Genomic DNA, 72089 nt, shown 5'->3' on the forward strand with positions numbered 1-72089 from the left:
TGTCTAGTATATTATTGCATAATATACTATTGTCTAGTATAGTATTGTGTAGTATAGTGTTGTATAATATAGTCTAGTCTAGTATGGTCTAGTATAGTATTGTATAATATAGTCTAGTATAGTATTGTCTAGTTGTCTAGTATAGGCTAGTCTAGTGTAGTATAGTATAGTAATCTAGTACATGATTTTATAATATACTCTAGTATAATCCAGTCTAGTATAGTATAGTATAGTGGTCTAGTCTAGTGCAGTCAAGTATACACAGTATAGTGGTCTAGTATAGTCTAGTCTAGTAGTCTAGTATAGTATTGTATAATATAGCCTAGTATAGTTTAGTCTAGTCTAGTATAGCATTGTATAATATAGTATAGTAGTAATGATAGTTGTAATTAAACAGTTATTGTATCAGTTAGTTGTATTAATAAGCCCTCGGGTCAGTAAGTTCCACATCACAGCAGCCACGCACACCTCAGCAGTCTATCACATCTATTAACCACGCAGTCTATCACATCTACTAACCACGCAGTCTAGCACATCTACTAACCACGCAGTCTAGCACATCTACTAACCACAGTCTATCACATCTATTAACCACGCAGTCTATCACATCTGCTAACCACGCAGTCTATCACATCTATTAACCACGCAGTCTATCACATCTACTAACCACGCAGTCTATCACATCTACTAACCACGCAGTCTATCACATCTACTAACCACGCAGTCTAGCACATCTACTAACCGCAGTCTATCACATCTATTAACCACGCAGTCTATCACATCTACTAACCACGCAGTCTAGCACATCTACTAACCACGCAGTCTAGCACATCTACTAACCGCAGTCTATCACATCTATTAACCACGCAGTCTATCACATCTATTAACCACGCAGTCTATCACATCTATTAACCACGCAGTCTAGCACATCTACTAACCACGCAGTCTAGTACATCTACTAACCACGCAGTCTATCACATCTATTAACCACGCAGTCTATCACATCTACTAACCACGCCGTCTATCACATCTATTAACCACGCAGTCTATCACATCTACTAACCACGCAGTCTAGCACATCTACTAACCACGCAGTCTAGCACATCTACTAACCACAGTCTATCACATCTACTAACCACGCAGTCTAGCACATCTATTAACCACGCAGTCTATCACATCTACTAACCACGCAGTCTAGCACATCTACTAACCGCAGTCTATCACATCTATTAACCACGCAGTCTATCACATCTACTAACCACGCAGTCTATCACATCTACTAACCACAGTCTATCACATCTACTAACCACGCAGTCTATCATATCTACTAACCACGCAGTCTATCACATCTACTAACCACGCAGTCTAGCACATCTACTAACCACGCAGTCTATCACATCTACTAACCACGCAGTCTAGCACATCTACTAACCACGCAGTCTAGCACATCTACTAACCACAGTCTATCACATCTACTAACCACGCAGTCTATCACATCTATTAACCACGCAGTCTATCACATCTACTAACCACGCAGTCTAGCACATCTACTAACCACGCAGTCTATCACATCTACTAACCACACAGTCTAGCACATCTACTAACCACGCAGTCTATCACATCTATTAACCACGCAGTCTATCACATCTACTAACCACAGTCTATAACATCTACTAACCACGCAGTCTAGCACATCTACTAACCGCAGTCTATCACACCTATTAACCACGCGGTCTATCACATCTACTAACCACGCAGTCTAGCACATCTACTAACCACGCAGTCTAGCACATCTACTAACCACGCAGTCTAGCACATCTACTAACCGCAGTCTATCACATCTATTAACCACGCAGTCTATCACATCTATTAACCACGCAGTCTATCACATCTATTAACCACGCAGTCTAGCACATCTACTAACCACGCAGTCTATCACATCTATTAACCACGCAGTCTATCACATCTACTAACCACGCAGTCTAGCACATCTACTAACCACGCAGTCTAGCACATCTAACCACGCAGTCTAGCACATCTACTAACCACGCAGTCTAGCACATCTACTAACCACAGTCTATCACATCTACTAACCACGCAGTCTATCACATCTACTAACCACGCAGTCTAGCACATCTAACCACGCAGTCTATCACATCTATTAACCACGCAGTCTATCACATCTACTAACCACGCAGTCTAGCACATCTACTAACCACAGTCTATCACATCTACTAACCACGCAGTGTATCACATCTACTAACCACGCAGTCTATCATATCTACTAACCACGCAGTCTATCACATCTACTAACCACGCAGTCTAGCACATCTACTAACCACGCAGTCTAGCACATCTACTAACCACGCAGTCTATCACATCTACTAACCACAGTCTATCACATCTATTAACCACGCAGTCTATCACATCTACTGACCACGCAGTCTAGCACATCTACTGACCACGCAGTCTATCACATCTACTAACCACGCAGTCTATCATATCTACTAACCACGCAGTCTAGCACATCTACTAACCACGCAGTCTAGCACATCTACTAACCACGCAGTCTAGCACACCTACTAACCACAGTCTATCCCATCTATTAACCACGCTGTCTAGCACATCTACTAACCACGCAGTCTAGCACACCTACTAACCACGCAGTCTAGCACATCTACTAACCACGCAGTCTAGCACATCTACTAACCACGCAGTCTAGCACATCTACTACCACGCAGTCTAGCACATCTACTAACCACGCAGTCTAGCACACCTACTAACCACGCAGTCTATCACATCTACTAACCACGCAGTCTATCACATCTACTAACCACGCAGTCTAGCACATCTACTAACCACGCAGTCTAGCACATCTACTAACCACGCAGTCTAGCACATCTATTAACCACGCAGTCTATCACATCTACTAACCACGCAGTCTAGCACATCTACTAACCGCAGTCTATCACATCTATTAACCACGCAGTCTAGCACATCTACTAACCACGCAGTCTAGCACATCTACTAACCACGCAGTCTAGCACATCTACTAACCGCAGTCTATCACATCTATTAACCACGCAGTCTATCACATCTATTAACCACGCAGTCTATCACATCTATTAACCACGCAGTCTAGCAAATCTACTAACCACGCAGTCTAGCACATCTACTAACCACGCAGTCTATCACATCTATTAACCACGCAGTCTATCACATCTACTAACCACGCAGTCTATCACATCTATTAACCACGCAGTCTATCACATCTACTAACCACGCAGTCTAGCACATCTACTAACCACGCAGTCTATCACATCTATTAACCACGCAGTCTATCACATCTACTAACCACGCAGTCTAGCACATCTACTAACCGCAGTCTATCACATCTATTAACCACGCAGTCTATCACATCTACTAACCACGCAGTCTATCACATCTACTAACCACGCAGTCTAGCACATCTACTAACCACAGTCTATCACATCTACTAACCACGCAGTCTATCATATCTACTAACCACGCAGTCTATCACATCTACTAACCACGCAGTCTAGCACATCTACTAACCACGCAGTCTATCACATCTACTAACCACGCAGTCTAGCACATCTACTAACCACGCAGTCTAGCACATCTACTAACCACAGTCTATCACATCTACTAACCACGCAGTCTATCACATCTATTAACCACGCAGTCTATCACATCTACTAACCACGCAGTCTAGCACATCTACTAACCACGCAGTCTATCACATCTACTAACCACACAGTCTAGCACATCTATTAACCACAGTCTATCACATCTATTAACCACGCAGTCTAGCACATCTACTAACCACACAGTCTAGCACATCTACTAACCACGCAGTCTATCACATCTATTAACCACGCAGTCTATCACATCTACTAACCACGCAGTCTAGCACATCTACTAACCACAGTCTATCACATCTACTAACCACGCAGTCTAGCACATCTACTAACCGCAGTCTATCACACCTATTAACCACGCAGTCTATCACATCTACTAACCACGCAGTCTAGCACATCTACTAACCGCAGTCTAGCACATCTAACCACGCAGTCTAGCACATCTACTAACCGCAGTCTATCACATCTATTAACCACGCAGTCTATCACATCTATTAACCACGCAGTCTATCACATCTATTAACCACGCAGTCTAGCACATCTACTAACCACGCAGTCTATCACATCTATTAACCACGCAGTCTATCACATCTACTAACCACGCAGTCTAGCACATCTACTAACCACGCAGTCTATCACATCTATTAACCACGCAGTCTATCACATCTACTAACCACGCAGTCTAGTACATCTACTAACCAGTCTATCACATCTACTAACCACGCAGTCTATCACATCTACTAACCACGCAGTCTATCTCATCTACTAACCACGCAGTCTAGCACATCTACTAACCAGTCTATCACATCTACTAACCACGCAGTCTATCATATCTACTAACCACGCAGTCTATCACATCTACTAACCACGCAGTCTAGCACATCTAACCACGCAGTCTAGCACATCTACTAACCACGCAGTCTAGCACATCTACTAACCACGCAGTCTATCACATCTACTAACCACGCAGTCTAGCACATCTAACCACGCAGTCTATCACATCTATTAACCACGCAGTCTATCACATCTACTAACCACGCAGTCTAGCACATCTACTAACCACAGTCTATCACATCTACTAACCACGCAGTCTAGCACATCTACTAACCACGCAGTCTAGCACATCTACTAACCACGCAGTCTATCACATCTACTAACCACGCAGTCTAGCACATCTACTAACCACAGTCTATCACATCTACTAACCACGCAGTCTATCATATCTACTAACCACGCAGTCTATCACATCTACTAACCACGCAGTCTACCACATCTACTAACCACGCAGTCTATCACATCTACTAACCACGCAGTCTAGCACATCTACTAACCACGCAGTCTAGCACATCTACTAACCACGCAGTCTATCACATCTACTAACCACAGTCTATCACATCTATTAACCACGCAGTCTATCACATCTACTGACCACGCAGTCTAGCACATCTACTGACCACGCAGTCTATCACATCTACTAACCACGCAGTCTAGCACATCTAACCACGCAGTCTAGCACATCTACTAACCACAGTCTATCACATCTACTAACCACGCAGTCTATCACATCTACTAACCACGCAGTCTAGCACATCTACTAACCACGCAGTCTAGCACATCTACTAACCACGCAGTCTATCACATCTACTAACCACAGTCTATCACATCTATTAACCACGCAGTCTATCACATCTACTGACCACGCAGTCTAGCACATCTACTGACCACGCAGTCTATCACATCTACTAACCACGCAGTCTATCATATCTACTAACCACGCAGTCTAGCACATCTACTAACCACGCAGTCTAGCACATCTACTAACCACGCAGTCTAGCACATCTACTAACCACGCAGTCTAGCACATCTACTAACCACGCAGTCTAGCACATCTACTACCACGCAGTCTAGCACATCTACTAACCACGCAGTCTAGCACACCTACTAACCACAGTCTATCCCATCTATTAACCACGCTGTCTAGCACATCTACTAACCACGCAGTCTAGCACACCTACTAACCACGCAGTCTAGCACATCTACTAACCACGCAGTCTAGCACATCTACTAACCACGCAGTCTAGCACATCTACTACCACGCAGTCTAGCACATCTACTAACCACGCAGTCTAGCACACCTACTAACCACGCAGTCTATCACATCTCCTAACCACGCAGTCTATCACACCTACTAACCACGCAGTCTATCACATCTACTAACCACGCAGTCTAGCACATCTGCTAACCACGCAGTCTAGCACATCTACTAACCACGCAGTCTAGCACATCTACTACCACGCAGTCTAGCACATCTACTAACCACGCAGTCTAGCACACCTACTAACCACAGTCTATCACATCTATTAACCACGCAGTCTATCACATCTACTAACCACGCAGTCTAGCACATCTACTAACCACGCAGTCTAGCACATCTACTAACCACGCAGTCTATCCCATCTATTAACCACGCTGTCTAGCACATCTACTAACCACGCAGTCTAGCACATCTACTAACCACGCAGTCTAGCACATCTACTAACCACGCAGTCTAGCACATCTACTAACCACAGTCTATCACATCTACTAACCACGCAGTCTATCACATCTACTAACCACGCAGTCTATCACATCTACTAACCACAGTCTATCACATCTACTAACCACAGTCTATCACATCTACTAACCACAGTCTATCACATCTATTAACCACGCAGTCTAGCACATCTACTAACCACAGTCTATCACATCTATTAACCACGCAGTCTATCACATCTATTAACCACGCAGTCTATCACATCTATTAACCACGCAGGCTATCACATCTACTAACCACAGTCTATCACATCTACTAACCACGCAGAACCGTTTTGAATCAGGAAGCAGACACATTTATTTGTCGTTTGTTTCGTTGAAAGTCTTCTGCAGCCTCAGGCCTCCGTCTGTGAGCTACAACCCTGCTGTGGACGGAAGCCGCAGCTTGACAGCCGACCCGGGTCAAATGGACCCCATCACTGACCTGATCCGCTCCCGTTAGCACCACGCCTAAAGATGTGAAAAATAATCTGCTTTTCAACCTGGGTTAACCCAGACCTCAAACCCTTACCCTCATCTATACCCCCCCACGATGCATGCTCAATAATCCAGGTAAAGAAATCACATAAAGTCGAATCAGTCAATCTGGACACGACGTTTATTTATTCATTTGTTTATTTATTTAGGTCATTGAAAATTTCATTGAAATTTTCAAAAAGAACAGTAAGAGGAAGGCTAGTGGTGCACTGTTTCCACAAACTTCAGCCCTTCAGGGTGCTGACGTCATTAGACATGGCGTAAGAAAGAAGTAAAATATAAAACTAGGAAACAGGAGTACGCGTTATGGAAGCAAGAAGCCCCGCCTGTACCGAGAAGCGAAGGGAGCGTGCCAGTCACGGAGGGTTCGGGGTATTCTGGAGCTCGAAGCAAGACCTCCATCAGGCTCCACATGAGTCCAAAAAAAAAAAGATCCCAGGGGGTGGTCCCATCTTCCATGTTGCCTTTTAACCTGCTCAGCATAGACTCGCAGGACGCAGTCTCCATCATTACGCATGCCCAGTCGTTCACATCTGGACGTCGAGCTATTCATTTCCCAGCGCCTCCAGCTGGTTCCGGAAGCTGTGACCCCAACAGAAAACCCCTCTGACATGTCTGGTGTTTGAGATCGTGCCCCTAACAGACATAAACACATGGACACAACGTTTGACAGAAACGCATTTTTTGTGGTTTTTTTAGAGCAAGTGTTTCATCACACGCTAATTTGCACGATGACGTAGCGCCATTGTCCGCGCGTCATAAAACCGCGCCGGAAACTGAGGAAAACAGTTTATTGTTTGTGGGAGGAGCGCCGGGCGGCGCGGCGGCGCAGTGGATAGCACGGTCGCCTCACGGCAAGAAGGTCCTGGGTTCGAGCCCCGGGGTAGTCCAACCTTGGGGGTCGTCCCGGGTCGTCCTCTGTGTGGAGTTTGTATGTTCTCCCCGTGTCTGCGTTGGTTTCCTCCAGGGGCTCCGGTTTCCTCCCACAGTCCAAACACATGTAGGTCAGGTGACTCAAACACATGTAGGTCAGGTGACTCAAACACATGTAGGTCAGGTAACTCAAACACATGTAGGTCAGGTGGATCAAACACATGTAGGTCAGGTGGATCAAACACATGTAGGCCAGGTGACTCAAACACATGTAGGCCAGGTGGATCAAACACATGTAGGCCAGGTGACTCAAACACATGTAGGCCAGGTGACTCAAACACATGTAGGTCAGGTGGATCAAACACATGTAGGCCAGGTGACTCAAACACATGTAGGTCAGGTAACTCAAACACATGTAGGTCAGGTGGATCAAACACATGTAGGTCAGGTGGATCAAACACATGTAGGCCAGGTGACTCAAACACATGTAGGCCAGGTGGATCAAACACATGTAGGCCAGGTGACTCAAACACATGTAGGCCAGGTGACTCAAACACATGTAGGTCAGGTGGATCAAACACATGTAGGCCAGGTGACTCAAACACATGTAGGTCAGGTGACTCAAACACATGTAGGTCAGGTGGATCAAACACATGTAGGTCAGGTGACTCAAACACATGTAGGTCAGGTGGATCAAACATATGTAGGTCAGGTGGATCAAACACATGTAGGTCAGGTGGATCAAACACATGTAGGTCAGGTGGATCAAACATATGTAGGTCAGGTGACTCAAACACATGTAGGTCAGGTGACTCAAAGACATGTAGGCCAGGTGGCTCAAACACATGTAGGCCAGGTGGATCAAACACATGTAGGCCAGGTGACTCAAACACATGTAGGTCAGGTAACTCAAACACATGTAGGTCAGGTGGATCAAACACATGTAGGCCAGGTGACTCAAACACATGTAGGCCAGGTGACTCAAACACATGTAGGTCAGGTAACTCAAACACATGTAGGTCAGGTGGATCAAACACATGTAGGCCAGGTGGATCAAACATATGTAGGTCAGGTGACTCAAACACATGTAGGTCAGGTGGATCAAACACATGTAGGCCAGGTGGCTCAAACACATGTAGGTCAGGTGGATCAAACACATGTAGGTCAGGTGGATCAAACATATGTAGGTCAGGTGACTCAAACACATGTAGGTCAGGTGACTCAAAGACATGTAGGTCAGGTGACTCAAACACATGTAGGCCAGGTGACTCAAACACATGTAGGTCAGGTGGATCAAACACATGTAGGTCAGGTGGATCAAACACATGTAGGTCAGGTGACTCAAAGACATGTAGGTCAGGTGACTCAAACACATGTAGGCCAGGTGACTCAAACACATGTAGGTCAGGTGGATCAAACACATGTAGGCCAGGTGACTCAAACACATGTAGGTCAGGTGACTCACCGTACTAAATTGTCCCTAGGGGTGTGTGTGTGTGGGCCCTGTGATGGCCTGGCGGCCTCCCCAGGGTGCCTCCCCGCCTGCCGCCCAGTGGCTGCTGGGATAGGCTCCAGCGGCCCCGCGGCCCCGGGAGCAGGGCGAGCGGTTCAGATAATGGATGGATGTTTGTGGGTTCAGCGTCTTCGTTCAAGCAGCGCTCGAACATGGTTCAGTCTGTGTTGAGCTTGTGTGGTTGGAAAGAGAGACTGATTTCTACAAGATGTAGAAAAGTGACGCTAACCACCGCCTCTCTGGCGTCCATGCTGCTTCCTGCTGTTTGCTCCCATTTCCGGCGCGTTCGTGACATCAAGACCATCATGACGTCAAACATGACGCCACAGAAGGGAAATATCAAGGCAAACTCGTCTGCTGGCAGCCACACCCGGCCTACTGCCTATTGTTAGCAGGTTCACCCGCGTTAAAAAAAACCCGCTTATACACACTAATTTCTATTTTTTATTTTAATTTTGGTGTAAAAAGGTAAGTGACATCTTCAGTCTCAACTGACTGCAGGTACCCCCACCCTTATAAACAATACAGTGACTGCAGGTGTCCCCACCCTTATAAACAATACAGTGACTGCAGGTACCCCCACCCTTATAAACAATACACTGACTGCAGGTGTCCCCACCCTTATAAACAATACAGTGACTGCAAGTACCCCACCCTTATAAACAATACAGTGGTATAACCACCCAAACCAACCACCAGTTTCATATGCAAATACGGTGTGACCATTAAAACTAGAGTTACAGTGGTCATGTGTACTGTTCACAGAGGGTTGGGGAATAGTTGCAGTCACAGCATTATTGTAAGATGGTGACAGATGTACTCTTAGCCCCCCCCCCCTCGGTTCAGGGATGGTCGTCTCCTCTTCACACAGATGGCCTCTTTGACTCCCCGTTCAAACCAGCGTCCCTCCCTATGAAGGATGTGCACATCCTCATCCCTAAAAGAGTGGCTACTGGCCTGTGCATGGGTGTCCCAATGAACTGATTCAACTTTCTGGGATTTCCTCACCTGGGTTAAGACAGTAGCACCACACTTGCATCCACATTCTATAAATTCTCAAAACCAAGCCGAGTTGCATTGTATACAGCGCTTTTCTAGCTGCAACAGCCATTCAGAGCGCTTTACAAGAGCCAGAATATTGCAGATACAGAAACCTGCAATAACACAAACACAACACCCGCGTTGCCTCCTGATCTCCTCTGCGCATCCACTGCTAAACATGCACAACGCCACTCACAAACGGGTGCTGAAGGAGAAAGTAGCGCGACGTCTTATAACGGCAAGGCGCATGTGTGTGTGGGTGGGGGGTGGTGTATTGGGTGGGGGGGGCGGTGTATAATGTCCTAAGAGGCCCGACAGGAGACAGGACCGGGGCTCGCTGGTCAGATCCTCTCCAGAAGAGAAACATGATCACAGCGCCTCTCTCTCTGCAGGACAACGGGCGCCATGTTAGCGCACATCGCACAGAGCGCTGCAGCACAAGTGCGACGCCGCGTGGCAGCGGATCGCCATGGCGACCGGTGACAGTGTGAGGTCACTGTTTCCATGGCGACGGGAGCGGCTGAGCGCTAATCCGTCGGCGTGCGTGTGTGTGGCGGGGCGTGTGCGAGCCCCCCCCCCCCCACGTCTCCTCCTAATGGCGGATTTTCAATCATCCACTGCAGCCCAGCGGGGGAGATTAACAGGCGCGCGCTGGTGCAGCGGAGTGAAAACGGGGTCACACTAAAAGAGGGGGTACATCGCTGCGTTGCTGCTTAAGCGTCTATTAAGAGCCGCGGCGGACCTGCCAGGAGGACGGGAGACGGGAGAGAGCCCGGCGGCTGCGCAGCTCCGCTGTCGGACATCGTGCTGGTTGACGGATGTTTGTTTGCGGCTGTCGGACTGCGGACACCTCACACACACACACACACACACACACACACACACACACACACACACACACACACACACACACACACACACACACACACAAGACCTCCTCCTCCTCCTCCAAACTCTCCAGGGCTCCGCTCGGTGGCGTCATTCAAATGGCGCAGTGACGCCCTATTGGCTGAGAGTTAGAGTGGGCGGATACGTGCGACCAATCAACGAAGCCATCTCCACCCAGCCCCCTTCCCTGTGACGACTCCCCGCTCCCCCACCCCCCCCTCCTCCTCCTCCAGAAGAGAATAGAAGATGATAAAAGACCCCCGGACCCCTCTGTGGTTTCAACCTGCCCTGCCGGAGAGGAGCAGAGGACTCCTCCTCCCGCTCCCGTCGAAACGGGCAGGAAAACGAAACGACGACTCCCCCCGCTCTCAAGATGGCGGAACGCGAGGCGAGGCTGCTCGTCGCTAGTTCACCAACCTAGCTCGGACTTAAGCCCCGCCCCTTCTTCGTCGCGCGGCAGCTACCGCCATGTTCGCGGCTGTTCAGAACGCCCGACGACACGACAGGCCGCGCGTGTCAGGAGTCACCGACGCCCTCGGCCGCGCGTTACGGTGGAACGGGGTCGGGTGTACGGTGGGGGTGCGGTTAAAGTGACGTTTCCGGTCGGACATGTTCTCCGCAGCCATCCGTCACGGAAACAGCACACGTGTCATTGGACGAAGGAGCGCGGTGAAGGCGGGCCTTACGTACGACCCAGCTTGGTGAATTAGTTCCGACCCTCGGCGGCGGGGCTCGCACAAAAGGCGCCGTAGGCCCCGCCCCTTCCCTGGCCGCCCGCCCCGCCCGCCCAGCGGGTCCCGGACCTGCGCAGGCCCATAAATAACCCGCCCGGCTCATCTTTAGCAACCCAGTCAACACGGCAACTAACTGCTGTGGTAACGAGACGCCTCCGATACAAATGTCGGGTTTTATTTTGCAGCCCACGGTGAAGAGCCAGCACGCCATTACCGCGCCATTACCGCGCCTAGCGGCTGGTGAAGGGGAACCTGCAGCGCGCTCGTGGCGTGCTGAGACACCGCGGGCCCCCCTCACCACAGACACGCGCTGCTCCGTCGCGCGCCTCCCCATTGTCCCGCACCACGTGTTCCAGTACTGTGAAATCACGTCCACGTCCCCTGCAAGGGGCGCTGGGACCGTAAAACCCACCGTGAATAAACACCAATACCAAAACAGCCCCCCCCCCAACTCCCTGTGACGTCACTTCGGGGCCCGTGTGTGTGTGTGTGTGTGTGTGTGTGTGTGTGTGTGTGTGTGTGTGTGTGTGTGTGTGCAGGTTGACAACCCAGCAGAAGGTTCTGCTGGTCAGCACCCGAGCCCACCAGTCCCAGTAATGCAGAACAGCGGCTGGCTGATAAACACGGCCAAATTTATATTTTGTGGAGAAGCTCAAACTTAGCAAACTGGTGTCGCGTGTGAAGGAATCATGAACTGCTCCAAAAGAGTTGGACTTCAAACTGACCTAGGAACGTCTTTCAGATGTTCCCTTTTTCAGGACACGTCGGAACTTCTCCTGGCATAGGATGAGTGGCAGGATGAGTGGCAGGATGGGACTGTTGTCCGAGGTCTGTCGTTTCTGCAGCTGCTCGTCACCGTTACGGCTTTTTAATAGAGGACGCTGCTAATTCTTATTAATATCTTCATTCTTATTAATATCACAGTGTGAACTGGCAGTGGTTTTACAATCATACCATATCAGCCATTTTTCTACTCTTCTAGTCCTGTGTAACACGCCTTTTTCCATCCATCCATCCATCCATCCATCCATTATCCAAACCACTTATCCTGCTGTCAGGGATGCTGGAGTCTGTCCCAGCAGTCAGTGGGCGGCAGGTGAGGAGACACCCTGGACAGGCCGCCAGGCCACCACACACACACACACACACACACACACACCTAGGGACAATGTTATTCACCGGACCTGCACGTCTTTGGACTGTGGGAGGAAACAGGAGCCCCCGGAGGAAACCCACCTGGAAACGATCAGATCACCTGCTGACACTTGTAGACTTTTAAGACCGGTGTAGGGAACCTGGACCAAGTACACGGACTTGGTTTCAGCAAACAAATGATCATGATGGTAGTTCTCAATCAGGTCCTCTGGTACCAAGGGCGCTGTTGGTTTTCTATTCTGCCCAGTAGCTCATTACCATACATGTGCTGTTGCAGTCGAACACCTCCGGTCACATGAAGACACCTGCTCACACACAATGAGACACGTCACGCCACAGCGCCGAGCGAGCACACGCGAGCCAGCGTTACACTTTTACATGACACTTCTCAGACCTTTATTGGCACCTGCGAGTAAGGAAGTTGCTGGGGAAATAGTTTGAAGCTGGGGTAAACCATGAAAACAGGCGTTGCACTGACTCATGATTGGGTTTATGATGCATTATGACACGTTAACGTTTCAGTAAAGATCAGGGAAGGAGTGACAAGCGTAACATGTCTGAAACCACAAAGCATCAGGTAAAGATCACCCTGCATGTATTCACCAGACCCCCCGCAGACGTCGCTGGTGATTTACGCCAAAACCCAGAAACCCACCCATCAGTCCACTGGAAATACTCTCCATTACAAAATGACAACATTGAGAAGACGCCCATGTGACAGACCTAGAGAAGAAAACCCATAGATGCGTTGAAGTTCTCAAAAACAAAAAAAAAACAATTTTATTGAAATCAAATTCTATTCCGAGTGCTTGATTTTATCGGCTTTAGATGTCAAATTTCAGCCAGGGCTCATTCAGAGACAGGCAGGGACACAGACATGTGACTTAAACAACACAATTACAAAAAACAAAACACTGTAAAGTTCCAGGGAATAATGACCATCTCGTACATGGTGTACACTGTTATGCAGTCGGAGGCATCCACAACTTCGCCGTTTAAACACTCGATATGAATTCTCCTTGGTGTTAACTAGCCCCAGAGGGTGACGGTCCAGTCTACAACGCAGGCACGGCTGAAGGAAACTCACTGATGGACTGGTAGAAGCACAACAAGCGCTGCAGCGCTGCTATAAGAGAACAGACGGCCGCTTGGAAAACGCTGGTCCCGCTGCATCCAAGTACCATGTTGTGCCCATACTGGCTACTTCTAGAAGGCTGCTGGTCAAGCCAAGCTAATCTGGTATGTGGTAAGGATGTCGCTGAAGTCAAACCAGAAGGTACTGGTACTGTACCAGTGTAGGTCCAGTGTGGGCACAACACAGTACTTGTGCGATGCTGAACTGTGGAGATGAGAAGGTCTCTTCCTTCAGGTCTTGGTTGGATGCTGAGGGGATGGACCGAATAGGAAGTCATTGGGTCTCTCTAGCTATTCTACACCCGTGGCTTTGTGTTGACAGACCGTTTAGACGGACTGTGTGCATGAACTAAAGTTCTCTGGTTGGGACGGACCTCCGCATACACAGGTTTTCTGCCAAGATACTTTATTCAACTGACTCTTACCGAGTGTAAACGACACGAGACGTAAGCAGAGAGGGAAGCTAACCAGCTAGTCTCCTTCAGCTTCCCGGTCGCAGGCTGGCGAGTCTGTTGGCTTTGGCGGCACGCAGCACCGCCGGAACCTTTTTAACCCTGAAAGTCATCACGGCTGGTAAAACAGTGCGACTGGGGATGTTAAAAGCTAGTTTCCTGCCCTTTGCGGTGTTGTACATAGAGAAGTGGTTGAGATGTGAAACCTGATGTGTCGGGAGGTCCAGAGAGGCCGGCGAGAGGTTGAGTGGTCAGAACTGTGGGCGGTTTGAGAAGCCATGTTTAATCTGCAGATGAGGAACCGACTGGACAAACGGAATGATCCTTCTTCTCATCAACTTCCCCTTACTTCATCAACCTCAAACTGAGAGAGGGAGAAAGAGAGAAAGAGAGACGCTCATCTCAAAACATCCCACGATTGGTTTTTTCCCCTCCCCTTTCCTCCCCAACTGTACTTGTCCTTCGCCCCACTCTTCCGAGCTGTCCCGGTCTCTGCTCCACCCCCTCTGCTGATCCGGGGAGGGCTGCAGACTACCACATGTCTCCTCCAATACATGTGGAGTCACCAGCCGCTTCTTTTCCCCTGACAGTGAGGAGTTTCACCAGGGGGATGTAGTGCATGGGAGGATCACGCTATTCCCCCAAGTTCCCCTCCCCCCTGAACAGGCACCCCGACTGACCAGAGGCGGCGCTAGTGCAGCGACCAGGACAGATACCCACATCCAGCTTCCCACCCGCAGACACGGCCAGTTGTGTCTGTAGGGACGCCCGACCAAGCTGGAGGTAACACGGGGATTCAAACCAGCGATTCCCGTGTTGGTGGGCAATGGAATAGACTGCCACGCCACCCAGACGCTCCTACATCCCACAAATTTTGATTGCCGTCTAGATTTTATGCACCCTGAGATATGACTGTATGAAACTATGATCCAAATGTCTAACAGATGCAAATGATTGACTTGGAGAATAAAGTGGATTTAATCTTGACAACGGTTCTCTTAATTATCCAAGTAAAACACAACACAAAACAATGAAAACAACACAATAAGCTGAACAGTCACAAATAAGCCTCTGGCTGACATCTCATAATGAGGCTGAATGAACTTACTTGTTGAAGCTGTTGTTGTCCTGGAGATTAAGCACAAGGTTTTCTGCACTCAGATACACCTTATTCTGCGACTGCGCCACCTACAGGTATAATACAGAGAACACACTCAGCAGAACCGTCAGCGTGCCCCTGGCCGTCCACACAGGGGGTTCATGATGGAGACCTGCTGTCCTGGACGCAGCAGGTGAACAAGTGGTAGAGGTCAGACTACCTGGTGTTGCTCTGGATGGGAAACATACAGTGCTGCTGCAACACGGGTAGGGGATCGGTTTGCATTGGAGGAGGGTCCTCTTTTCCCGCCCCTTGTTTAACACTAGAACGACCAAGGCGGTCATTATGACCGTTTTGGATTTTCAAAGTTTAATAACTTTGTCAAAAAAAACAAAGATACAGACCTGCCGCTCCCTGAATGCTCCTAAAACTCCATATATTTGCATTAAAATGAGTTTCAGATCAATTGCACAAAAAGTTATGATCAGATCTGCCTAAAACCACCATGAGTGGTCAACATGACCGTCTTGTAATGTGTGCGTGATGGTGTGCGTCATGTCAGTGTTTATGACTTGTGTTGGCGGCGTCATTTCCTTTGTGAAGTTCGTTGCTCTGTCCTAGAAACACACTAGCGCCCTCCAGTGCAGACAAATAGTCTAAACTTGATGTGTGATGATATCCAACATGTCTGGTTACAGACGCACCACGATTACCACCGAGGCCTTGCAGCGTTTACAGGCGTTGGACAGCGGCCATTTTAAATTGTTTGAAAAATAGTATTAAAGTTGTTAAAATGTTAATTTTGGTGTCGGTTAGTTTGTTAACAGACACACTAACATATGCAATGCATTAATATCTCAGTTGGGTATTTATCTTGACACAATATAGTTTAAAATACGCGGGCAGTCATTTTGACGGCCCACAGTGATTCTAGTAGTTTTTAAGTTCCAGTCATTGTTTGGGACTGTTTCAATATTTATTTTCAGTTCTTTTTTTACATTTCATGTTTTATAGGCGGTTTTCCAGCTTCCACCTTCGTGAGATCGATAACTTTTGTTTATTTTCTTACTGTTTCTTCTCTCTATTCCGCCCTAACCTCCTCATTTTGTTCTGGTTTAGCTATTTTCTGTGTTTAGTTCACTTATCGCTAGATTCTCTAGTTTTCTTTCTTATATGACTCTTGTGTTTAGTAGGCAGCCTCTAATTCCTAGTTTGTTACTAGCTTTGAGCTTAGCCTAGCTTAGCAGTTAGCTCTATTGCATTTGCAGTCAAAGCAGCCTGGTTAAAACAATGGTTTGTGGCGACTGCTCCGTAGTTAAGGACAGGTTGTCTCTACTAGAGAGACGTGTCCGTGAGTTAAAGCAGCTGCTTTCGGCTAGGATTACGTTAGATGTGACGGGCTCTCCAGATAGCCTTAGCCCCGAGCCTGACAGCAGGCCTGCTATTGTTAGCACTAGCTCCGCCTCATCGGCAGATGAGACAGCATTTGTCTCTGTTAACCGGCGTGGGAAGGCTTGCAAAAGTCTGCAGTCCCCTTTCCCGACTGCAAACCGGTTTTCACCCCTCACCAGCCCTGTTGGTAGTCCTACCAGCCAGCGTGCTTCTCCCGCTCCTGTCGACAGAGTAAAGCAACGCACGCTAGTGATAGGAGACTCCATTACCCGCAATGTTAGATTAGCTTCGCCAGCCTTGGTTCACTATTTACCCGGGGCCAGAGTCTCCGACATAGAGGATAATCTTTTGGTGCTGGCATCACGGAGGGAGAGTCAGGGAACCCAGGCACACAGCACCTCTACTTTCAACAACATTGTTATTCATGTGGCCCTGTGATGGCCTGGCGGCCTGTCCAGGGTGTCTCCCCGCCTGCCGCTCAATGACTGCTGGGATAGGCTCCAGCATCCCCGCGACCCTGAGTAACAATAAGCGGTTTTGATAACGCATAAATGAGTTAACGTTTTATAGGCCTTGTTATGTTTGTTAGATTAGCAATATGTGTTTTCCGTTTTGTTTTTCAGGTAATATTTTCACTTTTTCAATTTTGCTATTCAAGTTTGACCATGTCTCTGTGAAGTTTCAATTGTTTAAAAGCAGTATTATAGCTGTTAAAATGTTAATTTTGGTGTCAGTTAGTTTCATAACAGACATAATAACATATGCAATACATTAATATCTCAACTTGGTATTTATCTTGACAGAATATAGTCTAAAAACCCGCCATCATGTTGACAGCCCATGGTGGTTTAAGGTAGGAGTGAAATCCTGGTTGTTCTAGTGTTAAAAGTACAGCTCAGTAAAGCACTAGTTTTATCTCTTCCTGTTTATTTTTAACCTATTTGGTCAGACGCATACAAAAAGTACCTGTCAAGGCTACAAACGGTGCAAAACAAAGCTGCATGACTCGCACTATAGTGCCCATTCAGAGCAAGAGGCAGGGCCGACAGTCTGCACACCAGACAGGGAAAATCTGCATTAGCAAAAACTGTTTGCATTCACAAATAAATTATATCACAGATCACTACAGTTATGGTACAATGCACATTATTAGAGGTTGTTTTGTTCTCCCATGGCGCAGAACAAATGAAACACACAGGACAGCCATGTACAGCGCAACAGAATTAAGGAACAATCTTCTGATGACCATTACTCAGGCACCATTATGAGAATAAAACACTACTTAAAAATCACGTTAAAAGTCATCATAAGTCTTTAAATCTAACTGACTATTTATTCCCGAGCCACTTTCACCCATTTCCTTCCACAGGGTTTCAAACTGTGGGTCTGATTATGACCTCCGAGTTGTTTTTTTTGTTTTTTTGCTATACCGATATCTTTTATTCTGTTTGGGAGGTGGTGGTGTATTTGTTGGCTGTTGTGTCTTGTCTGTGGACCCCAGGAAGACTAGCAGATAACATCACAGCTGCTAACTGAGAATCCAATAAATAAAGAATTTGAACCTGTAACCCAGGCAGTGTTGGCGCCTTGCTCATTGAGATCCTGACGTCTATGCCATGAACATTCTTCAGAGCAATTATTGGGTAAATACGAAGAATGCAGAATCTGGACTGTTGGGACCATTGGACAAATTGACAATGCAAAATCCAAGTTTAAAAAACACACCCTCCATCTTTCCAGCCCCAGATTACCTGCTCACGTGTCGCCATCTAGTGGTGACTACCTGCCCAACACGATACCAGACAGTAGTCAACATGACCAGCTGATCTTTTATGAACCGTCAGGGCCAATGAGATCAGATGAAAGCCCTCAGCTCTACATTCCCTTTAGTGATTAAAGGGGGAAAAAAACCTTTCGCACAGCCAAGAGCAAGTTTAAATATAGTCTGTTTACAAAAAAAATACCCTATCATTTTCCTAATTAGATCAAACTAGGTCCCAACACAAATGCAGACAGCAGGTTTGGGCATCTGAGCATCTTGTGGTCATGTGATCCCATTCAAAAGTCAGACTCTTCATCATTCACTGTGGTTCATTTAGAATGGCTACTTATTGCAGTTATCTGTGGGGCTTCCTATTGGTTCTTGTCAACCAAGATGCATCATCTGTTGAGGTTGGAGGGTCCATTTACAGGGGCTTTCATGTCTGTGGTGAAGAGCAGACGGCGCTGTCCGTCTAGAGAGGACCGAGAGCCAACGTGGCCTCTGAGGCTGTCTGGAACTGGCCTTCGCCCTTCCTAGGGTAATATCAAATACTGGTGAAGCTGCATTTAGCTATTAAGCATCCAGATGCTAGGACTGCTTGCCAGAGTAACCCAGATGTGCCCCAACTCAAACCCCTTCCTGCTCCTTTTTTTCCTCTCAGCCATTGACTTTTTGTTCTCCTTCAGTGCGTTACATGTACACGCATGGCTGCATGTGAGGTGGGAGCATTAGCAATTAGCATCCTGTATGTACTAAAGGGAAGCACATTAAATTAGTATGAAATGTCTGTATGAATAAAGTTTGACATAAGAATTGGATAATAAAAATAGTTTACAACTTAGTATAACAATGGTGGACCTTATCTTTTGTAAGGAATCAACTGCTGCAGCTTACACTGGATGTTCTGTGAAGCTTTCAGACCAAGTGTCCATTACCCACATGTTGATGTTTTTTAGCTTAGCATGGCTCAATACATGCTTACTTACAGATGGTCTTGGGTGTTTTGCTTTTTTAACAGTAATAATACGTTAGCTGTATTATCTATCAATAATAGCTAGTAGCAAGCTTAGCTTGGAGCAGGCAGGTATTTTTGTTGATTTTGGATGGATTAAGCTGGCCATGGGGTCTGCTACACTGCCAAATCTATTGCCGACATTGCGCTTCTTGCGTTCTGGGTTTCGGGAAGGGAAAGAAAATTACACCCCCCCCCTAACTTTTCAGATATCTAGTATCCGATTTGCAGATCCCATGGGCACACCGTTTCAGCATTTTGTTGTGTGTTTGAAAGCTTGACGGACCGTTGCTAAGGTAGGATTGGACAAGCACCGTTCTGGGGCGGTACTTTGCGAAAGGTCAATTGTATCCGACCAATTACCCCACTCTTCTGAGTCGTCCTGGTCGCTGCTCCACCCCCTCTGCCCATCCCGTGAGGGATGGGCAGAGGGGGTGGAGGATAACATGGGGGGGGGGGGGTGGAGGATAACATGGGGGGGGGGGGGAGGATAACACGGGGATTCGAACTGGCGATCCCCATGTTGGTGGGCAACGGAATAAACCGCTACGCTAACCGGGGTGTTTCACTTTTAAGATAATGAAACCAGCATAAAGAATAGTCTGGAAATATTTGACCTTTTCCTACTGTCAAAATAAGCTGCGTGTACTGAACACATGCACAGTCCAGTGAAACTGGCAGAAAAAGCAGCTGGATCTGTACAGACTCGTCCTCTGTGCTGTGTGGCTCTTGTATCAGTGTTACGCACCGTTTTGGCGATGTTTTGGGCCGCCCGGATCTTCCGGAGTTTCAGGTAGCCTGGGTTCTTTGTAACGGCCTCGCCCAGCTGTAGAGATGTGAGGATGAACAGGTGAATGGTTAATGTAGTCAAGAATATACAATGACGCATCGAGAACAGAGAAGAATTGTTATTGTGACATTTGTGGCTTGTCAAGAACTGCCTTTAGGGCTCAACTAGAACCAGTTTTTCCAGTCATTATCCTCCATTATCACCCACACTTCACCCCAAAAAAAAAAAAACCTCAGGTGTCTTAGCGGTGATTGAAATTATCTAAGCAATTAAATCTTCATATCCCCAAAACAGAAGCGACACATCACTATTTCCATGGAGGAGCTACTTATCGCTCTGCTTGTTCACCATACTGACAAAGGTAACATGTGAGCTGAATGCCGAGATGTGTCCATTATACATCATTTTCTAAATTAAAATCAGTGTTTCATTGTTTCCTCACTTCCATTTTCACAGAGCCTGTTTGATTGAGAGGAGAAAGCCAGTCTGATTAAATATTCATACCAAAAAAATCCCCAGTGTTGTGATTGGCTACACACTTTAAAAAGGTAGAAGTTGATTGGCTGAACAGACGAGCAGCATAAACTTTAACCAACCAATGGCCTGTGACTGAAGAGTCGACGAATCAGGCGGGCAGGTGATCTGAGCAGCAGGCGGGTGGTGCAGGTATATTTAGAGTTTTTATTAATTTTTTATTTATTTTAAATCAGTCAGAGAAAAAACCACCATCTGCCAGTGGTTAAATAAAGGACAAGCTACTCTCCCTTTTCCCTCTGCTTCCTCAGGCTCAGCACATGAGACAGACAGACAGACAGACAGCGACAACGAGAGACAGATAGACAGAGACAACGAGAGACAGACCGACAGAGACAGACAGGGAGATACAACGAGAGACAGATAGACCGACAGAGACACCTGCCAGTGGTTACATAAAGGACAAGCTCCCCTCTCTTTTCCCTCTGCTTCCTCAGGCTCAGCACATGAGACAGACAGACAGACAGCGACAACGAGAGACAGAGAGACAGAGACAACGAGAGACAGACAGAGACAACGAGAGACAGACCGACAGAGACGAGAGACAGAGACAGACAGAGACAACGAGAGACAGACCGACAGAGACAGACAGGGAGATACAACGAGAGACAGATAGACCGACAGAGACACCTGCCAGTGGTTACATAAAGGACAAGCTCCCCTCTCTTTTCCCTCTGCTTCCTCAGGCTCAGCAAATGAGAGACAGAGATACGACCAACCAACCTCAGGCTAGCACTGCATTCCAAACCAACATGAGGATAAATCAGCTATAAAACAAACCAACATGAGGATAAATCAGCTATAAAACAAACCAACATGAGGATAAATCAGCTATAAAACAAACCAACATGAGGATAAATCAGCTATAAAACAAACCAACATGAGGATAAATCAGACTATAAAACAAACCAACATGAGGATAAATCAGCTATAAAACAAACCAACATGAGGATAAATCAGCTATAAAACAAACCAACATGAGGATAAATCAGACTATAAAACAAACCAACATGAGGATAAATCAGACTATAAAACAAACCAACATGAGGATAAATCAGACTATAAAACAAACCAACATGAGGATAAATCAGACTATAAAACAAACCAACATGAGGATTAATCAGCTATAAAACAAACCAACATGAGGATAAATCAGACTATAAAACAAACCAACATGAGGATAAATCAGCTATAAAACAAACCAACATGAGGATAAATCAGCTATAAAACAAACCAACATGAGGATAAATCAGCTATAAAACAAACCAACATGAGGATAAATCAGCTATAAAACAAACCAACATGAGGATAAATCAGCTATAAAACAAACCAACATGAGGATAAATCAGCTATAAAACAAACCAACATGAGGATAAATCAGCTATAAAACAAACCAACATGAGGATAAATCAGCTATAAAATAAACCAACATGAGGATAAATCAGCTATAAAACAAACCAACATGAGGATAAATCAGCTATAAAACAAACCAACATGAGGATAAATCAGCTATAAAACAAACCAACATGAGGATAAATCAGCTATAAAACAAACCAACATGAGGATAAATCAGCTATAAAACAAACCAACATGAGGATAAATCAGCTATAAAACAAACCAACATGAGGATAAATCAGACTATAAAACAAACCAACATGAGGATAAATCAGCTATAAAACAAACCAACATGAGGATAAATCAGCTATAAAACAAACCAACATGAGGATAAAGCAGATATAAAACAAAGCAAGAACAGTTATGTGAAACATTGGAAAGCTGAAATCAAAACCCAAAACAAACTAGAAGTCTATCGGCCCTAAAAACAAACTATGATCCTGAAGAACACCTCTTAACTGTCAGAGACAGGAAGCAGTGACAGACCCTCACCAAACACAGGCTCAGTGACCACAGTCTAGCCATTGAAAAGGGGAGACACAAAAAGACGTGGGGGCCAAAAGAGCATCTAACATGTGGTCAGAGCATGACAGATGAGGTGGAGACAGAGGGACACCTCCTCCTTAAATGTGAAACATGTGAAAAACAGCGCCGGGCTTTTGTCCAGGAGCTGGAACATGTGACTCCAGAGTAGCAGGACATGGAGGACACAGGTAAGCTGCGGGGGGTCCTGGGAGGGGGGCAGCGGCGAGCATTGCAGCAAGATTTATATTGTCCTGCCACAACCTGAGAGACAGTGGGGGACGGCACCTATTGTACTGTTGTTGTTTAATATCATAATCATTGTTGTTGTTGCTGTTATTATTATAACCATTGTTGTGTTGTGTTGTTGTTGCTTTACATGCTTTGGCAATATGTACACAAACGTATGTCATGCCAATGAAGCACATACTGAATTGACAGAGACAGACAGACAGACAGACAGACAGAGAGAGAGACAGAGAGCGAGAGAGACAGACAAACAGAGATAGACAGACACAGTGAGAGAGACAGACAAACAGAGAGACAGAAAGAGGGCAAGCAAGACAGACAAAGAGACAGAGAGAGCGAGAAGAGACACACAAAGAGAGAGTATAGTCTGATTTATCCTCATGTTGGTTTGTTTTATAGTCTGATTTATCCTCATGTTGGTTTGTTTTATAGCTGATTTATCCTCATGTTGGTTTGTTTTATAGTCTGATTTATCCTCATGTTGGTTTGTTTTATAGTCTGATTTATCCTCATGTTGGTTTGTTTTATAGTCTGATTTATCCTCATGTTGGTTTGTTTTATAGCTGATTTATCCTCATGTTGGTTTGTTTTATAGCTGATTTATCCTCATGTTGGTTTGTTTTATAGCTGATTTATCCTCATGTTGGTTTGTTTTATAGCTGATTTATCCTCATGTTGGTTTGTTTTATAGTCTGATTTATCCTCATGTTGGTTTGTTTTATAGCTGATTTATCCTCATGTTGGTTTGTTTTATAGCTGATTTATCCTCATGTTGGTTTGTTTTATAGTCTGATTTATCCTCATGTTGGTTTGTTTTATAGTCTGATTTATCCTCATGTTGGTTTGTTTTATAGTCTGATTTATCCTCATGTTGGTTTGTTTTATAGCTGATTTATCCTCATGTTGGTTTGTTTTATAGTCTGATTTATCCTCATGTTGGTTTGTTTTATAGTCTGATTTATCCTCATGTTGGTTTGTTTTGTAGTCTGATTTATCCTCATGTTGGTTTGTTTTATAGCTGATTTATCCTCATGTTGGTTTGTTTTATAGTCTGATTTATCCTCATGTTGGTTTGTTTTATAGCTGATTTATCCTCATGTTGGTTTGTTTTATAGCTGATTTATCCTCATGTTGGTTTGTTTTATAGCTGATTTATCCTCATGTTGGTTTGTTTTATAGTCTGATTTATCCTCATGTTGGTTTGTTTTATAGTTGATTTATCCTCATGTTGGTTTGTTTTGTAGTCTGATTTATCCTCATGTTGGTTTGTTTTATAGCTGATTTATCCTCATGTTGGTTTGTTTTATAGCTGATTTATCCTCATGTTGGTTTGTTTTATAGTCTGATTTATCCTCATGTTGGTTTGTTTTGTAGTCTGATTTATCCTCATGTTGGTTTGTTTTATAGCTGATTTATCCTCATGTTGGTTTGTTTTATAGCTGATTTATCCTCATGTTGGTTTGTTTTATAGCTGATTTATCCTCATGTTGGTTTGTTTTATAGTCTGATTTATCCTCATGTTGGTTTGTTTTATAGTCTGATTTATCCTCATCTTGGTTTGTTTTATAGTCTGATTTATCCTCATGTTGGTTTGTTTTATAGCTGATTTATCCTCATGTTGGTTTGTTTTATAGCTGATTTATCCTCATGTTGGTTTGTTTTATAGTCTGATTTATCCTCATGTTGGTTTGTTTTATAGTCTGATTTATCCTCATGTTGGTTTGTTTTACAGTCTGATTTATCCTCATGTTGGTTTGTTTTATAGCTGATTTATCCTCATGTTGGTTTGTTTTATAGCTGATTTATCCTCATGTTGGTTTGTTTTATAGCTGATTTATCCTCATGTTGGTTTGTTTTATAGCTGATTTATCCTCATGTTGGTTTGTTTTATAGCTGATTTATCATCATGTTGGTTTGTTTTATAGTCTGATTTATCCTCATTTTGGTTTGTTTTATAGCCGATTTATCCTCATGTTGGTTTGTTTTGTAGTCTGATTTATCCTCATGTTGGTTTGTTTTATAGTTGATTTATCCTCATGTTGGTTTGTTTTATAGTCTGATTTATCCTCATGTTGGTTTGTTTTATAGTCTGATTTATCCTCATGTTGGTTTGTTTTATAGTCTGATTTATCCTCATGTTGGTTTGTTATATAGTCTGATTTATCCTCATGTTGGTTTGTTTTATAGCTGATTTATCCTCATGTTTGTTTGTTTTATAGTCTGATGTATCCTCATGTTGGTTTGTTTTATAGTCTGATTTATCCTCATGTTGGTTTGTTTTATAGTCTGATTTATCCTCATGTTGGTTTGTTTTATAGCTGATTTATCCTCATGTTGGTTTGTTTTATAGTCTGATTTATCCTCATGTTGGTTTGTTTTATAGCTGATTTATCCTCATGTTGGTTTGTTTTATAGTCTGATTTATCCTCATGTTGGTTTGTTTTATAGTCTGATTTATCCTCATGTTGGTTTGTTTTATAGCTGATTTATCCTCATGTTGGTTTGTTTTATAGCTGATTTATCCTCATGTTGGTTTGTTTTATAGCTGATTTATCCTCATGTTGGTTTGTTTTATATCTGATTTATCCTCATGTTGGTTTGTTTTATAGCTGATTTATCCTCATGTTGGTTTGTTTTATAGCTGATTTATCCTCATGTTGGTTTGTTTTATAGCTGATTTATCCTCATGTTGGTTTGTTTTATAACTGATTTATCCTCATGTTGGTTTGTTTTATAGTCTGATTTATCCTCATGTTGGTTTGTTTTATAGTCTGATTAATCCTCATGTTGGTTTGTTTTATAGTCTGATTTATCCTCATGTTGGTTTGTTTTATAGTCTGATTTATCCTCATGTTGGTTTGTTTTATAGTCTGATTTATCCTCATGTTGGTTTGTTTTATAGCTGATTTATCCTCATGTTGGTTTTTTTTATAGCTGATTTATTCTCATGTTGGTTTGTTTTATAGCTGATTTATCCTCATGTTGGTTTGTTTTATAGCTGATTTATCCTCATGTTGGTTTGTTTTATAGTCTGATTTATCCTCATGTTGGTTTGTTTTATAGCTGATTTATCCTCATGTTGGTTTGTTTTATAGCTGATTTATCCTCATGTTGGTTTGTTTTATAGTCTGATTTATCCTCATGTTGGTTTGTTTTATAGCTGATTTATCCTCATGTTGGTTTGTTTTATAGTCTGATTTATCCTCATGTTGGTTTGTTTTATAGTCTGATTTATCCTCATGTTGGTTTGTTTTATAGCTGATTTATCCTCATGTTGGTTTGTTTTATAGCTGATTTATCCTCATGTTGGTTTGTTTTATAGCTGATTTATCCTCATGTTGGTTTGTTTTATATCTGATTTATCCTCATGTTGGTTTGTTTTATAGCTGATTTATCCTCATGTTGGTTTGTTTTATAGCTGATTTATCCTCATGTTGGTTTGTTTTATAGCTGATTTATCCTCATGTTGGTTTGTTTTATAACTGATTTATCCTCATGTTGGTTTGTTTTATAGTCTGATTTATCCTCATGTTGGTTTGTTTTATAGTCTGATTAATCCTCATGTTGGTTTGTTTTATAGTCTGATTTATCCTCATGTTGGTTTGTTTTATAGTCTGATTTATCCTCATGTTGGTTTGTTTTATAGTCTGATTTATCCTCATGTTGGTTTGTTTTATAGCTGATTTATCCTCATGTTGGTTTTTTTTATAGCTGATTTATTCTCATGTTGGTTTGTTTTATAGCTGATTTATCCTCATGTTGGTTTGTTTTATAGCTGATTTATCCTCATGTTGGTTTGTTTTATAGTCTGATTTATCCTCATGTTGGTTTGTTTTATAGTCTGATTTATCCTCATGTTGGTTTGTTTTATAGCTGATTTATCCTCATGTTGGTTTGTTTTATAGCTGATTTATCCTCATGTTGGTTTGTTTTATAGTCTGATTTATCCTCATGTTGGTTTGTTTCATAGCTGATTTATCCTCATGTTGGTTTGTTTTATAGCTGATTTATCCTCATGTTGGTTTGTTTTATAGCTGATTTATCCTCATGTTGGTTTGTTTTATAGTCTGATTTATCCTCATGTTGGTTTGTTTTATAGTCTGATTTATCCTCATGTTGGTTTGTTTTATAGCTGATTTATCCTCATGTTGGTTTGTTTTATAGCTGATTTATCCTCATGTTGGTTTGTTTTATAGTCTGATTTATCCTCATGTTGGTTTGTTTCATAGCTGATTTATCCTCATGTTGGTTTGTTTTATAGCTGATTTATCCTCATGTTGGTTTGTTTTATAGTCTGATTTATCCTCATGTTGGTTTGTTTTATAGTCTGATTTATCCTCATGTTGGTTTGTTTTATAGTCTGATTTATCCTCATGTTGGTTTGTTTTATAGCTGATTTATCCTCATGTTGGTTTGTTTTATAGCTGATTTATCCTCATGTTGGTTTGTTTTATAGCTGATTTATCCTCATGTTGGTTTGTTTTATAGTCTGATTTATCCTCATGTTGGTTTGTTTTATAGCTGATTTATCCTCATGTTGGTTTGTTTTGTAGTCTGATTTATCCTCATGTTGGTTTGTTTTATAGTTGATTTATCCTCATGTTGGTTTGTTTTATAGTCTGATTTATCCTCATGTTGGTTTGTTTTATAGTCTGATTTATCCTCATGTTGGTTTGTTTTATAGTCTGATTTATCCTCATGTTGGTTTGTTTTATAGTCTGATTTATCCTCATGTTGGTTTGTTTTATAGTCTGATTTATCCTCATGTTGGTTTGTTTTATAGTCTGATTTATCCTCATGTTGGTTTGTTTTATAGCTGATTTATCCTCATGTTGGTTTGTTTTATAGCTGATTTATCCTCATGTTGGTTTGTTTTATAGCTGACAGAGGAAAAATAGACAGAGAGCGAGAGACAGGGACATAAAGAGAGAGACAAATTGAATTGAATTGAGAGACAGAGACAGACAGAGAGAGTGAGAGAGACACCTTGCGGCACAATATGTGTCAGAATGTCATAGCCTAAGGGGTCAGTGAGTGACCAAAACACCGTCAGTTACTGTTCCAATTACTGTTCAAGTGCTGTTCTATGTTCCTGCCAGTTCCACCTATTCCTTCTTCCGTTTTTTAAATTGTGTTTTTTCTTCCTTTGTTTGGCTCTCTGTTGACCTGTTGTGTTGTCACCTGCTTTGGCACCATTGTAATTAATGCAGTCATGCCAATAAAGCACCACTGAATTGAATTGAACTGAATTGAGAGAGAGGCAGAGAGACACAGACAGAGAGACAGACAGACACAGACAGAGACCGAGAGAGACAGACAGTTTGCTGTGTGATCATTCTCAGACGTGGGTCTACTGTGGACAGCATGCCCTCCTATTGCCACACACACTGTGTTGCTCTTCAACAGTGGCGTGAGTCCAACCAGTACAGACCTCCATCACAAGTCTACTTCCCGTTACAAACATGGAGGTTTACACTGGCTAACTAGCGAGACTGGCTACCCTACGACTTAAGCTAGCATCACTTTGGGTTTCCCGTGTGATTATGCCTTAAAGCTACACCGCCATTTTTTAAGCTTAGGCACATCTGCACCACAACCACAGCTCTCCAGCAGTCACTGACAACGATGTTGCTGCTGGTCTGCATGGGCTAGCAGTTAGCTTAGCCTGTACTCGGTGTTTCCTCTTCAGGTGGGGCCGCAGTCTCTGGGCTCATAGGACGCAGTAGACCAAGCTCCCTCAGCCATCAGACAAACACAGATACGGACAAAGACGCTGCATGGACGGTACTGGGTGAGGCCGCTGCAAACGTGAGTTCGCGCCGCCATCTTCCCACACCGGTACTGGGTGAGGCCGCTGCAAACGTGAGTTCGCGCCGCCATCTTCCCACACCATTACTGGGTGAGGCCACTGCAAACGTGAGTTCACGCCGCCATCTTCCCACACCGGTACTGGGTGAGGCCGCTGCAAACATGAGTTCTCGCTGCCATCTTCCCACACCATTACTGGGTGAGGCCGCTGCAAACGTGAGTTCTCGCTGCCATCTTCCCACACCGGTACTGGGTGAGGCCGCTGCAAACGTGAGTTCTCGCTGCCATCTTCCCACACCGGTACTGGGTGAGGCCACTGCAAACGTGAGTTCACGCCGCCATCTTCCCACACCGGTACTGGGTGAGGCCGCTGCAAACATGAGTTCTCGCTGCCATCTTCCCACACCGGTACTGGGTGAGGCCGCTGCAAACGTGAGTTCTCGCTGCCATCTTCCCACACCGGTACTGGGTGAGGCCGCTGCAAATGTGAGTTCGCGCCGCCATCTTCCCACACCGGTACTGGGTGAGGCCGCTGCAAATGTGAGTTCGCGCCGCCATCTTCCCACACCGGTACTGGGTGAGGCCACTGCAAACGTGAGTTCGCGCTGCCATCTTCCCACACCATTACTGGGTGAGGCCACTGCAAACGTGAGTTCACGCTGCCATCTTCCCATACCGGTACTGGGTGAGGCCGCTGCAAACGTGAGTTCACGCCGCCATCTTCCCATACCGGTACTGGGTGAGGCCGCTGCAAACGTGAGTTCACGCTGCCATCTTCCCACACCATTACTGGGTGAGGCCACTGCAAACGTGAGTTCACGCCGCCATCTTCCCACACCATTACTGGGTGAGGCCGCTGCAAACATGAGTTCGCGCTGCCATCTTCCCATACCGGTACTGGGTGAGGCCGCTGCAAACGTGAGTTCACGCTGCCATCTTCCCACACCGGTACTGGGTGAGGCCGCTGCAAACGTGAGTTCACGCCGCCATCTTCCCACACCGGTACTGGGTGAGGCCGCTGCAAACATGAGTTCACGCTGCCATCTTCCCACACCGGTACTGGATGAGGCCGCTGCAAACGTGAGTTCACGCTGCCATCTTCCCACACCGGTACTGGGTGAGGCCGCTGCAAACGTGAGTTCGCGCCGCCATCTTCCCACACCATTACTGGGTGAGGCCGCTGCAAACGTGAGTTCACGCCGCCATCTTCCCACACCGGTACTGGATGAGGCCGCTGCAAACGTGAGTTCACGCTGCCATCTTCCCACACCGGTACTGGGTGAGGCCGCTGCAAACGTGAGTTCGCGCCGCCATCTTCCCACACCAGAAGCGGAAACTCAATGAGAAGAAAAGAAAGCCACTTTATTTTGTCATTGTATTCTTACAATGAATGTGTTGTCTGCATGTAACCATCCTATTGTATAGCAGCAATGGGCAGCTGCAGCACCCAGGGACCAGCTCCAGTTCTTCTTTCCCCTGCCTTTTTCAGGGGCACAGGCAGGAGTATTAACCCTAACATGCATGTCTTTTTGATGGTGGGAGGAAACCCACACAGACACGGGGAGAACATGCAAACTCCACACAGAAAGGACCTGGGAATGCCTGGGGTTCGAACCCAGGACCTTCTTGCTGTGAGGCAACAGTGCTGACCACTGGGCCACCACAGACGTTTTAACATCAAGCCCTCATCACAATAAACTACTGCAGTCTTGTGATATATAATGAAAGCAGTGAAGAAATACTGCTCACAGCAAATACACACCACCACTGTGACAAATTTCCACAGTGTAGATTCAAAGTGGTTATCCTGGTTTGTTTTCATACTACAAATCCTAGCTTTACATTTGATATTTTTATATTATTATTTTATTGATCCCTGTGGGGAAATTCTTCCTCTGCATTTATCCCATCCTAGCTGTGTAGCTAGGAGCAGTGGGCAGCGCTGTGCAGCGCCCGGGGACCACCTCCAGTTCGTCTCGCCATGCCTCGGTCAGGGGCACAGACAGCAGTATTAACCCTAACATGCATGTCTTTGGATATGGGCGTGATCCTGAACACCAAGTGTTCTAAAGCATGTCACAATTTCGCTAACATATTACAGCAGTAGCATTCGTGTTTTGTAGGGAGAAGCCTGATAAACTGGCACGGTGGTGCAGTGGGTTAGTGCGGTCGCCTCACAGCAAGAAGGTCCCGGGTTTGGGCTCCGAGGTACTCCAACCTTGGGGGTCGTCCCGGGTCGTCCTCTGTGTGGAGTTTGCATGTTCTCCTCGTGTCTGCGTGGGTTTCTTCCGGGTGCGCTGGTTTCCTCCCACAGTCCAAATCAGCCATACTAATTCTCCCTAGGGGTGTGTGTGTATGTGTGTGTGTGTGGGCCCTGTGATGGCCTGGCAACCTGTCCAGGGTGTCTCCCCGCCTGCCACCCAATGACTGTTGGTATAGACTCCAGCATCCCTGCAACCCTGAGTAGGATAAGCGGTTTGGATAATGGCTGGATGGATGGATGGAAGACTGATAAACAATGTCATCCAAAATGGTAACACTGAGCAACACATCAATCCATATCAAACATGGAATCAAAGCTAATTAAACATTAATGCTTAGCTCTGCATTTTAGCGCCTATCTCTTTCTTTTCCACATTCGACGTGCAACTTTCTTCTTCTCTTCCTTTTGTGACAGACTCGACATATTTCCTGTCTGGGCACCATTGCATTTGAATACTTGGCGGGAACGGGGGACCAAACGAGCACTAACGGAAAAAAAGCATAGAAAGGAGCAATCACACAACACTAACACATCAGCCTGGCACTGCTCTAAAGTTGCAAGTGGGAAATGCATCAAATACGCTATTCTTTTTTTGAGAATGGAAACATTATGGACAGGATGGATGCTCTGTTCATCACGACAGACTGCAGGTATCTACTGAATATGATCTCACAGAGATAAAACAACCTTTCTGCTGCTCTCGCTGCATCCCATTCACATGGAAGTCACTTCAACTCAATTTTATTTGTGTAGCCCAATATCACACAATCACAAGTTTGCTTCAGGGAGCTTTACAGCAACACAACATCCTGTCCTTAGACCCTCACATCGGATAAGGAACAACTCCCTAAAAGAATCCTGTGTCCCGGTTGCCAGGAAATGTATTTAGGTCAGTCAGTCACCTGAGACACTGCTCATGTACCACCCACCACTAGCCTCTTCATCAAACTCTTCATCACAAACGGAGGAGTTTTTTTTTTTTTGACCGATCATACCTGCTTTTAACTGAGCCACAGAGTTTACATTTTTACTGTTCGACTCTTCCCAGGTTGTCCCGGGTCGTCCTGTGTGTGGAGTTTGCATGTTCTCCCCGAGTCTGTGTGGGTTTCCTCCGGGTGCTCCGGTTTCCTCCCACAGTCCAAAGACATGTAGGTCAGGGGACTCGGTCGTACTAAACTGTCCCTAGGTGTGAATGTGTGTGTCGGCCCTGTGGTGGTCTGGCAGCCTGTCCAGGGTGTCTCCCCGCCTGCCACCTAATGACTGCTGGGATAGGCTCCAGCATCCCGTGACCCTAATTAGGATAAGCGGCTTGGATAATGGGTGGGGTGTGACTCTTTGCTCCTACAAATACAATTTTAAAAATCACATCCTGTTTAAATGGAGGTCACATGATGGAGCGTACTCCTGTCAGCTATGATTAGACAGGATGGGGATGCAAGCCTTTACATTCGTCTTTTTATGATCTCCAACACATACACACTTGATAAAGCAGTGTCATGGACACACTGATGAGCCAAAACATTATGACCTCCTGCCTAATGTGCTGTTGGTCCTCCATGTGCCACCAGAACAGTGCCGACCCACCGAGGCATGGACTCAACAAGACCCCTGAAGGTGGCTTGTGATATCCAACATAAAAAAATTAGCAGCAAATCCTTGGTTGCAAGATGGAGCCACTGTGGATCGGCTTGTCGGTCCAGCACATTCCACAGATGCTCAATCGGACTGAGATCTGGAGAATTTGAAGGCCAGGGCAACACCTTGAACACTTCCGTCATGTTCCTCAAACCATTCCCAAACAATGTGTGCAGTGTGGCAGGGGGGATTAATCCTGCTGAAAGAGGCCACTGCCAACAGGGAATACCACTGCCATGAAGGGGTGTACCTGGTCTGCAACGATGTTTAGGTAGGTGGTATGTGTCAAATGGACGACCACATGAATGGCTGGACCCAGGGTTTGACAGCAGAACATTGCCCAGAGCATCACACTGCCTCTACCAGCTTGTCGTCTTCCCACAGTGCATCCTGGCATCATCACTTCCCCAGGTAAACAGCACACATGTACACGGCCATCCATGTGATCTAAAAGAAAACAGGACTCGTCGGACCAGGCGACCTTCTTCCATTGCTCCAAGGTTCAGTTCCGATGCTCACGTGCCCATTGTAGGTGCTTTCAACAGTGGACAGGGGTCAACATGGCACTCTGACCGGTCTGCGGCTACACAGCCCCATACTCAGGAGGGTGAGATGCACTGTGCTTTGTGACACATTCCTCCCATAATGTCATTGAAATTTGTGTGACTTGTGCCACAGTAGACCTTCTGTCTGTTTGGACCAGACGGGACAGCCTTTGTTGCCCTTGTGTATCGATGAGCTTTGGGTGCCTTACACCCTGTCCCTGGTTTGTGGTTTGTCCCTCCTTGGACCACTGACGGTAGGTACTCGCCACTGCTGACCGGGAGCACCCCACAAGCCTTGCTGTTTTGAGAGATGCTCTGACCCAGTCGTCTGGCCACAAGTATTTGGCCTTTGTCAAACTCACTCAGGTCTTTACTCCTGCCCATTTCTCCTGCATCCAACACGATGACTATGAGAACTGGTTGTTCACTTACCATCTAATCTACCCAGACCTTGACGTGTGCCCTTGTTTGGAGATCAACGTTATTCGGTTCACCTGTGATCGGTCATAATGTTCTGGCTCATCAGTGTACATGCAGTGGGATCAGCTGTATTTGCTACTAGCTCAGATGGAGTTTGGTCATGCTTTGCTCAATGCTTTTTATGTTTTATGTAAAGCCCTCTGAATTACCTTGGTGCTGAAATGTGCTAAACAAATACGTTTGCCTTGCTTTATTCTCCATAGAAGATGTTACAGCAGCAGCTCCAGTAGCGCTGACATCACACTTAGACCGGCAAGTAGCTTTGCCATGAATGAAGGATAATGTGCTGTGTTACAGCACTAGATTCATTTTACTTTCATCAGTACTGTCACACACACAAAAAAACCCTATCAGCTCAGTGTGATTATGACCCTTGACCTCTGGTTTCTGCGTATGGTGACTGTCAGATGAACCACTGACAGATATGTAGTTTTGTTGTCTTTGCTGAAAGGCAGCTCACCATTTTGGCTGCTTCAGCTTCTCCTTCAGCCTGGATGATCTTCTGTCTCTGGTCCTGCTTAGCCTTCTCCACATAGAACTGGGCCCTCTGCGCCTCCTGCTGGGCTGAGGAGGTACAATACACACACACACACACACACACACACACACACACACACACACACACACACACACACACACACACACACACACACACACACACACACACACACACCAACAACCAGGGCTGTCAGATCGAAAACTGATTAAAATTCACTCCAAAGTTAAATATATATATACATACATACACACACACACACACACACACACACACACACACAGTATATCATCTCATCATCAGCTGCTTCTCAGGGGTCGGGTCACGGTGGCAGCAAGCTAAGCAGGGCACTCCAGACGTCCCTCTCCCCCAGCAACACCCTCCAGCTCCTCCTGGGGGATCCCAAGGCGTTCCCAGGCCAGATTGGACATGTAGTCCCTCCAGCGAGTTCTGGGTCTACCCCGGGGTCTCCTCCCAGTTGGACGTGCCCGGTAAACCTCCAAAGGAAGGCGCCCAGGAGGCATCCTGATCAGATGCCTGAACCATCTCAACTGGCTCCTTTCTACTCCAAGCTCCCACCGGATGTCTGAGCTCCTCACCCTATCTCTAAGGCTGAGCCCAGACACCCTACGGAAGAAGCTCACTTCAGTCGCTTGTATCCATGATCTCACCCTTTCGGTCACTACCCAAAGCTCATGACCGTAGGTGAGGGCTGGAATGAAGACAAACAGGTAAACTGAGAGCTTTGCCTTCCGGCTCAGCTCCCTCTTCACCACAACGGTCCGGTACAACGCCCGCATTACTGCTGATGCTGCACCAATCCACCTGTCAATCTCCCGCTCCATCCTCCCCTCACTCCTGAACAAGACCCCGAGATACTTGAACACTGCTGATTATTACTTCTAATATTTCAAAATACAAAGTAATTTCAAGGTGTACATAGTAATGTATTTTTTAAAACCGATATCCATTTCAAAGACATGGCGGCTGACTTGCTGAATGATCTCGGTAGTGACTGGCCTCTAACCCGTTACATGTTATGTGGTTTGCCGAGGCCTCGCGTGCCTGTTCTTATTCATTTTCTACTCCTTAACAGCTGCAGGTTCAGATGGTTTCAACATCTTTTGTCAAGTCGCGTTAAGATATATGGGAAGTGGGATGACGCAAGCTTTTGTTTCAGATCAACGTGAGATTGGGCACATATTGAATTTATAAATGAGCAACATACTGATTTAACATTCAAACCTGTTCAAATTTTGAAAATTCTAATAGGCCTGCACTCAAATTTGATTTTTCTGAATAACTGAGCTTTCGCATGGGACTGCCCCAGATCGGTTCTTGTCCAATCCTACCTTAGTAACGGTTTCTATGTGAGGGAGGTCCGTCAAGCTCTCAACAGACTGCAAAACGCCGAAAAGGTGTGCCCATAGGACCTGCAAATCAGACCCTAGATATTTGAAAACAACATCCTTCATCTGCTCCAGGATGAGCTTGCTACTAGCCATCATCGATAGCTACTATAGCCAACGTATCATTACTGTTGCTTTTACCCACACCATGATTATGACCATCATCAATTAATCAACGCACTACTTACCAACATAACATGACCAAGGTACCTGATGATTGTAACCAGCTTGGTCTGTGGCCAGAGATACCTAGCTAAGCGATAGCTAGCCCACTAACATAACAGTTATCCTAGTCACAGGTTAAGCCTCCTACAGATTGTGTGACTTCAGCAGTCCTATAAGTTCACTGCAAGCCACACTGTGTGATGTGGATCTAATGAACTTGGGTACGACATGAAGTGTGATGTGTGTAGACTATACGATGACAACACTACTGAATCACATCATGTGTGATGTGTGTAGACTATACGATGATAACACTACTAAATCACATCATGTGTGATGTGTGTAGACTATACGATGACAACACTACTGAATCACATCATGTGTGATGTGTGTAGACTATACGATGACAACACTACTAAATCACAGGCTACCACACAAGTCCATAAAAACACCATCAGTGTGTGTGCCCCACCAGCGTGCATCATCAGTCTACACCGCTGGTAGAGCAACATGACGCCAAGCAGGAATCAAGTCCTTTCCGTGGTCGCCGCAGCTCGTTTTGTTGAATCCGTGGCATTTGGCTCACAGATGCTGGTAGTGTGTGTTTGTGTTTGGCGGCAGCACAGATGCTGCGTGGCGTTGATCAGTGCGTCATGTCGTGCTGCATTTCTATTGGTTGGTTAGTAGACGTAGGTCCTAGCAGCAGTCACATGGTGAGACGGTCGTCCTACATTTCTGACACTGTCAGACTTTTGTCCCAGCTTATCTTCGGTCACAAGACCGTAATAACGGCTGTCTCCGAAACTGTCTCACAGTGAACCTGTCTCACAGCGAACCTGTCTCACAGCGAACCTGTCTCACAGTGCGACGTAGGACCACCGTTTTAGAGCCACAACCAAAGATGTCGCCATGTTTAGCCATCTTTCATCTGAGACAGCCCACATCACACAGTCTGTAGGAGGCTTAAACCAGGTTCAGACTCTCATTTCAGAACAACCTGCAGGCAGGGTCGGCTGGACCCTGGTACAGTCTCCAGCCAGTCTGCCCTCCCCATATCACCGGCCATTCGGCAGTCAGCCTGCCCGCAGAGGCCTCTTGTTGTCCTTATTTCGTTGAAAATCCTGGTCCTGGTCCAGAGGTAAAAAAAAAAGAAAGAAAAAAAATCACGGGGCAGTTCACCCGGTCCTGCAGCGTGTCCCTGGCCGCCCCCGGACCCCATACAGAACACCCGGAGTAGCCTGGATAAAAGAACTTCGCGGTGTACCCTGGCCAAAGTCAACACTATAATACGATGATGTCGACAATGGATCATGAAAAAGATTCCAATAACAGCTGAAATATTCACTTACCTGCAGGGCAGGAACACGACTGGTCCACAACGTTATTTTGAGAGTGTTTAGAATTAGCTGATGGGGTATTTCATTGTTTGATTGTGACCAGTGAGCTTTACCCTCAATTAGAGTCGCACCTGGAGGCCCGTAGCCAACCAAAGTCAGTGTTAATTTTAGTATTCTGAATGTTTCCCTCCACCAAATACTGCAACCCCTTCTGCCTTGCATGGGATGATATTAAGGAGGAATTACTCCAAAATACATCACTTATTTTCTCTGGGACTGCGCTGATTTCTTCCTTTGTGTTTTGCGGCTACTTCCTGGATGGGTCCGAAAAGCTTGATTGGCGTAGCAACAGTAACTAAGGGGGGCAGGACTTTGCAAAAGGTCAATTAAAAGCTGGTTCTGACTCAAGTGAGTCCAAAGCAAGAGAAAATTCACCCCACCCGTTAACAAAGTACTAATCAGTGTACAATACTACTAAAAATAATACTCACTCCTAGCTTATCTGCAAAGCCTAGATATGTACTGTGTTGGGTGGTAAAACCCCCACGAAGCAAACATGCCTCACATACAACATTCACACCTATGGACCATGCAGTCTCAGTATGTACTGTGGTACTATGTTAGTACTGTTCGAGGTACTGATGTCTGTGTACCATGTGTATCAGTATGTACTGTGGTACTATGTTAGTACTGTTTGAGGTACTGATGTCTGTGTACCATGTGTATCAGTATGTACTGTGATACTATGTTAGTACTGTTCGAGGTACTGGTGTCTGTGTACCATGTATATCAATATGTACTGTGGTACTATGTTAGTACTGTTCGAGGTACTGGTGTCTGTGTACCATGTGTATCAGTATGTACTGTGGTACTATGTTAGTACCGCTCGAGGTACTGGTGTCTGTGTACCATGTGTACCAGTATGTACTGTGGTACTATGGTAGCACTGTTAGGGGTACTGGGTACTGTGTCCGGGTACTGTGTGTGTCTTCTTACCAACTTGTTTGGCCTCTACAGCAGCGGTGTACTCTCGGCTGAAGCTGAGTTCGGTGATGGCGACATCGTCCAAGATGATGTTGAAGTCCTTTGCTCGTTCAAACAGTTCCCGTCGAATCAACAGCGACACCTTGAGACAGACACACAGACAGACAGGGAAAAAGTTACTTGAGGTATAAAAACTACTACTTTCACAGGATTAGCCACCAAATTAATTGTCTGAATCCCCCCCAAAAACAAGATACAATCGAATTTAATCAAATGGACACAGTAAATTAGCATAATTTCATCATACCCAAACATCTGGATTATTTTAGTCTGAAAGAAAAAAACAGAAGCCTGACTACACACATCTGACTACACACAGGGTAAGAGAAGATCGAGTCATTTGGCTGAACAGTCTAAATGCTGTCCAAAACCACTCACACTGATTTTGATCATTAGCAATGATCATTACTCATGATCGGACTGGTCTAATGTGTGTGTCTGTATGCGTATGTGTTGTGGGGCTGTCACGATCATGAAATCTTAGTTGACGATTAATTGTCACACAAAAAAATCTCGATTAACGATTTAACTGTCTTTTTTTGGTTCCCCCCCCTTTTTCTCCCCAACTGTACTTGGCCAGTATTTTCTGAGCTGTCCTGGTCGCTGCTCCACCCCCTCTGCCAATCCCCCGAATTGAACGGCTGCATTTCTCTGGCTATATACCACGTTACACTGTCTGTTAACGTGCACCATCTGGTACTGTCACGTTTATATTTACACACCCGTCCGAAAGCTTCAGGAACAGCCAGTTATTTTATATTGCCGGGATGGAACTGCAGCGGTGGCTGTCTTTCCAAGTTCGGTGAATTGGGTGAGGTGGTGGATCCATAGATGAGTTTTTAAATGTGTGGTATTTGCGCTTTTGACCGCCACCTTTTTGCTGCAAAGCCAACAAATCGCCTCTTCCAAGTTATCGGGCTCTCCCGTTTCATCTGGCTTAAAACCAACATGTGGCCACAGCACTGCTGTGGTGTTGGGCTCTGCAACTACGTCCATGATGTTGATGTCAACACACGCTCGTCCAAATGCAGTCGTCCAATATTATAGATTATCATAGAAGAATATTAGAGAATATTATAGTTTATCATAGAATATTATAGTATATTATGGAATATTATAAAAGAATAGTATAGTATATCATAGAATAGTATAGAAGAATAGTATAGAATATAATAGTATATCATAGAATATTATAGAAGAATATTATAATATATTATGCAATAGTATAGTATATCATAGAATATTAGAGAAGAATATTATAGTATATTATGGAATATTATAGAATATTATAGTATATTATAGAATAATATTGTAGTATATTATGGAATATTATAGATTATAGAATATTATAGAAGATTATGGTATATTATAGAATATTATAGAAGAACATTATGGAATATTATAGAAGAATATTATATTGTAGAATATCATAGAATATTATAGTATATTATAGAATATTATAGGAGAATATTATAGTATATTATGGAATATTATAGAAGACTATGATAGAATATTACAGTTTAGTATAGAAGAATATTATAGAATATTGTAGAATATCAAAGAATATTATAGTATATTATGGAAAATTATAGAATAAGCAACTCAAGATGAACAGTTTGTTGGCCCTAATTCACACTCATGTGCCAGGGGTGCAACAAGATGACGTCATTTAAAAGCGTGCCAGTCAAACAACAAACGGTGGAAAACGACGTGGAAATAGTGATTGAAATACAATATTTCTGTCAGTTTCATCCAGCTGTTTTTACACAAATGAATGGAAACGATTCGAAACAATATGCAAAATGATCGCCGTCAGGTCAAATAATCGCAACCAGGCAATTATGTAATAATTGTGACAGCCCTAATCACAACACGCTGACGGATTTTCTCATCAGCTCTTCAACTAACTGCAGCAACATCTGGACCAATTCAGAACACACACACACACACACACACACACACACGTTTAACAGATGGTCTCCATATTGGCGTGCGGCGCTGTGACATGTACCTGTGCTCGCTGAGTGATGAGCTGGGAGGCGTTGAATTTGGCCACGACGCTCTTCAGCACCTCATTAACGATGGAGGGGAGGACCCGCTCGTCGTAGTCCGTCCCCAGCCGCTGGTACATGGTCGGCAGGTTGGACGCCAGCGGCCGCGACAGAACTCGCAGGGCGATATTCACCATCTGCAGGTCTGGAAAAAAAACACAGGTTAAAAGAGGTCCATAAAATACACCCTGCTGATGTGAGCTGAGGAACACGCCCTGAGGAGCTCACAGGGTTTCCTGTCTCCTTGTAGTGACATGACCAGTTTCCATCAAGCCACTTCCCATGCATATCTAGAAGTTGTGAATAAAAAGTTGAATAGCGATACAAAATATTTAAAATTCCCTGAATATCAAGAAAACATCTTCACAGCTTTGGTTGGACAACCTGACGTGTCCAAGAGATTATACTTCAGAAGAGCAACGGCAAGAATTTCTGTTTATTTCCCAGCAAGTCTCCTGCAGTGTGTTCTAGGGTTAGTCCTGGGCACAACAGGATTAAAGCACACATGCTTTTTTCTTTACAACAGGTCGTATTTTCATATTTTTCCCATCACACATATTGACGATGATGTCATTTACTCACGAGCTTCATTCAGTAGATTTAGGACAGGGGACCACCGCTGGACTCAGCTTTACAATGGTGTCTTATGGGACATGTGAACAGGAGCGTTAAACGTGTCCTTTAAACAATAGCTCCCCCTAGTGTCTCAGTCAGACTGTGTCCATGACTGTCCATTATCTAATGCCCCTTTTCCACTACATGGTACTGGCTCAACTCGACCCGCTTCTGTGTCGTTTTCCACTAGCGTAACAGTACCCCCTCAGTGTAGCTGGTCGTCATAGCGACGCCTGGTTTCCAATTTCAAAATGCAGTTGTAAGATAACTCTGCTTCGACATTTAAAAATGCCGGGGGATGTCCCATGCACGCACTGATGACGGCGTGACGTGTTTCTCTGACCAATCAGAGGTCTGCATTGATTTTGGTACCCGCTCCAGTGTTCTTGGAACCTCGACGAAGGGGATACGAGAAAAGTGGTACAGTTTCCAAAATGCCGGTACTTTCCAGTCATGGAAAACGAAGAAAGGGCGAGTCGAGTCGAGTCGAGCCGAGCCAGTACCACGTAGTGGAAAAGGGCCATAAGAATTCTCTATTGTCCTGGCCAGCTAGTTTATGGATGGTTACTACAAGCTTCGGTAAGTACAGGCAGCTACTTCCTGCAGGTTGAACCAGGAAGTAGATCAGCATGTCCTCCACCATTGATCATACTGGACATTTCACATCATCACTTTAACTTCCAAATACCTGGTTTAGATAATTGGGTTAAATTGGACTTGTTGAAACATGTCTGACACTCCTGTTCAGTTGTCCCGTAAGACAACGATGTGAAGCTGAGTCCAGCGGTGGTCCTGCGGCCAAAATCTACAGAATGAAGCCAGTGAATAAATGACATAATAACTGATATGTATGGGGGGGGGGGGTGACTAAGGTCATAATAAAAAAGAAATTACCCTTTCAAGGGAGGAGAAGGGTAAAGTAAGCTAGGAAGTGCAGCTGACTCCCATCTGATTCGTGTGGCTGCTGAAAGATGTGCTCAACATTTCTTTTTTTTGTTTTTGTAAACCCCCCCCCCTTTCTCCCCAATTGTATCCGACCAATTACCCCACTCTTCTGAGTCGTCCTGGTCGCTGCTCCACCCCCTCTGCCGATCTGGAGAGGGCTGCAGACTACCACATGTCTCTTCTGATACATGTGGAGTCGCCAGCCGCTTCTTTTCACCTGACAGTGAGGAGTTTCACCAGGGGGACGTAGTACATGGGAGGTTCATGTTATTCCCCCCAGTTCCCCCTCCCCTCGAACAAGCACTCCGACTGACCAGAGGAGGCGCTAGCGCAGTGACCAGGACACACAGCCACATTCAGCTTTCCACCCGCAGACACGGCCTGTTGTGTCTATAGGGACGCCCGACCAAGTCGGAGGCAACATGGGGATTTGAACCAGGATCCCCGGGTTGGTAGGCAATGGAATAGAACGCTGTGTTACCCGGATGCCCCTGTGCTCAACATTTCTATGTAAAAATGTCTGATCAGAGTTGGACTCCATGCTTGTGTCTCACCTTTACTTCCTGTGAGAGAGGAAATCTTCCTGGGTTTGGCTCTGATGTCATAGATGATGGGGTACTGGAACCATGGTATCCTGTCAGCGACAGCAGACTTGTCAAGCTGGACCCATTATAGACATTACACATGGCACCTTCAACACAGCCGATAACCATATTACCACCTTCCTCCACTAGAGGGCACCGTCAGTCGTCCTTGTTCACATTCTCTTTTGTAAAGCATTTGCTGCGTAGCAGAAAGAATGCTGCATAAAGGCAGGCCCCATCCAATCCTTAACCCCACCCCTCGGTTTACAGCGCCCTCCGTTGGTAAGTGGCCCTTCAGAACCAAACTATGAGGGTTGGGGCAAAACTATTTAACTACAGAACAGGACGCCGCTCGTTTTCGTCATCAGTAGCCGAGTAACCAGCGAAATGTACCAAGAAGAACACGTGATCACCAGCGTTTTCTGCTTATAACCGAAACGCTGAAGCTAGATACCACTGCTAACTGGTTTCTTTTTTTTTATTACCCCCCCCCTTTTTTTTTCCCCCTCACCAGTTTTACCCAGCCAATTACCCCACTCTTCTGAGCTGTTCCAGTCGCTGCTCCACCCCCTCTGCCAAGCCGGGGAGGGCTGGAGACTACCACATGCTTCCTCCGATACGTGTGGAGTCGCCAGCCGCTTCTTTTTACCTGAAAGTGAGGAGTTTCACCAGGAGGCCAGTGTGTGGGAGGATCACGCTATTACCCCCAGTTCCCCCTCCCCCCGATCAGGCACCCTGACCAACCAGAGGTGGTGCTAGTGCAACAACCAGGACACATACCCACATCTGGCTTCCCACCCGCAGACATGGCCAATTGTGTCTGTAGGGACGCCCGACCAAGCCGGAGGTAACACGGGGATTCAAACCGGCGAGCCCCGTGTTGATAGGCAACGGAATAGACCACCACACCACCCGGATGCCCCACTAACTAGTTTCTATTGACATCACATGCTGAAATCACTGATGTCTCATCTTTTCAACTCACTGATATTCTCCATTACAAGGATGGCTTGTTCTGATTTAATCATGTTTATCATTTAATTGGGCATATATATACACGTTTATAGAGTTTCCCCCCCGAAACCGTCAATGTTTATATATATATAAAGTCAAGTAAACTCTTTATGAGACAGTACAAGCCTGTTTCATGCCATAAGCCATCATCAGCTGTCAATCACTTGACAACCGATGATTACTTACGGCATGAAACAGGCTTGTACTGTCTCATAAAGAGTTTACTTGACTCACTGGATTGTTTTGCTCCTTATCTGTTGAGCACTTTCCCTACCATTGAGTGTTTCTTTTAACAAATATTATATTTGCAAATGGAAATTTTTTTAAATGACTGAAATGAAAAATAACCAGTGATGAGGTATCAAGTATATCAGAGAATCATGATTGGCAAACCTGACTGTAAAATCTGGAAAAATACAAGGTTTATTATTTCAGTTGTAATCACGCAGCCCTATGTTAGATTTATATTCAGCAGCTCCGACCAAACAAGATGGCTGATAGAGGAAAGTAGACATGATGCAAATTAGTACTAGTTTGACTTTACTTAGGTCTGCTTCGTCCTGCTGTCATCTGTCATATTCAAGATGGCGCCAAATACGGTGGCCTCGGCTCTGCGCTCTCTTGTACTTTTTCTGTTTTAGTTTATTTGTTTAGTCTCCAGCGCCCCCTCACTGATCACACACAGCAGGGCAGAACTCTCAAGTCTCAACCTGTCCACTGGACAAACCGAACAGACTTTTTTTTACCGTCTTTAACATCTTAACAGAAGTCTTACTGAGGTCTTGATCGGTACAGTCCTGTTTAGACTATGATGAAGACGCTGAAAGGGGAAGTGAGCCGGAGCGCTTGTTAAACTGCGACAGCACGGATTCGGAACCGCGCTGCCATCAATCCACCTACATGATACACACACACTGTGGTCATTAAAGATCTCATGGCATTTATCACAAAGAGTAGGGGGTCCCCGGTATCCTGGCAACATTCCCACCTGGCTCTCTCCATCTGGCCACCTCATCATCCTCAATGTAATTCACTCAATGACTCTCCCCTCTCCACCTCAAGCTGATGTGTGGTGAGCATTCTGGTGCAAAATGGCTGCCGTGCATCACCCAGGTGGTGCTATACTGGTGGTGGTTGAAGTGAGTTACCCCCTTCAATGTGAAGCGCTTTGGGTGTCTAGATAAAGCACTATATAAATGTAATGATTATTATTATTATTTTTCCCGTTTCCCGTTTTACATCCTGTAGAGCCGGGTCCAAACTATGAACCTGAGGAACTATAGGGTATCATCATTATTATTATTACTTTTACTGACCACTCGAAGTGCTTTACAGTGTACGCCTCACATTCACTCACACATTCACACATTCGGCAGCAACCTTGAAACGGACAGCCCTTTTAGGTACAGCGCTGCTCCCCCCAATCAGGGGAAGGCCCTAGAAAATGTGGGCTAAAAACAGCTGTTTCTCATGTCTGCTGACTGGAATACCGCATCCAGTTGGAAATCAATTTCTTGCGGGCGAAATAAGGACGTTTTTACACTACTGACTTTTGGGACCTGGAACATTAGGACTCTTCTTGATCGGAGTGACTGATAGACCAGAATGACGAACTGCCCTTATTGCACAACAACTCTCTCGTTTCAACATTGATTTTGCGGCTCTCCAAGACTCCAAGACCAGACTTTCAGATGAAGGCCAACTCAAAGAAAAAGGTCTCAGATACACGTTCATATGGAAAGGATTATCAGAAACGGACAGCCAAATTCATGGAGTCGGCTTTGTGATCAGATCCAAACTTATCTGTGAACTGAATCTGTGACCTGAATCTAACACCTGTCTGCATTAACGAACGCATCATCTCCATCAGATTACCACTTCAAAAAGGATACTTCCTGACTGCCATCAGCGCTTATGCTCCAACTCTTGATGCTGACTATGAGTCGAAAATAGCTTTCTACAACACCCTATCAAGAACTATTTCCACCGTTCCAGTAGCTGACAAGCTCATCCTTATGGGTGACCTCAATGCTCGCATTGGCAGAGACAGTAATACATGGAGCAACATCATTGGGAAGCATGGAGTCGGTAAATGCAACTCAAACGAAAGCCTTCTCCTTGGCCTCTGTACAGACCATGGTCTCACCATCACAAATACTATCTTCCAACTCAAAATGAGCCAGAAAACTACCTGGACGCATCCGCGATCCCACCACTGGCATCTCATTGACTTTGTGATTGTACGCATGAAGGACCGATCCAACGTCCATGTCACCAAGGTACTCCCGCATGCAAACGATTGTTGGACGGATCATAGGCTGGTCATCTCCAAGCTCCATCTGCGACTCAAACCCAAGTCTAGACGCCCTGCCATGACCATCCCACTACAGAAAATCAACGTCCGAAAGCTTGAAGATCTCAGCGTAAGAAGCAGCTTCCAGAATACGTTCACGGAAGTCCTGAAGGATATTGCCCTCATCGAAATAACCCCATATCAAACTGGATAAACCTAAAAACGACCCTCCTCGCTGTAGCTGAAACCGAAATTGGTATTCTGAAAAGACGTCAACAGGATTGGTTTGAAAGAACAACCAGGAAATTTTCAACCTGATTAGCACAAAGAATCAAGCTCGTCTCTTCTGGGAGAAAGATAGAACCTCCAAGATGAAAGAAGAGCACTACAAGAAACTGAAGTCAAACACCCAAGCTTAACTCTGCTCTATGAAGGATGCTTGGTGGCGAAGTAAAGCCCTTTCAGTACCTTGGAAGTATCCTCGAAGAAACATGCAGTCTAGAACCAGATATCACCAACAGACTGAAAGCTGCCCACACTGCCTTTGGCCGACTCTCTCACCGTGTTTTCTATGATTGTGATCTCATGACATCAACCAAAATCATGGTTTACCGTGCAGTGGTTCTTTCAACCCTCCTGTACGGTTGTGAAGCCTGGACCCTCTACAAATACCAAATCCATAAACCAGAAGGCTTCCACCAGCAAAAACTGAGCAGTATTCTGGGAATTTCCTGGCAAGAACGGGTCACCAACAATCAAGTTCTCGAAAGAGCCCATCTCCTTTCCATTGAGACGACAATTGAACATCACCAGCTGCAGTGGCTTGGCCACACCCAGAGGATGCCAAACAACAGACTCCCCAAACAAATTTTATACTCCGAACTGACTGAAGGTCAAAGAAAAAGAGGAGCTCCCAAGAAACGCTACAAGGACTGTATCAAGGGAAAGCTGATCACCTTCAACATCGACCGTAAGAACTGTGAACAAGTAGTGGAAAATCGAAAGCACTGGAGAGCTGCCTGCCTGGCTGGTTCAATCAAGGCTGAAACAGACAAACGAAAGCATGCGGAAGAAAAGTGCCACTGCTGAAAAATCCGCCAAGAACAGAAAGCCGCAAGAATGGGTCCACCCCCTACTATCCCCTGTCCACACTGTTCCAGCCTCTTCTATTCTCACCTTGGACAGTCAAGCCATCTTCGTTTTAAGCACACACCTTAATCTCTTGGAATGGATCCTCGGACACGAGAGACGCCAACGACGACGACACTGAGAGAGCCACCAAACCAGACTCACATTCCATGTATGTACAAACCTACACCGGCAATAAACATGATTCTGGTTCTGGTTCTGATCTACTCACATGGAGTCTTTTTCGCTACAGCTGTCGACTAACTGGGACGCGCTGTGTGAATGCTTTAGCCCCCATACGGCTGTGGCACATGAGCATTTCAAATCAAAGGTGGATTTTTAACAACACATAAAACAAATACAAATTATCAACAATCTACCACCATCCATTATCTTAACCGCTTCTCCTGCTCCCAGGGTGGCGGGGATGCTGGAGCCTATCCCAGCAGTTATTGGGTGGCCGGTGGGGAGACACCCCGGACAGGCTGCCAGGCCATCACACGCACACACACATACACACACACGTACACAGACAATTAGGAACAATTTAGTATGACCAATTCACCTGACCTACATGTGTTTGGACTGTGGGAGGAAACTGGAGCCCCTTGAGGAAACCCACACAGACACGGGGAGAACATGCAAACTCCACACAGAGGACGACCCGCGATGACCCCCAAGGTTGGACTACCCCTGGGGCTCGAACCCAGAACCTTCCTGCTGTGAGGCGACCGCGCTAACCACTGCACCACCGTGCCGCCTTAAAACTTAAAGAGATGTCAGATGGTAATTGGTATTTTCGCAGGGTGATGTAAGGTGATGCAGGGTGATGTAAGGTGCCAACTGTTCCCGCTCAGAAAAATAAGACAACAGCACCATTCACTTTCATTCACAATGTCCTCTTACAAAATTCTTTCCACACAGAGACACCACTACCTGGCAGACACACACTATACAGCAGCCATGAACAGGACAGCTTTATTTCAGAAATCCAGTTCTCCTTAAAATCTTTTAGAAAGAATGCTTTCCACTTCAGTTCTCCCCTTACTGCCTTTCAGAGAAATGCATTTTTCCCATGTTTGGTACCTCTGAGCCGTTTGGTACCCCTGTTTCTTCTGTTTGATACCCCTGAGCTGTTTCCTTCTGTTTCATATTCTATTTTACCTGATAAATAAACAACACATGCTTTAACCTTTGATTCAATATCGCCTATCAAGTTTGATTTCATTGAGCCGTCTTTTTCTTTTTTGATGTGGATTTTTTTCTCCCCAATTGTATACAGCCAATTACTCCACTCTTCCGAGCTGTCCCGGTCTCTGCTCCACCCCCCTGCTGAGCCGGGGAGGGCTGCAGACTACCACGTCTCCTCCACTACATGTGGAGTCGCCAGCCGCTTCTTTTCACCTGACAGTGAGGAGTTTCACCAGGGGGACGTAGAACACGGGAGGATCACGCTATTCCCCCCAGTTCCCCCTCCTCCCTTAACAGGCGCCCCGACTGACCAGGGGAGGCGCTAGTGCAGCAACCAGGACACATACCCACACCTGGCCCAATTGTGTCTGTAGGGACGCCTGACCAAGCCGGAGGTAACACGGGGATTTGAACCGCCGATCCCCGTGTTGGTAGGCAACGGAATAGACCGCCACGCCACCCGGACGCCCCGCTGAATGGATTTCTTGATGTGTGGGGTGGATGGTGTTCATTTGTTTACTGGGACGACTTCCTCAGTATGTGGAGCTGATGCATGAGGAGCTCATACCTGAAGTGTAGTCCTTCAGCAAGCACCGTGTCCTTCTGTATCCCGCCGATCCTGTTGAAGATGATGGCCCTCTGTCCTCCTTCAACTGAGGACCAGAAAGAACACAGGCTGATGGACAGACTCAGGTAAAGGGGTCGGCGACATGGCATAAAGACCATATCAACATTTCTTTTTGGCAATATCACAATCCACGATATGGACCACAATCCTTTTTCTCCTCATGTTGCTTTTCTTTTTTTAAGATTTTTTTTCTTGAATTTTTTAAACTTTTATTAGATAGTTGCAGTGAAGAGGAAGATATGAGAGTGAGAGAGAGCGGTCGCCGGCTGGAATCCAACTGGCAACGTTGTGGCCCTTTGATATGCATTGCAACCATTTGGCTATGGCGGCGCCCCGCATGTTGCTTTTCTAAGACTATGTTTCAAGTTACTGAACAGTACAAGCAAATGTATAATTATATAGTACAAACACTTTTTATAACATTCAAGTATTTCAAATACAAGTGTAAGAAGTAAAAGACCATTTAGGTCAAAATACTTTTCCCAACATATTTCAATGAATATGTCACCAATTTCCAACAGCTGAAAAAAGTTCAAACAGTTCCCTGAGGGAAACTTCGTTTTCAACATACCGCAATTTAGAGTCACTGCAAAGGAGCTCGTCTAAGCAGTCAGATTTTAACACGAAACAAAGAAATCACTGAAAATATCCTCAGAACCCAAACAAGCACCAAAAGATAAACCATAGTCAAGTCAGTCATTCTGCAGAGTATTTACATTCAACAATTCTGACATCAGCCACTTCATTCACCTTCAGGTGCTCAGTCAGACTTCAGCATCTGACACGGACTTTCCCAAGCTCATGTCAGTTGTCCCATCATGCACGCACGTTTGATTCCATATTGCACTTTGAGTCAAAACTGGCTTTTATTTTGGTATGGGGGCCGTCACACTTCAGACTAATACGGATTATATTTAGATTGTAAACTTGAAGATCACTGCATCAAAACTGGATCTTGAATCAGCGTTACTCTGTGTGCAGTATTTTGGAGCAAGTTTACAGCTGCACAAAGCAACGCTCATGGCCTGGCTGAGTCAGCAGGGTTAATGTGCTTTGAGCAATGTCAGACAGGATAGTGTGACTTGAAGTCGGCCTGTACAAATCCAAACCAGACAGTGAGCGGTCGGTCTGGAAGAAGTGTGTGTCAAAGCAACCATGTTGAAAGAATGAACAGCAGCATGACACTTCTGATCTCTGCAAGGGCCGATTGTGGACAAACGTTTACCGTTCATAATATAAAATCGTCATATCAAACATCCCTATTCAGGTGGAGTTGAACTGGTTTCCTGGAAAAAATGTCACCTTTGTCTCAGGAAGCAGCCAAGGAGCGAAGGCTAATGATAAACTAGCTAACCTCAGTCAAAACAGTTTTTCCTTGGCCTTTGAGCAGATCTAATTCAGAGCCATTTAGAATTAGTTTAAAAATAGTGTTGGCTTCATGTCATTGGTTAACTTTTTTGTTTTGTTTTTGGACCCTCCCCCTTTTCTCCCAAATTGTATCAGGCCAATTACCCCACTCTTCTGAGCTGTCCCGGTCTCTGCTCCACCCCCTCTACCAATCCGGGGAGGACTGCAGACTACCACATGCCTCCTCCGATACATGTGGAGTCACCAGCCACCTCTTTTCACCTGACAGTGAGGAGTTTCGCCAAGGGCACGTAGCACGTGGGAGGATCACGCTGTTCCCCCCTGAACAGGCGCCCTGACCAACCAGAGGAGGCGCTAGTGCTGCGACCAGGACACATACCCACATCTGGCTTCCCATCCACAGACACGACCAACTGTGTCTGTAGGGACACCCGACCAAGCAAGCTGGAGGTAACATAGGGATTCGAACCGGTGAGCCCCATGTCGCTAGGCAACGAAACAGACTGCTACACTACCTGGACGCCCTTCATTGGTTAACTTCACCAGCAAACCAATGCACGAGAATTAAAAGGATCAGAGTGACTTGTATCAAATGTGTAATCTGTGATATTTGGCAATACAAATAAAATTGACCTGACGTGACTCCTGGTGGTGTGTCTCTGCTGTGTGGTGAAAGTAGAAGACTACCTGTGTACGTAGCTTCCTTCACTCCATAAGCCAGCGCTCCCGCTCCAATAAGCAGCTTGACCCCCAGGCCTGCGCCCCGCGGACCAGAGGACATCCTGCCTGCGATCTGCCTCAGCTGCTGCAGGAAACCCTGTCACACACACACACACACACACACACACACACACACACACACACACACACACACACACACACACACACACACACGCTGCTTTGTTACCATTTCAAGATCTTCTTAAAATCACATCGCTGAAAAGTTATTCAATTGTTACTGACAAACGTCCCCCAGCAGAGTTGCCACTGCAGTGTGAGGAGTGCAGAGTGATATGGCTGCACATTAAAGACAATCACTGACACGAGACACGCGTGTGTCTCTACTCCACACACGAGACACACGCGTGTCTCTACTCCACACACGAGACACACGCGTGTCTCTACTCCACACACGAGACACACGCGTGTGTGGAGTAGAAAAGGGACGACTGGCAGCGCGTGAGGAGTAGAAAAGGGACGAGTGGCAGCGCGTGAGGAGTAGAAAAGGGACGACTGGCAGCGCGTGAGGAGTAGAAGAGGGACGAGTGGCAGCGCGTGAGGAGTAGAAAAGGGACGAGTGGCAGCGCGTGAGGAGTAGAAGAGGGACGGCTGGCAGCCTTAAGGGCGCTGCGGGCTCAGACTGGACACGGCATTGCTGCAGGTCTCCTGCAGACGCGGCTCCGCCACAGACGACGCTGAAGCCGTCTGGGGACGCCGGTGTGACGCCGCATCCCAGTAGAAACGGCCTCCCATGTTTTCCGTGTCCGATAACGGGCCGTCTCGCTGTCTTCCGGCAGAATAGATTTTCAGCGGTCTCTATTTTCAAGGTTACCTAAACGACGCATGTACGCAGCCGACGCTGGCTAGCGTGAGTTAGCATGACTTAGCTCGCCGTACGTTCCCACCGTTTTTCTAACGGGTGTCACTCATGACGTCATGAACACGCGGGCACACCGCACGGAACAGCTTATCTTTCCAAATGGTCAAATTAAAATTAAATTATCTTAAAATGTCACAGATATTCAACACTTACGCCGGGATCTTTACTCGCCATGCTGGCCTCTTCCACAACGGAACGTCAAGGTCGTGCGTGGTGACGCATTTCCTGTCAGCGATGTATCGTGGGAAATGTAGGGTTCGCGAGGCTTCTTCTTCTTCTTCTTCTTAGCAAACAACGACTTGGTGCAATATCGCCACCAACTGGAATGGAGAGTGGACTAAAACGGCTATTTACTAAAAATAAATAATAAAACACAATAACACAATTAAATTTAAAAAATCCCTCATGTCTTCTCAATCAGACCAGTTCTGGTTCCGACTCTGATCAAACTAGTTGTTTCCCGGGTTTGTGAGGGACGAAAAGCCTCTCCCAGCAGCTGCTGCACACCTTCTCCAGAAACTCCTGCGACACCCACAAATGCCCTTGCTGCATCTACAATGAGGCCAAGCCTACAAGTTCTTTCTGCTCCAGCAGTCTCGATAAGTACCATTACCAAGAATGCCACAAAGGTCACCTGGTCCTTACAAGAACAAAACTCAGCATGCCTGTCCTGACTGACTTGTGACTTGTCCTCCTTAGCTTCTTGTCTCACATCATTCTCGTTGTTTCTCTCCGTTCTTTTAGCAGCCTCAGCATACGGCAATCTCTTTTCTACTCTCATCTTGCTCATTTTCTCTTCCTTAATTCTTCTCGGACACCGTGCTGACCCCGTATCATGATTTCCCCTGCAGTGCCGGCACTTTGCTTGTGCTTTCTCAACTTTATGATCTTCCATACTGCTGTTGTCCTCCCCACATCTCCCACACCTTCTGACTCCAGTACATACTGCAGCAACATGCCCATATTCTGGACAGCAAAACACCTGAGAGGAGCTCTCTCATATGGCCTCACCCCCTAGAACTCACAGAATCCAGACACACTACTACTACTACTACTACTACTACTACTACTACTACTACTTTCAGATGCTCCCGTTAGGGGGCGCCACAGCGGATCATCCGTTTCCATCTCTTCCTGTCCTCTGTATCCTCCTCTGTCACACCAGCCACCTGCATGTCCTCCCTCACCACATCCATAAACCTCCTCTTTGGCCTTCCTCTTCTCCTCTTCCCTGGCAGCTCCATATTCAGCATCCTTCTCCCAATATACCCAGCATCTCTCCTCCACACATGTCCAAACCATCTCAATCTTGTCTCTCTTGCTTTGTCTCCAAACCGTCCAACCTGAGCTGTCCCTCTAATATACTGGTTCCTAATCCTGTCCTTCTTCATCACTCCCAGTGAAAATCTTATCATCTTCACCTCTGCCACCTCCAGCTCCACCTGCTGCCCCTCCCCCTTTCTCCCCACTTGTACTTGGCCAATTACCCTATTTTCTGAGTCGCCCCAGTCACTGCTCTGCAGACTACCACGTCTCCTCCCATACATGTGGAGTCACCAGCCGCTTCTTTTCACCTGACATTACGTAACGTGTGGGAGGATCACGCTCCCCCCCCCCCCCGCACCGGCACCCCGACCGACCAGAGAAGGCGCTAGTGCAGCGACCAGGACACATACCCACATCCGGCTTCCCACCTGCAGACATGACCTCTGTGCTTAACTTTAGTCCGTTGACTTCCGGTTTCTACTGCAGCGGTCATACCAGCTTCCTGAGTGTTGGCGGGTGCTGTTGACAATGGCATGTTTTTCGCGATGCCTGCAAGATTTACCATGGATACATGTCAACCACATGCACACAACTACCCACACACTTTCACCTGCACCTACCAGCAAACTCTCACCTGCACCCACCAGCACACTTTCACCTGCACCTACCAGCAAACTCTCACCTGCACCTACCAGCAAACTCTCACCTGCACCTACCAGCACACTTCCACCTGCACCTACCAGCAAACTTTCACCTGCACCTACCAGCAAACTTTCACCTGCACCTGCCAGCACACTCTCACCTGCACCTACCAGCACACTCTCACCTGCACCTACCAGCAAACTCTCACCTGCACCTACCAGCAAACTCTCACCTGCACCTACCAGCAAACTCTCACCTGCACCTACCAGCAAACTCTCACCTGCACCTACCAGCACACTCTCACCTGCACCTACCAGCAAACTTTCACCTGCACCTACCAGCACACTCTCACCTGCACCTACCAGCACACTCTCACCTGCACCTACCAGCACACTCTCACCTGCACCTACCAGCAAACTTTCACCTGCACCTACCAGCACACTCTCACCTGCACCTACCAGCACACGGGAGAAGAGTTTCAAGTTGAACACATCACGTTACGTCCACAGTTCCGTCCGTCCTCATAATTGTGGACGTAACCGGGAACACCCCCACAAGACCTGCCGTTTTGGAGATGCGCTGACCCAGCCGTCTAGCCATCATGAAAACAGCATGAGAGGTTCCCACCGTGGTGTCCTCCGTCCATGCTGACATGCCTCCACAGCAGCCCCCTGCACCGCGGACGTGGTGGAGAGAACGACCTCCACCCAGCGCCTGCAGGGCTGCGGCTCTGCACCGACAAACAGCTTCCGGGCACATGCAGAGGACATCCGCTTCCCCACAAACACTTTACACAGCTTCACTCAAATCACAACAACGCAACGAGATGTAAAACGCAATGTTTTACGGCCTGGGTCTGTTATACCATCACACATAGCAGCTATGATGTCATTATATACTATATATCGCTGTATATTATATATCACCATTGTACAGCTGAGTCCTGCGGGGTTCCCATGTCCAAAATCTACAAAATGACGCGGGTCAGTAAAAGGACATAATCGATATGAAATATGAAAAGTAAACGCAGGCTGTAGAAAAACTGAAGCATCCTTAAACATTTGTAAGTTGACAGGTGTCACCAAACTGAAAGCCGTTATAACGCTCCATGTGCCCAGAGAGACCCGCTAAATGAACACGTGTCTCATTTACCCACATGGACAGAGTCTTTATCTGGGAAATATACAGCTAATCATTCAGAGGGCAAGCAGGGTGGAGTGGGTGGAGAAGAGAGTGCAGGCAGGGTGGAGTGGGTGGAGAAGAGAGCACAGGCAGGGTGGAGTGGGTGGAGAAGAGAGCGCAGGCAGGGTGGAGTGGGTGGAGAAGAGAGCGCAGGCAGGGTGGAGTGGGTGGAGAAGAGAGCACAGGCAGGGTGGAGTGGGTGGAGAAGAGAGCGCAGGCAGGGTGGAGTGGGTGGAGAAGAGAGCGCAGGCAGGGTGGAGTGGGTGGAGAAGAGAGCACAGGCAGGGTGGAGTGGGTGGAGAAGAGAGCGCAGGCAGGGTGGAGTGGGTGGAGAAGAGAGCGCAGGCAGGGTGGAGTGGGTGGAGAAGAGAGCGCAGGCAGGGTGGAGTGGGTGGAGAAGAGTGTCAGGAGTGATTTGTGACAGAAGGGTACCAGCAAGAGTTAAAGGGAAGGTTTACAAGATGGTAGTGAGACCAGCTATGTTGTATGGTTTGGAGACAGTGGCACTGATGAAGAGACAGGAGGTGGAGCTGGAGGTGGCAGAGATGAAGATGATAAGATTTTCACTGGGAGTGATGAAGAAGGACAGGATTAGGAAGGATTATATTAGAGGGACAGCTCAGGTTGGACGGTTTGGAGAGAAAGCAAGAGAGACAAGATAGAGATGGTTTGGACATGTGTGGAGGAGAGATGCTGAGTATACTGGGAGAAGGATGCTGAATATGGAGCTGCCAGGGAAGAGGAGAAGAGGAAGGCCAAGGAGGAGGTTTATGGAGGTGGTGAGGGAGGACATGCAGGTGGCTGGTGTGACAGAGGAAGATGCAGAGGACAGGAAGAAATGGAAACGATGATCCACTGTGGCGCCCCCTAACGGGAGCAGCCGAAAGTAGCAGTAGTAGCTGTAGTATATACAACAAATCCTCCAAGCCCACCCAGAAATCTTTCTCTGCACGTGCCATTGTGGCAGCAGGCAGATTAATACCCTGAGGAATTGTTTTACTACTTTATTCATCCCCGTGGGGATGGGTGGGGGTGGGTGGAGGGGTTCTTTCTCTGAAAATGAACCCATCCGTGTAGCTAGGAGCAGTGGGTTGCCGCCTTCATGCTGCGCCCGGGGACCAATCTAGTTCTTTCCCCACTGCCTTGCTCAGGGGCACAAGCAGGAGTATCAATGCTAACATGCTTGTTTCTTTTGATGGTGGAGGAAACCGGAGCACCCGGAGGAAACCCACCGCAGACACGGGGAGAACATGCAAACCCCACACAGAGGACGACCTGGGATGACCCCCACGGTTGGACAACCCCGGGGTTTGAACCCAGGACCTTCTTGCTGTGAGGCGACAGCGCTGACCACTGCGCCGCCGTGCCGCCCTGTATTTGGTGGGGAACAGAGAACGCTGTGTTATTAAAATCATGACACAAAATAAAAAGTAAATAATTGGTTGGAGAATGAGTTCTATTCCAGACACTGTCCTCCACCAAAAAACGACACCATGGGTCGTTTGTACAAGCAGCTTATCGTGACCTATTGTTCCGTTTTAAAGTTATGCGACCTCTAGCGGTCGGGCTGCCAATAGCAATCTTAGTTACTGCACTAGACGGCGAAACGACCCAAACTGCACTGACTACACATTCTGTTGGTGTCAGACTGTTTTTACCACTATTTACTGACGACTCCCCCGTATCAGCCTGTCTATGAGGCGGAGTAAAGAGGACGTCAACAAGCAGATAAAAACCCACAATGCACAGGGGCCAAAAGTATCTGTGCCATATCTCCTGTCGCCGGCAGGGGCGCTACTTTAGGAAACGCTCTTGTGGGTCGTATTAGGGGGTATATGGCCTATGTGGTGGTGTGGGTTGGAGGACTTGTAGAGATTCCAAAACATGACGTGAGGTAGAATCTGAAAGGTGAGGACGACAAAGAACGACGTTAAACAGTTACTCGTTTTTACACGAACTACTCAAATGACTAAACATCACGGCTCTTTATCAGAGAACACTTTGCCTTCTGTTGTCTGGATTTACGGTTCTGTGGAAATGAAGTCGTCAAATGTTCATTCTCCAGTTTAATTATCACAAACTGATCCATGCAGACCAACACCAGATTCAAAACCCAGACAAGAAACCACAAGTTTGATTCTGAAGTGAGAAAAAAACTACGAGTTCAAGGTGTCTCATGTTCTCCATGTTGTCTCTCCTCCTCCTCCTCCTCCTCCTCCTCGGCTCCCCCTCTTCTGACCCGTCTGCTCCTAAAGACAGACCAGCGCTGAGGGACCGGGACAGGTTGGCCCACTCAGCAGAGCAGCAGATGGCCCAGCGACCTTTTCCTCCGACAGCGAAGGAGACAACGAGACAATGACATCTGTGTGTGGATGTGGGCGAGAGAGAGAGAGAGAGAGAGAGAGAGAGAGAGAGAGAGAGAGAGAGAGAGAGAGAGAGAGAGAGAGAGAGTGGGGGAGAATTGAATTTGTTAAACAAAACCACAAAAAAAAATAATCAAAAAACAGACTTGACGTCTTTTTAACAATATAAACAATATGTGTCAACTTACAAACAAGTAGTACCAACACACATCTTTAACAGTCTCAACAACAATCATTCAACAACAGCTCAAAACCTAACACAAAACAAAAAGGTAAACAGGTAAGATCTCTTTCATATGAGCTCTGGAGCAGAAACCAGCTCATCCTCTATAGTTGAACACAGCACCCCTGTATAAAACCACATGGTGTGAACATGTCCAGATCCTTTATTGCTTTGTAAAGATTAAAATCTACCTCATCCTGGCCTGGACCATTCTGCTAAACAACACTTATTCTGGTCTGGACCATCCTGCTAAACAACAGTTATCCTGGTCTGGACCATCCTGCTAAACAACAGTTATCCTGGTCTGGACCATTCTGCTAAACAACAGTTATCCTGGCCTGGACCATCCTGCTAAACAACAGTTATCCTGGTCTGGACCATCCTGCTAAACAACAGTTATCCTGGTCTGGACCATTCTGCTAAACAACACTTATTCTGGTCTGGACCATCCTGCTAAACAACAGTTATCCTGGCCTGGACCATCCTGCTAAACAACAGTTATCCTGGCCTGGACCATCCTGCTAAACAACACTTATTCTGGTCTGGACCATCCTGCTAAACAAGTTATCCTGGTCTGGACCATCCTGCTAAACAACAGTTATCCTGGTCTGGACCATCCTGCTAAACAACACTTATTCTGGTCTGGACCATCCTGCTAAACAACAGTCATCCTGGCCTGGACCATCCTGCTAAACAACAGTTATCCTGGTCTGGACCATCCTGCTAAACAACACTTATTCTGGTCTGGACCATCCTGCTAAACAACAGTTATCCTGGTCTGGACCATCCTGCTAAACAACAGTTATCCTGGTCTGGACCATCCTGCTAAACAACACTTATTCTGGTCTGGACCATCCTGCTAAACAACAGTTATCCTGGTCTGGACCATCCTGCTAAACAACAGTTATCCTGGTCTGGACCATCCTGCTAAACAACACTTATTCTGGTCTGGACCATCCTGCTAAACAACAGTCATCCTGGCCTGGACCATCCTGCTAAACAACAGTTATCCTGGTCTGGACCATCCTGCTAAACAACAGTCATCCTGGTCTGGACCATCCTGCTAAACAACAGTTATCCTGGTCTGGACCATCCTGCTAAACAACAGTTATCTTGGCCTGGACCATCCTGCTAAACAACAATTATCCTGGCCTGGACCATCCTGCTAAACAACACTTATTCTGGTCTGGACCATCCTGCTAAACAACAGTTATCCTGGTCTGGACCATCCTGCTAAACAACAGTTATCCTGGTCTGGACCATCCTGCTAAACAACACTTATTCTGGTCTGGACCATCCTGCTAAACAACAGTCATCCTGGCCTGGACCATCCTGCTAAACAACAGTTATCCTGGTCTGGACCATCCTGCTAAACAACACTTATTCTGGTCTGGACCATCCTGCTAAACAACAGTTATCCTGGCCTGGACCATCCTGCTAAACAACAGTTATCCTGGTCTGGACCATCCTGCTAAACAACACTTATTCTGGTCTGGACCATCCTGCTAAACAACAGTTATCCTGGTCTGGACCATCCTGCTAAACAACAGTTATTCTGGTCTGGACCATCCTGCTAAACAACAGTTATCCTGGTCTGGACCATCCTGCTAAACAACAGTTATTCTGGTCTGGACCATCCTGCTAAACAACAGTTATCCTGGCCTGGACCATCCTGCTAAACAACACTTATTCTGGTCTGGACCATCCTGCTAAACAACAGTTATCCTGGTCTGGACCATCCTGCTAAACAACAGTTATCCTGGTCTGGACCATCCTGCTAAACAACACTTATTCTGGTCTGGACCATCCTGCTAAACAACAGTCATCCTGGCCTGGACCATCCTGCTAAACAACAGTTATCCTGGTCTGGACCATCCTGCTAAACAACACTTATTCTGGTCTGGACCATCCTGCTAAACAACAGTTATCCTGGCCTGGACCATCCTGCTAAACAACAGTTATCCTGGTCTGGACCATCCTGCTAAACAACACTTATTCTGGTCTGGACCATCCTGCTAAACAACACTTATTCTGGTCTGGACCATCCTGCTAAACAACAGTTATCCTGGTCTGGACCATCCTGCTAAACAACAGTTATTCTGGTCTGGACCATCCTGCTAAACAACAGTTATCCTGGTCTGGACCATCCTGCTAAACAACAGTTATTCTGGTCTGGACCATCCTGCTAAACAACAGTTATCCTGGCCTGGACCATCCTGCTAAACAACACTTATTCTGGTCTGGACCATCCTGCTAAACAACAGTTATCCTGGTCTGGACCATCCTGCTAAACAACAGTTATCCTGGTCTGGACCATCCTGCTAAACAACAGTTATCCTGGTCTGGACCATCCTGCTAAACAACAGTCATCCTGGCCTGGACCATCCTGCTAAACAACACTTATTCTGGTCTGGACCATCCTGCTAAACAACAGTTATCCTGGCCTGGACCATCCTGCTAAACAACAGTTATCCTGGTCTGGACCATCCTGCTAAACATCAGTTATCCTGGTCTGGACCATCCTGCTAAACATCAGTTATTCTGGTCTGGACCATCGTGCTAAACAACAGTTATCCTGGTCTGGACCATCCTGCTAAACAACACTTATTCTGGTCTGGACCATCCTGCTAAACAACAGTTATCCTGGCCTGGACCATCCTGCTAAACAACAGTTATCCTGGTCTGGACCATCCTGCTAAACATCAGTTATCCTGGTCTGGACCATCCTGCTAAACATCAGTTATCCTGGTCTGGACCATCCTGCTAAACAACAGTTATCCTGGTCTGGACCATCCTGCTAAACAACACTTATTCTGGTCTGGACCATCCTGCTAAACAACAGTTATCCTGGTCTGGACCATCCTGCTAAACAACAGTTATCCTGGTCTGGACCATCCTGCTAAACAACACTTATTCTGGTCTGGACCATCCTGCTAAACAACAGTCATCCTGGCCTGGACCATCCTGCTAAACAACAGTTATCCTGGTCTGGACCATCCTGCTAAACAACACTTATTCTGGTCTGGACCATCCTGCTAAACAACAGTTATCCTGGCCTGGACCATCCTGCTAAACAACAGTTATCCTGGTCTGGACCATCCTGCTAAACAACACTTATTCTGGTCTGGACCATCCTGCTAAACAACAGTTATCCTGGTCTGGACCATCCTGCTAAACAACAGTTATTCTGGTCTGGACCATCCTGCTAAACAACAGTTATCCTGGTCTGGACCATCCTGCTAAACAACAGTTATTCTGGTCTGGACCATCCTGCTAAACAACAGTTATCCTGGCCTGGACCATCCTGCTAAACAACACTTATTCTGGTCTGGACCATCCTGCTAAACAACAGTTATCCTGGTCTGGACCATCCTGCTAAACAACAGTTATCCTGGTCTGGACCATCCTGCTAAACAACACTTATTCTGGTCTGGACCATCCTGCTAAACAACAGTCATCCTGGCCTGGACCATCCTGCTAAACAACAGTTATCCTGGTCTGGACCATCCTGCTAAACAACACTTATTCTGGTCTGGACCATCCTGCTAAACAACAGTTATCCTGGCCTGGACCATCCTGCTAAACAACAGTTATCCTGGTCTGGACCATCCTGCTAAACAACACTTATTCTGGTCTGGACCATCCTGCTAAACAACACTTATTCTGGTCTGGACCATCCTGCTAAACAACAGTTATCCTGGTCTGGACCATCCTGCTAAACAACAGTTATTCTGGTCTGGACCATCCTGCTAAACAACAGTTATCCTGGTCTGGACCATCCTGCTAAACAACAGTTATTCTGGTCTGGACCATCCTGCTAAACAACAGTTATCCTGGCCTGGACCATCCTGCTAAACAACACTTATTCTGGTCTGGACCATCCTGCTAAACAACAGTTATCCTGGTCTGGACCATCCTGCTAAACAACAGTTATCCTGGTCTGGACCATCCTGCTAAACAACAGTTATCCTGGTCTGGACCATCCTGCTAAACAACAGTCATCCTGGCCTGGACCATCCTGCTAAACAACACTTATTCTGGTCTGGACCATCCTGCTAAACAACAGTTATCCTGGCCTGGACCATCCTGCTAAACAACAGTTATCCTGGTCTGGACCATCCTGCTAAACATCAGTTATCCTGGTCTGGACCATCCTGCTAAACATCAGTTATTCTGGTCTGGACCATCGTGCTAAACAACAGTTATCCTGGTCTGGACCATCCTGCTAAACAACACTTATTCTGGTCTGGACCATCCTGCTAAACAACAGTTATCCTGGCCTGGACCATCCTGCTAAACAACAGTTATCCTGGTCTGGACCATCCTGCTAAACATCAGTTATCCTGGTCTGGACCATCCTGCTAAACATCAGTTATCCTGGTCTGGACCATCCTGCTAAACAACAGTTATCCTGGTCTGGACCATCCTGCTAAACAACACTTATTCTGGTCTGGACCATCCTGCTAAACAACAGTTATCCTGGTCTGGACCATCCTGCTAAACAACAGTTATTCTGGTCTGGACCATCCTGCTAAACAACAGTTATCCTGGTCTGGACCATCCTGCTAAACAACAGTCATCCTGGCCTGGACCATCCTGCTAAACAACACTTATTCTGGTCTGGACCATCCTGCTAAACAACAGTTATCCTGGCCTGGACCATCCTGCTAAACAACAGTTATCCTGGTCTGGACCATCCTGCTAAACATCAGTTATCCTGGTCTGGACCATCCTGCTAAACATCAGTTATTCTGGTCTGGACCATCGTGCTAAACAACAGTTATCCTGGTCTGGACCATCCTGCTAAACAACACTTATTCTGGTCTGGACCATCCTGCTAAACAACAGTTATCCTGGCCTGGACCATCCTGCTAAACAACAGTTATCCTGGTCTGGACCATCCTGCTAAACATCAGTTATCCTGGTCTGGACCATCCTGCTAAACATTAGTTATCCTGGTCTGGACCATCCTGCTAAACAACAGTTATCCTGATCTGGACCATCCTGCTAAACAACAGTTATTCTGGCCTGGACCATCCTGCTAAACAACAGTTATCCTGGCCTGGACCATCCTGCTACACAACAGTTATCCTGGTCTGGACCATCTTGCTAAACAACAGTTATTCTGGTCTGGACCATCTTGCTAAACAACAGTTATCCTGGTCTTGACCATCCTGCTAAACAACAGTTATCCTGGTCTGGACCATCCTGCTAAACAACACTTATCCTGGTCTGGACCATCTTGCTAAACAACAGTTCAACATCAGACTCTACACACTCTTCACTTCTTTTTTTCTGGCTCACATAAATAGCCATTTTTGCCTGCCCTGCAATGGCGTTCAAGAGTTGGCATTTAAATTTTACCCATTGGCTATGTTTGAAACCAAAAATAAAATTCTATTGGTAAAAACGTTCCCCAGATGATCTAAATATAAATGTTCTAATAGCAGAAACAGGGGTGTAAGCCTCACACATTCCAGAAAACAATGAAAAACTGTTTCTCTCTGGGCACAACAGCGACAGTTGTCATTCACATTAGGGTCTAGCACAGAAACAAAAGCATTGACCGGCACCATGCCATGCAAGACCCTCCACTGCAGACCACCAGCTTTTTAAATGAACGGTGGTTTGTATAAAACCCTTCAGACTGGTTTCACATTCTCTCCCAAGCCCAGCTGGGCTCTCCAGGGTATATCAGTCCCACCACTCAGTTTTTCTTTGTTCAGGATTTTAACAATCATGTTATACATGGCCATACCTTTAAGTACATTCAGACTCAAGTTAAGAACATTTCCCAAATCTAAAAACGGCCCCGTGTAATCTGGCATGTCGGCCCTGTGATGGCCTGGCAGCCTGTCCAGGGTGTCTCCCCACCTGCCGCCCAACAACTGCTGGGATAGGCTCCAGCATCCCCGCGAGCCTGAGAGCAGGATAAGCGGTTCGGATAGTTGATGGATGGATGGAAATGGATCTTCAATATTGGGATGAATAAAACCACTGCAGTAGGATGTTAAATGTTCCCGTTCTTTTTCTGTGAGCGGACCGTTCCACTTACATAGCACCCAACTAATGAGGCGTGTAGATTTCCCTCCCTGGTGAGATGCTAGTGCAGCAGCATTTGTCAAGATTGGGCCCAGCCAGCTCCACCACTTGACCCAACGTGATGACCTTTGCCTGGCAGAACAGTTTTGACACAGTGGGTCCTATGTTGCAGGGCGTGTCCATATGCCCACCATACACCACTGGTTCTTTTAGAAGCCAGCTCAGAGCATCAGAACAGCCCATTCTCTCCTTCTTGAACATGTTCCACACTCTTATGAGCTCACGCTAACAACCAGGTAATCCATTGAGGTTTGAGTTGTTAAGATCCATTAAAAACAAAGGCAAGTTTATTCCAAGTCCACAAAAACGTCGATGTATTGCACAGGCTACTGGTCTCCATATTAGGCCCAGTGGGCAATCTCTGAATGAACTGGAGGCAGAAGGCTGCACCCCTGCTGGCCAGATGGATCAGTCTTTGACCCTTCAATCCTTAGGAAGGTACAGCACACTAAGGAATCCAGTGCAAGTTGTCCCAGAAAAACTTCACCAGCATAGCCTGAATCTTGGCCAGGGGGTTGGTTGGAGGATCAGCACATGTTAATCGATGCCATAGAGTTGATGACACTAGGTTGACTACTAACATGCAAGCCCTAGATGGCATTTTTGGTAAAATCCATTTCCATTTTCTTAAGACGCCAGAATCTCTTTTTAAAACATTCTCGCAATTCTTATTTGAAAAAGATTAATTCCCTACAAACACTACCAGATATTTCATCCCTCCCCTTTTCCATGTCAACCCCTCAGGTAACATGACCTTACCATTCAGTCCCTCTCCTACCATCAGCTACTCACGTCTCCCCCAGTTTACCTTAGCTGATGATATCTGACCAAACTTGTTAACATTTTCTGCTCAAACATCAAAATCTCTTTGGTCCTTTACAAAAGCAGCTACATCAGCCGCATAGGCAGAGAGTTTGGGCATCTGATTAGGATGCCTTCTGGGTTCCTTCCTTTGGAGGTTTTCTAGGCACATCCAACTGGGAGGAGACCCTGGGGTAGACCCAGACCTCGCTGGAGGGTCTACATGTCCAATCTGGCCTGGGAACGCCTTGGGATCCCCCAGGAGGAGCTGGAGGGTGTGCTGGGGAGAGGGACATCTGGAGAGCCGTAGCTTGCTGCCAGCGCGACTCGACCCGGGAGAAGCAGCTGATGATGAGACGAGATGAGTTACAACCTGAGAAGACCTTCCTTATTTGGGAGACTATTTTTCCATGTGGAGTTAACTCCCGTGTCAACACTTCATCTTTAATGAATGGACACATTTGACAAAGTCACTTTTTTCGCCAGAGTATCGAGAGGCAGAACAGATACGAACGTATCGTGCAAAACAATCCTGTTCTCCACCACCACATTCGCCTTTTCAACGCTGTCTACATAGTTGACCACCACATTGTTCATCCGAGCAGCAGACTTAATGCTGCTGTAACCCACAACCTGCCCCACGGCCAGAGTGCAGTCCTCCACTGAACAAGGGAAAGCTAGCACGATCTTAATGCCATGCTTCCTCGTCAGGTTGGACAGATCCATACCGGTGTTTCATCATCATCAGAGGTCATAAGTGGCTAATGGAAAATGGGCTCCCCCCAGACCTATGGCCCCAGTGTGAGCCCCTTCTCTCAACTAGGCAGAAGCAAACCGTAGGCCCTCAACACTGCCCCACAAAAAGCAGGCGATGATGAGAAAATGGTGTCTTCCTGGCTCAACAGAAAGAGATGCCGGTTCAGCCCCGAACCACCAGCCCTCTGCAGCACTGCCCATGCTGTGTCTCCCCAGCAGATATCAGCGTGGTATAACAGTCCCTGGGCTGCCTGTGTTCTGAAGGCTGCCAACCTGCTTTTCCAAATCCACCAACACCTGTCCCCCTCCTGCATGGCAGATATAATACAGCCGCTCTGAGCCAGTGATGACCTGACCAGAAGCTCCTACAACAGGCCTCCAGGTGGATTGAGAACAGCCAGCCTATGCCACAATGACGACACCACCAGACCGTTTATTATCAGTGACCACCTGTGATATGACATTTGAGAGAGGAGTCACTTCCACTTCCAAAGCTTATTCACTGTTGTTGTGAACCCCCTCCCAATTCCTCCCAATTCCCACCTTCTGGGTCCAGATAGACCCACAAAATCTCAAGAGCTGTTGTAGCTACACTGGTCCAATGAAATAATGGCCACGCATCATACAGATGTCTTTGGAAGATTAACTTTATTGCTCTCTCTCCCTCTCTCATCAGCAGACACCATGAAAACTACAAGAAAGACATAAAATGTTTAAAATATACATCTCTGTCATTTAAAATTTGATCAAGCTAGTGTCCATCAGCAAACAGGCCCAAACATGTTAGCACAACAGAAATGTGACAAAATAAAATAAAATGACTGAAAACCTATCACATCTTCCATGTAAAGACACATCAACAAACATTATACACACGAATAAAACAAATGACAGGCATTACTGTGAGCTTCATGGACCCCATGCTGAATAAGGCCATTTTTGGGGCTTTCCTCTGCATCCATGTTGGTTCTTACCTTAACTAAATTCTGGTCACGTGACCCCTTACGCTCTAAAATAAAACCTTGCATAAAAAGCACTAAATTCCTTAACTAAACATTATTCTACTGTGGTACATTTTAAATCAAAAATTTTTTTAATCAATGTTACCCTTTTAACCTCTTATTTATATTACATTTTTAATTATTTTTAATGGATGGATGAACTCAAATAACCATGAATTTACAAGAGAAACATGAAATAAAACATCTCAATGAAACATGTCTCTGAGAGTTACACCTGTCCTACTCTTCTGCAATGCCCCAGGTAGTTTTAGAGAGCGAGAGAGAGAGACTGAATTAGTGACACTTTCCTCAGAAAAACCCTCCATTGTAAGCAGCCGCTGACCTCTGCCTCAACCAGGCTGATCTCTCAGATCTGGCAACCGGCCAGCAGCCACGGCTCAGCCTGGTTGCCAGGTCCAGACGCGGGCCTCACGCTTCCCCTCCCATGTTGACTAGACCAGGATCGGATTCCTCTGAAATGTGACGACATCAGGAGATTAAGAGACACGGCCAGGGACGGCTCAGTTGGCTTACAGCACTTCATGGAGCTTTGACGTCAAATGTGAAATTTATCTAAGTAAAAGAAGTGGAAGTGTACCAGGAAATCGTCCACACACAACCTGCTGGTCACTGGGAGCTGACCAGTACAACCACAGTCTTCTACTGTTGGTCACTGGGAGCTGACCAGTACAACCACAGTCTTCTACTGTTGGTCACTGGGATGGAAACTGGCTTATTGACATCAACAGTCACTGTGTGAGAATACGAGACTCTAACACAGGGGTTCCCAAACTTTTACATGCCAAGGCCCCCAAATAGCATTTGTTTCTGCCCAGGGACCCCTTTAGCAAGAGTATTGACAATACTATGGCAAATGTAAAAAATAAAAAACAAAAAACAAAACTTATTGATATGTATACTTACTTCAATTAATTAATTAATTAATTAATTAAAATTTTATTGTAACTTCATTTTTTTTATTTAATTATTGATTAATTTCATTAATTTTTAATTATTAAAAAAAGGGGAACAGAGCGTGTGCTCCAATTATCGGGGCATCACACTGCTCAGCCTCCCTGGGAATGTCTACTCTTGAGTGCTGGAAAGGAGGCCCTCCGACCGATTGTCAAACTCCAGATCCAGGAGGAACAATGTGGATCCCGTCCTGACTGTGGAACAATGGATCAACTCTTTACCCTTGTGGAAGTGCTGAGGGGGACATGGGAGTTTGAGCAGCCAATCTACATGTGTTTTGTGGATTTGGAGAAGGCTTACAACCATGTACCCCGGGGCACACTGTGGGGGGTACTGTGGGAGTATGGGGTACCGGGGCACTTGCTAAAAGCCATCCAGTCCTTGTATAACCAAAGTGAGAGCTGTGTCCATATTCTCGGCACAAAGTCAAACATGTTTTCGGTGGGTGTCAGAATCAGCCAATGTTGTCCCTTGCCTCGGAATCTGTTGTGATATGCATGGACAGGATCTCAAGGTGCAGCCAAGGTGATGAGTGTGTCCGTTTTGGGAACCTCAGAATTGCATCTCTGCTCTTCGCAGATGATTTGGTTTTGTTGGCTTCATCAGAATGCGACCTCCGGCACACACTGGGGTGGTTGGCAACTGAGTGTGAAATGGCCGGGATGAGAGTCAGCACCTCCAGGTCTGAGGCCATGGTTCTCTATCGGAAAATGGTGGATTGCTCCCCTAGGGTTGGGGATGAGTTGTTACCTCAAGTGAAGGAGTTCAAGTATCTCGGGGTCTTGTTCACAAGTGAGGGTAGGATGGAGCAGGAGATTGACAGGTGGATTGGTGCAGCATCAGCGGTAATGCGGCCGTTGTACCGGACTGTTGTGGTGAAGAGGGAGCTGAGCCGGAAGACAAAGCTCTCAATTTATCAGTCAATCTTCGTTCCAACCCTCACCTATGGTCATGAGCTTTGGGTAGTGACTGAAAGGGTGAGATCGTGGATACAAGTGGCTGAAAAGAGTTTCCTCCGTAGGGTGTCTGGGCTCAGCCTTAGAGATAGGGTGAGGAGCTCGGACATCCGGAGGGAGCTCAGAGTAGAGCCGCAGCTCCTTTGCGTCGAAAGGAGCCAGTTGAGGTGGTTTGGACATCTGATTAGGATGCCTCCTGGGCACCTTCCTTTGGGGTTTTCCGGGCACGTCCAACTGGGAGGAGACCCCGGGGCCAGAACTCACTGGATGGACTACATGTCCAATTTGGCCTGGGAATGCCTTGGGATCCCCCAGGAGGAGCTGGAGGGCGTTGCTGAGGAGAGGGACGTCTGGAGTGCCTTACTTAGCTTGCTGCCACAGCGACCCGACCTCGGAGAAGCAGCTGATGATGAGATGAGATTTTATTAATGCAATAATAATCTCATCTCATCTTCAGCCGCTTTTCCAGCGGAGTCCGACATCCACCGAAAACATGTTTGACTTTGTGCCAAGAATGCAGACACAGCTGTCACTTTGGTTATACAAGGATCAGATGGCTTGTAACAACTGCCCCGGTACCCCATACTCCCGCCGTACCCCCCACAGAGTACATGGTTGTAAGCCTTCTCCAAGTCCACAAAACACATGTAAATGGGCTGGTCAAACTCCCATGCCCCCCTCAGCACTTCCGCAAGGGTAAAGAGTTGGTCAGTTGTTCCACAGCCAGGACGGAATCTGCATTGTTCCTCCTGGATCTGAGGTTTGACAATCGATCGGAGCCTCCTTTCGAGCACCCTAGAGTAGACTTTCCCAGGGAGGCTGAGCAATGGGATGTCCTGATAATTGGAGCACACCCTCCGGTCCCCTTTTTTGAATATGGGAACCACCACCCCAGTCTGCCACTTCACAGGTACTGTCCCCGACCTCTACACAACACTGAAGAGGCGTGTCAACCAAGACAGCCCAACAATGTCCAGAGCCTTCAGCATCTCAGGGCGAGTCTCATCCACACCCGTCACCTTGACATTGAGGAGTTTTTTAACTACCTCAGAGACCTCTGTCAGTGATATGGGTGGGGCTTCCCCTGAGTCTTCAGACTCTACCTCCTCAATTGAGGACGTGTTAGTCGGGTTCAGGAGCTGATCAAAGTGCTCTTTCCACTGCTCAACAACATCCCCAGTCCGGGTCAACAGTTCCCCTCCTCGGCTGTACACAGCCTGAGTCAAGCCCTGCTTCCCCTTCCTGAGTCGCCAGATGGTTTGCCAGAACTTCCTTGAGGCCAACCAAAAGTCCTCCTCCATAGCCTCGCCGAACTCCTCCCGCACCCGAGTTTTTGCTTTTGCGACCGCCGAAGCGGCAGCCCTTCTGGCCTCCCGGTACCTGTCTGATGCTTCACGAGACCCCTGGGCCAACCAAATCCGAAAGGCCTCCTTCTTCAGCCTGATGGCTTCTCTCACCACTGGTGTCCACCAGCGGGTTCTTGGGTTGCCGCCTCGACAGGCACTGATGTCCTTTTGACCACAGCTCCTGCCTGCCACATCTACAATACTAGAGGCTTTGAACATGGCCCACTCAGACTCCATGTCCACAGCCTCCCTCGGGATACACGAGAACTTCTTCCGGAGGTGGGAGTTGAAGACCTCACGGACAGGGGCCTCCGCCAGACGTTCCCAGTTCACCCTCACTACATGTTTGGGTTTGCCAGGTCTGTCCGGCAGCCTTCCCCACCATCTGATCCAACTCACCACCAGGTGGTGATCAGTTGACAGCTCTGCTCCTCTCTTCACCCGAGTGTCCAAAACATACGGCCACAGATCTGATGATACGACCACAAAGTCTATCATCGATCTTCGGCTTAAGGTGTTCTGGTGCCAAGTACACTTATGAACTACCTTATGTTCGAACATGGTGTTTATTATTGCCAATCCATGACTCGCACAGAAGTCCAATAACAAGGCACAAGAAATACAAATATAATTATTATACAAATATAATAATTATATTAGTATATCTTTGATCATCCCATTGGATTCAATATTTCTATTTTCCATTATAAGCACTGTTTAGTTTAACAACCTTGAACGACATTGTGTGTGTGTTATCCATTTGATCAGAATCGCAGTGGTCACAGATAAATGCAAGTCCGCCAGGGGTGCAGTCTTCTTGGGCCTAGAACTTGCAATTTACTCCTCTGATCCACTTTTCTTTGGGTTTGGAATTTCCACAGGGCTCCATGCACACAATGCAGAACTCTTCCCTCACCTCGTCTGATGCAGATTGAAATATGATGCACTGCTGCCTGGCATGGGAACTGTACTGCCCACAGCCGCAAGACACTGCAGAGGGTTGTTCGGACGGCTCAGGACACCAGTCAATGCGAGCTTCCGTCCATCCAGGACATATACAATGGACGCTGTGTCAGCAAAGCCTGTAGGACAGGTGTGCCCAACTCCAGGCCTCGAGGGCCGCAGTGTCTGCAGGTATTTTACTCATTCCTTTCCCTCCTTGGTCCAAGAGGTGAGCTAATTATTTAAATCAGGTGGTGTAGTGCATGATTGGAACATATACCTGCAGACACTGCAGCCCTCGAGGCCTGGAGTTGGACACCCCTGCCGTAGGATTAGCAAAGACCCCAGCCACCCCAACTATAGACTGTTCCAGCTGCTACCATCAGGTAAGCGGTACCCCAGCCTCAAAGCCTGGACCAGTAGGCTCCAGAACAGCTTTTTGAACAAAGAACATTAAAGACACTAAGCCTGGTGCCGGACTGATGATCTATGGTCTTCAGTGGATCATCAATTTACACACAAACACACTCAGACAGACGTAGCTTGGCATACACAAACACACACAAATATACAAACAACTACATACATACACATATGCACACTTATTAAGGCTGGGCCTACACACATACACATAAACACACACACAGCACCCTACATACACCACACACTATTTATTATTATTACTGCTTTTTTGTTATTTTGTTACTATTGTTGCTGCAGTGTTGAGGAGCAGAAACAAGACTATTACTCTCCTGTACTTGTATATCGAGACGTAACAATAAAGGACCTTGAATCATAATAATATACTACAGACATTCAGTTATACGGTGGGAAGATGGCGGCGCGTACTCACGTTTGCAGCGGCTTCACTCAGGCCCGATGATGCAGAGTCTTTGCTGACGTCCACGTCTGCGTCCAAGTTTCTGTCATCGTGTGACTTTTTTTTAATAATCTTTTTACTGCTTTTGTGCGCAGGTCTATAAGACAAACAGAACAAAATGTAAACATGTCTGTGAGTTTTACCCCATGAAAACCAAACCCACCCGGCGTCCGGGTAGCGTAGCGGTCTATTCCATTGTCTACCAACACGGGGATCGCCGGTTCGAATCCCCGTGTTACCTCCGGCTTGGTCAGGCGTCCCTACAGACACAATTGGCCGTGTCTGTGGGTGGGAAGCCGGATGTGGGTATGTGTCCTGGTCACTGCACTAGCGCCTCCTCTGGTCAGTCAGGGCGCCTGTTCAGGGGGGAGGGGGAACTGGGGGAATAGCGTGATCCTCCCACGTGCTACGTCCCCCTGGTGAAACTCCTCACTGTCAGGTGAAAAGAAGCAGCTGGTGACTCCACATGTATGGGAGGAGGCATGTGGTAGTCTGCAGCCCTCCTGGATCAGCAGAGGGGGTGGAGCAGAGACCGGGATGGCTCAGAAGAGTGGGGTAATTGGCCGGATACAATTGGGGAGAAAAAGGGGGGAAACCCCCCCCCCCCAAAAAAAGAAAACCAAAACCATCAACCAAAAACCCATCCTCAACCCACCCAACTGCACCCTAAATTGGAAAAGCAAAAAACGGCTGAAAAAAAATTGTGCATGTGTACATATATGTATGTAAGTATAATTATATATATAATATATAATTATACATAATGAATATACATTTAT

The 72089-nt window shown here is 46.2% G+C and overlaps 1 protein-coding gene across 1 annotated transcript; it reads right to left on the reverse strand.

Moving 5' to 3' along the window:
- Positions 1-13283: 13283 nt before the first annotated feature.
- phb2a (prohibitin 2a) lies at positions 13284-52105 on the reverse strand. Its single transcript, XM_056292764.1, has 10 exons — positions 52029-52105; positions 50963-51092; positions 48848-48932; positions 42624-42703; positions 40470-40654; positions 38411-38540; positions 34468-34571; positions 20535-20612; positions 15630-15709; positions 13284-14885 (listed from the first exon to the last, which is right to left on the reverse strand). The coding sequence occupies exons 1-10, from the start codon at positions 52047-52049 to the stop codon at positions 14867-14869; spliced, it is 912 nt and encodes a 303-aa protein (XP_056148739.1). The 5' UTR covers positions 52050-52105; the 3' UTR covers positions 13284-14866.
- Between the last annotated feature and the right edge of the window lie 19984 nt (positions 52106-72089).

This window comes from Lampris incognitus, chromosome 14, assembly GCF_029633865.1.
Source record: "Lampris incognitus isolate fLamInc1 chromosome 14, fLamInc1.hap2, whole genome shotgun sequence".
Lineage (NCBI taxonomy): Eukaryota > Metazoa > Chordata > Actinopteri > Lampriformes > Lampridae > Lampris > Lampris incognitus.

Coding starts and splice junctions, on each gene's coding strand:
- phb2a (XM_056292764.1), bottom strand. CDS start 52,049: ATGGCGAGTAAAGATCCCGGC. Junction 48,933..50,962: donor GAAGGAAGCTACGTACACAG/GTAGTCTTCTAC, acceptor TCTGGTCCTCAG/TTGAAGGAGGACAGAGGGCC. Junction 20,613..34,467: donor AAGCTGAAGCAGCCAAAATG/GTGAGCTGCCTT, acceptor ACATCTCTACAG/CTGGGCGAGGCCGTTACAAA.